At 38.2% G+C, this 60,948-nt stretch overlaps 4 protein-coding genes and 1 pseudogene across 5 annotated transcripts in view; 3 read left to right on the top strand and 2 right to left on the bottom strand.

Moving 5' to 3' along the window:
* Positions 1-5,806: 5,806 nt before the first annotated feature.
* LOC143630775 (transcription factor HBP-1a-like) lies at positions 5,807-8,524 on the top strand. Its single transcript, XM_077099691.1, has 4 exons — positions 5,807-5,903; positions 6,390-6,467; positions 6,643-6,768; positions 8,141-8,524. The coding sequence occupies exons 1-4, from the start codon at positions 5,814-5,816 to the stop codon at positions 8,234-8,236; spliced, it is 390 nt and encodes a 129-aa protein (XP_076955806.1). The 5' UTR covers positions 5,807-5,813; the 3' UTR covers positions 8,237-8,524.
* Positions 8,525-24,538: 16,014 nt separating this feature from the next.
* Positions 24,539-36,038, top strand: LOC143630792 (kinesin-like protein KIN-13A; annotated as a pseudogene). Its single transcript, XR_013153240.1, has 13 exons — positions 24,539-24,711; positions 25,266-25,520; positions 25,619-25,840; positions 26,050-26,241; positions 33,453-33,554; positions 33,651-33,728; positions 33,807-33,888; positions 33,966-34,128; positions 34,202-34,520; positions 34,610-34,828; positions 34,945-35,485; positions 35,560-35,625; positions 35,716-36,038. The product of XR_013153240.1 is annotated as a kinesin-like protein KIN-13A (transcript).
* A 9,467-nt stretch (positions 36,039-45,505) lies between these two features.
* On the top strand, positions 45,506-47,082 carry LOC143630818 (putative receptor-like protein kinase At5g38990). The gene is made up of 2 exons (XM_077099726.1): positions 45,506-46,481; positions 46,882-47,082. Exons 1-2 carry the CDS (start codon positions 46,044-46,046, stop codon positions 47,080-47,082), a joined length of 639 nt encoding a protein of 212 aa, XP_076955841.1. The 5' UTR covers positions 45,506-46,043.
* Positions 47,083-58,114: 11,032 nt separating this feature from the next.
* Positions 58,115-60,094, bottom strand: LOC143630816 (F-box protein VBF-like). The gene is made up of 5 exons (XM_077099725.1): positions 59,799-60,094; positions 59,355-59,703; positions 58,989-59,165; positions 58,728-58,837; positions 58,115-58,580 (listed from the first exon to the last, which is right to left on the bottom strand). Exons 2-5 carry the CDS (start codon positions 59,478-59,480, stop codon positions 58,115-58,117), a joined length of 879 nt encoding a protein of 292 aa, XP_076955840.1. The 5' UTR covers positions 59,481-59,703; positions 59,799-60,094.
* A 413-nt stretch (positions 60,095-60,507) lies between these two features.
* Positions 60,508-60,948, bottom strand: part of LOC143630815 (receptor-like protein kinase THESEUS 1) — an 855-nt gene continuing 414 nt past the window's right edge. The window contains exons 2-3 of the mRNA XM_077099724.1: positions 60,863-60,948; positions 60,508-60,769 (exon numbers count right to left, since the gene is read on the bottom strand). The exon at positions 60,863-60,948 is cut by the window's right edge and continues 135 nt beyond it. Of these exons, the coding sequence (XP_076955839.1) occupies positions 60,508-60,769; positions 60,863-60,948 (348 nt within the window). The remainder of the gene's footprint in view (positions 60,770-60,862) is intronic.

Below are 60,948 nucleotides of genomic sequence, written 5' to 3'. Positions count from 1 at the left end.
TAAACGATGTGAAGAACGCCTAGTGTGTTCTTATGTCACGATGTAATTAGTGTATATGCAAAGTAAGTTTATGCAGGTACATGAATGATAAATAAGTTCTACGCCTGACATAGTAAGTTAGGATGCCAAATCCCTCTAACTTCTGTTGGACATAGACTTGGCATGTGATGGCGTAGTTAAGGACTGCGGGCCTTATACGAGTTATAGACGATAGATGAGAACGTAGTTAAGGACTGTGGGTCTTATACGTACTTCAGATAGGAGCCAGCATAGGAAGGGACTGTGGTTTTTATACGTGCGGTGATTGTATTGTGGTAGCATAGCGGAGGACTGTTGACCTCGTACGTGTTATGAATTAGGTTGCAACATAGGGAAGGACGACGGACCTTGTACGTGTTGTGAATGTAGGATGGTATAGGGAAGGACTGCGGACCTTGCACGTATCATAAATGGTGAACATAGGTAAGGACTGTGGACCTTTTTCGTGTTCACGACCTTAAGTATAGGTATAGACGGCGGACTATGAACAAACTCTCGGTGGACTGAGGTAAGTATTAGTATGTACGTATGATAGAAGGGTAACTGGTTAATTATGGATACGTATCTTCGGATGTGCAAGTATGTATGATATGTGTATGTATTGTATGCCGACTGATTAACTAGAACTCACTTAGCGTAGCTGACTTTTAGTATGCACGCATGTGAGTAGGATGAAGGAGCTCGCTTGAGGGAAACACGTGGCATTGAATAAGAGGCCGACATCGGAAGACTCAAGACGTTTATGTTTAATGTTGTTTATTTTGAAAGACAAGTTATGTAATGTTTTATGAAAGTTTTTATATTCCGCGTATGTTTTTATTAACTCTGATGACTAGAACTATGTGAATGAGTAAATCCAACGTCCAAATGTGAGGAACTGGTAACGGTGCCTTACATTTTGTCACTGAAAAAACTATTTGCAATGAAATCATAATCGGAAAACTGATCTTAAGAACATGTAGGTCATTTTAAAGTTCAGATAAACGCAAAAACCGCGATTGCCGATATTATTGTCCACTTAAACCCTGCCACCAGTCTATCAAGCCCCAAAGCACATTTAGCATATATGTTTAAATGATATCAAAAACCTATTGGTCTCACACCTTTAGAGTTAAGATCCAGCTACCCCATCTCAAGTATAATAAAGACAATTAAAATCGGGTTGAAGCAAACTCGTTCAACCTATCACCGTAAGATAAGAACCCCTTAATGGTAAGAAGAAAATACACTTAGATGGAATTATGAATCATAGGTCAAATGAGGTCGTACGAGCATGCCCTAAATATTATTGGACTTTGTCCTATATATATTCCATAAAAATTATTTATTGACTAAAAACTTTCGAGCCCTAATAGTGTATCCTCAGAGTCACTATCCCCTTGGTAAGACGTAAACTCTCAGTTTTGTTTAGTATGTGCACTTTGACCTCTTTTTCTACTTTTGAGAATGCTTCTTTGGCATTTTTCAATACATAACTTTTCTCACTGTTTTGCTTTTTCGAACCAACTTTTGGAATACTTGAACTTTTCTTTCTTTTTTCTTTTTTTTATCGTGCACTTAGGCATTTTTAACCTATAAATATATAACTAAGACAAAAGCTCATATAAAATTGGACATTGCGAGCGCCACCACTCTTTATTTATTTTCATAAAATGAAGTGGCGTGCTAATTGAAAGTGTATTTAATTCTAACCACCTTAGGGTAATCAACTTATGGTAATACTCTCTATGCCTTATCGAATTTCAGTTTCACTGTCCCCCCCTTAGATGAAAACCCAAACAAAAATCTCAGATTAATTAAGTTTATTCACTATATGCAACGGGAAACCTTTCAAGAATAGTTGAGCCTACCGACACATCTCAAACTTAGTATGTTTTCTTATATACTATCTCTTAATATTAGTAGTTTGAAAGACCAATTTTCAATTTCTCTATCATTTTTCATTATTTACAAAAAAATAAATTTATAATTTAAGGGACAGTTTTCAAATTCTTGTGCTCTTTTTTCTCTCAATTTTTTTATTTTTTTTTAAAATTTATATTTTTGCCGAAAATATCAATTTCCCATCCCCAAACTTAAATTTCACATTGTCCTCAATGTGAGAAAAAGGAAACTACGAATAAAATTATGCAAAAATAAAAATAAACTATGAATTGGAACATACTCCCCTGATAAATTGACGATATGCATCGTGAGTCGTGTTACATGCCCTCCAATTCAAGCGCGATCAGCAAACTATCTTTAAATAACGTCATCTTTCACGAACAAAAGCAGCAAGCAAGTGGCATCCCCACACTTGTTTAAAACCATATCTTATCAACTATCTCATAAGCAACCTTGGAACAACCTGCAAGTAAGAGAAACACCCGGTAGAGCAAAGAAGTAAAAACAAAATAGAAATAAAAATAGAAAAACAAGATAGTACCGGGCTGCCTCCCGGGAAGTGCTAAGTTTACAAAAGAGTCTTCAGCCGGACTCGTTCCTGAAACCTCAATCAGGAGACTTCTCCTTGATCCTCTTCCCATCAGTGCTCCTCAACACTCTCCCTTTACAATTAGTTGGGAAGAAAATAATTTCCAACCACATGTAGGCCCAAAAATACGCATTCGGCTCGATCCACCCATTATTGAAATTATGAGAATATGACCAACTCCACACACTTTGATTCCCGAGCCCAAATATCTTCCTTCTTAGGGCTCTTGATTTACGTGGCGATCCACGAACGACTATTTCTAAAACATATCCGCTTTACCGTGCAGACGTGGATGATCTTTCACAATGAGATGCAATTCTTTACTCTTCAATTCTTTAGATATCTCTTGTGATTCCTCTTTGACATTTAGTCTCTTAACCGGCTCCCCGAATAACAAACCTTCAAGCTCCTCAATATCTCTTTCGTGGTTAAAATCTCTCTCATCCATAGTAGCTAAACCAACCAAATCATCACCAAATTCATCATTAAGCTCGTCCTCCAAAAGGGAATACGCTCCTCTGTCTTATCCTACAACCCAACATCCTCAAACTTGATTGTCAGCTCATTAAATTGTATCTGATACTTTAAGCCCGACCGGAAATCAACCATGATATTTAAAAGTGGTGCTTTTGGATTAATGCTATGGATGACACGTAAAACATCGTATAATATCTCTGCTGGATGTGGTATGTGATCCATCATTACTCCAGATGAGTCTTTACAACCGATAATATTCCCCATATTATCATACACCACGCATACTTTAGGTTGACAACTGTTTTTATCTAGGTGGTCCATAATTGCCTGTATTTCTGACTCCAATATAGTTAAACCTCTTTGATCCTTATGCGGATTTTCTTTAAATCTGGTTTGGTAGTAACACTCCATGAAGATCACTGCAAAGATAAAAGTAAACAGAAAAGGATCACGAGCACCAAATAGTAATAAAGTAAAAAATATATTCAAGAAAAACTAAACTAATTTAAAGCAATTAAAATAAACTATTTTATCCTAACTCCTACGACTCAAAACAGACTCGAAAAACAAAAATAAAATAAAAACTACTTAAGACTCCTACGACTCAGAAACAAAAACAAAAACAAAAACAAATAGCACGTATATATCAAGCAAGAATCAAAGCTAATAACGCAATCGCCAAGAGTCCCCGGCAACGGCGCCAAAAACTTGATGTGCTAAAATTAGTCTAATATTTATTAACTAAAAATAAGCTAATATAGACACTAAGTAATAAATCTAGATTCTTAACTTAACTAAAACTACTAACCGGCAAGTGAACCGGTCGACTCTAGTACAGCTAAGTAAGTCCGGATATCGAACCCACGAGACTCTTTTAATTACGTAAACTAGCTAAATTAGACTCAACTACAGATACGACTATTTATATATTCTTAAATGGGGGGTTTTACTAAATACTAATATTAAAACTAATTAATAAAACTTAAGACGACTTAAACGTGGACTTAACTCTGATATGACAAGTAACCACCTAAGCTAGAATCCCTAATGCATCAATTATCAAATGGTTGGAAAATGCTAAGTTATGGAACCATGATCTTAAACTATTCACTTAATGGGAAACCGAACAAGACCCTTGACCCTTCTCAAGAAGAAACCTATGGAATCCTAATAAGCAATTATAATTACCGGTTTTAATTAGACTCACTACCGATCGCTAATTTATTTTATGACAAGTACCTCCATAAGAAATTCTACCTTACAGCACGGAAATCAAAGGTGGTCTAATGAACTCACTCGACTAGATAGACAAAGCTGATAAATCAAACCTAGACGGACTCCTTACAGAGAACTAAATCTAGCAGTTTAAACCAACCAAGATCTATCACATAATCTATCACCTTACAGCTATTTAGATTATCAGCACACTTAGGTCTACTTGATTTATTAATATTGTTCCTACGGTATTATTGCAAATCAACCACAAACTAGTCAAAACACACAGTAGATGACCTAACATAATCTTATTATATGACAGACAATCATCAAGGAAACTGTGAAACAATAAAACTCATCAAACAATCCTAAGCACACATATGCATTGAATGAAATTCAAGAAACCTATTACTTAATCATAAACCATAGACGAAAACAAAATCTAAACCAAAATCCAATGTCAACAAAAGTTCATTACAAGCCTAGGCGGTCTAAGGGTTTAGCCAACAACCATACTTAAGAACAAAAGAAAATAAATTGGTTCAAATAATGAATTCATAAAGATAATAATAAATTCAAACCAATAATAATGATGTTTGGTTGAGTAGGTGTTTAACCAAAACGATCTTTGCTCGAACCATCGTGTTCCTCTTTGCGGCTGACCTTCTTCTCTTTTTTCCTTTTTGCGTTAAAATCTGACCAACATGCCTTGTAGCTGCTGCCGTCAATTAATTCTCCACCATATGTCTTCTGTTTTCGTTATTATATTTTTTTTATCATTGACTTGTGGCAAAAGAAACAATTTCTTTCTCTATGGGCTGCGCATGTTTCTGTTGGGCCACTACGAACTTATTTTGTATCCTCAAATCCATTTGGGTTTATGCCTAACATGATTTATTTGGAGAGTTTACTCTCACGTGGCCTGCATCAGTTTGTTACACCACAAAATCAATCAACATTATATGATAATATAAATATAATAAAAGTCTTATTTTAACTCTATATAACTTGCTTAAAGTTTTACTTGTTATTTCAAGTTTAATATATATTAGCTTGTTATTATCAAAACCCTTTAAATTAGAACCATGAACCATGAACGAGCATAATTTAATAAAAACAACCCTAACTATACTCAAAAGTGTAGGAAATATTATTTAAGTAATTTGAATGGATCCTCAAATTATTTTTTAAATTTAATAGTTACAAAGAATGTAATCATCTACGTTCGTATTATTATTATTATTATTGTTATTATTATTATTAATAAAGTATAAAAACCACTCACGTAAATTGGATTCTAACAAATATTTAAACTACAAATACAATATTATTAACAATTAGTCACAGTCAAACACCCACTCATCAAAGCTATCACCTATCAACGAGAAAATTCTGAAGAGGTGGCTGTGAAGCCCGTCTATTTGTATGACGACACATATTTTGAAAATATTGAAGGGGACGAAAAGGCTCTTGCTACCTTAACTTGGCACTTTCACTTGAAATTGCCTTAGAATTTAGAGAATTACAGTATGCTAAGGCTTTATGGGAAGCCCTTATTGAATTTTGAAAATAAGCCGACAAGACCTCATACGAGGTAAATCCGACTGCAATGGGTGTAAAAGTAATAGCCCCTCCAGTTGCAGGGGGTTTGGTTACTGCTGGCTCGAGGGATAACATGCAACCGCAACTCTGGCTACAGGTGCACCTTAAGTATCAAAATAATATATTAATATCACTAATTCTTGCATAATTGAATATTGAATTGAAACCAAATCATAGTTTAGTATTGCTATATTTTCCCTAATTATTTGATCTTTATCAAGTTAAGCTATAAACATCCTGTTTTGGAGTTTTTCATTTGTTGACTTGTACATGAGTTTTCTGTATGACTATAAGAGTATTCGTATTAGATATTAATGATAAATGAATGATTTTTAATGAAAAAAAATATATTTAACAATGACTATTGGTGAATTGCATATACAAAAGATTATTTGTTATCTACTGTGTTTGAGTTTCAAGATAATTCATTATTTACCAACCTCATAAACGATTTCACAATTTGATATCAGTTTTGAAAGTGTAGACCAACTGACTCTGAAAAGTCAAACTTAAGGAGAATAGGAAGCAAGTTTTCAATGTTTGATGATTTTCTGTAATCTCATTGGTTAATGGTTTAATTCAGGATGAAAGGGAGCTAAAAAGGCAGAAAAGGAAGCAATCCAATAGGGAATCGGCTCATAGGTCCAGGCTACGCAAGCAGGTAAACAATTGGTTAGAGGTGACAAAATGGGCAGGTCAATCGGGTCAAATTGTCGGGTCAAGTTAACCTGACACACTTTTTTCATTTAACATATTTGATGTGATTATAAAATCTTTCTATAGTTTCTACCCGTGTGAAGTATTTATTACATTTTTTATTTTTCATCTGGGGTCAGGCAGAATGTGATGAGCTGGCGCAAAGGGCTGAAGCTTTGAGGGAAGAAAATTCTTCTCTCAGTACCGAAGTGGGCCGCCTTAGGAGTGAGTATGATCAGCTTCTTGTTCAAAATGCAACCCTCAAGGTAACAAAATGCAACCCTCCAACCTTTGCTTGTTTTTTTAGTTTGTTCTCGATAGTATGTTTCTTTCTATATAATATTTACTTTGTGCATGATCTGATTCAAGTGCTTTCACTATTAGTAAAAAAAAAAAAACTCTCCAAATATCACAAATGAAAAGTTACTGGGGACCAACATAATTTTATTTGTAGTTAGGGGGTGTAAACGAGTCGATCTCGGTTCGTGATAACGGTTTCACGCTCGATCTTGGTTTGGGCTAGGCTTGTTTGTTATTTATTTATTACTTTATTATTTATATTATATATATTATTTTTTTCGCATATATATATTTACAATTATCATGTATACGTGTAATATAATATTTATTGTTTAGTAACACTTATCATAGTTAAATATATAGTAACATTTATTATGTATTATATATAAGTTTAATGTTAAATAAAAAATGCTATAAATAGTAGACTGGCTCGATATATGAAGCGCGAGCCTAAACGAGCTTAATATATTTTTTTATTATGTATTATATATTTCGCTTATATCAAGTGTGAGCGTAAATCAGCTTGATATATGAAGCTCTGGCTGATTCGAGCTTTTAGTGAATCAGTCTCGAGTTGCTCCCAAGCAGCTCGGCTCGTGGATACCCCTATTTGTGATTCATAACTGCTAACGTGCGAAGATATCATTTGGGATTTAAATTTTTATCAATATCGGAAATATTGCATGTATCCATAAATGGATATTGTAGCGTTCATGTTAGGGCCAAAGTAGTATATTATTCACTCATGTGGTTTACTTTAGAGAAACGTTAGCACCAAACATGGTGATTTCAACCCATTTACTTATGAATAAGTCGATTCAAGTTATGTTTCATACAGGAAGTAGGTTAACGGGGTGAAAGCCCCTAAACAACGCATACGATCTACTAAATCACTTCTATTTTGTATGGTATTAGAGCATTCTCAACCGGTTCCTCATCCCTATCTCTATAATTACACTAAAAAACACTACATTTCTCTCTCCTTTTCAATTAAATAATACTTTTTATACCTTTATCATTACAGTTTTCTCTCTCCTCTACTCACAACCAATCCAACAAATATTAAAAAATAAATAGGGGAAACAATGTTTCCCCAAATGTTTCTCCAAATTTACAAAAAATCACTACATTTCTCTCTACACCCTATAATTTACACTCACAATCACTTACAACCTCACCCTATAATTTGCGAACTCCCCTCACATAATTATAGAGAATGGAATGAGAATGCTCTTAATATAGTTTTTATAATCATGTTTAACAAAGATATTCTCAAAAATTTGAGTAAATAAAGACATGGCCCGATGCGTTTAACTGAGACTTTTATTTTTTTTACAGCAACGACTAGAGGAAATTTCTGGGCGAGAAGAACCGACATCTGGTGCGAATGAACAACAAACGGGCAACGAAGATCATGAGGGCGGGCAGATATAACTTGTGCAGAATCATCAATGGTGTTCTGGGTTCCCTTAGAGCATAATCTAACTATTAGGAAACAAGAAAATATGTGTTTTTACAATAGCCGGATTACCTTCTAGTCAAGCATTTATCAAACACTGACCTTGTTGTCTTTTCTTAGATTAGTTGAATAACTAGAAGATTAATTATTATTTTTATCCATTGTTCTCGATCGGCCGATCTTTTAAGGCCCGAGGAATCTGGATGTAATGTAGACTGTAGTGTGACTTTAATGCTATGCCCTTGTAGGTATTCTGATTTTTTCATGATTGTATGTACTAAATATGATTAATATGGTTTGCTAACTAGAAGTGTTTATATGGTTCTTATGATTCTTTACATAAAGTTGTTTCTAAATACAATTAAAATGGATGGTTTAGAAATTTTCAACCTACGCTGAATGGTTTGGTTCACGGTTTATGCTTAAAGCCAGGTAAACCATGTAAATCATGGGATTTTGAGCTTTATATAACTTACTATATTGGATGTGTGCTTTATTTATTTTATACACAGAGTTGGTCTTTTCACTTTTAATTATTGGAAATTATTGTTTTTATTTATAAAGTCCTAATAAACACTAATGGTTTGGTTTAGTTTGGTTTTAATTTTCAATGGTTTGATCATGTTTTACAATGGTTAAAAACATTTGCTAACAATCTACTCATGGTTTAACTTAAAAGCCGTCAAAATCGGTCTGTAAATGTAAACACCTCTAGTATTGAACACATTGGATTCATCTACACATATTTGAAGGGTTGGTAACATGATAGCTATGAGATGATGTCACTCCTACGCATATGATGCTGGCCTTTCGGTTATCAAGTCACATTACCACCAATCATTTTAGTAGGTTTATACATCATTAGAGTTTGGTATTTTATGTCGTGACTCTACGTAAGTTACTCATGTGTTACATTCATGGGAGATTGTTTGATATCATGTGACATTACTTTCTAACCGACTTTAAGAAAGGGATTGTGTATAATATCGTAAGAATTCATCACATGAAACTAATGATTATGATTTACAAGTGTTGTATTATATAAATAAGGGTTAGGCTAAAGACACCTCAAACTATGTGTGTGGCAGACATGAATTGTTAATGAATGCACACCCTTTCTCTATCACATCAGTTAGTTCATTTGGTATATGAGCGTGCAGATAAGTTAGTTCATCTGGTATACAAGCGTATAGATAAGGTGTAGATGCATATAAATCTGGTTATGAGCACTGGATCGTAACACATGTGATACCGAGGCCCTAAGATAACTAAGAAGGCTAACCACTGGACCGTAGCGCATGTGATATCGAGGCCCTAAGATAATTTAAGATCATCATTGTTGTCATTGGTGTCCAATTAGCTTAATTTTCTATGTTTATTGTGTGAATATGACAATTTGTATATATAGGTAAGAAACCCAATTTATATATTTAAGGCTTGAAAATCATTTTGATTCACTATGTATTGTAAAGTTGTAATAATGAACAACATACGTATACACATGTAATGACCCTTGACATCATCTCAAAAGTTAAAAATTTAAGTTAGCATAACTCACTAAAACAGAAGATCCTCGATGTAATGGATAAGAAGTTACGAAAATTTTCTACCAACCCTATAGATATTTTGGCTCTTTAAAAAAAGATCGATAATCAAAATAAAAAACATTCATGACAACGAAATAACACAGTGTAGAAAATGTGGTTGACATACGTTACACATGTACCCAAAAGGAAGTAATCAATGTATATCTATAAATATATTTGAATCTTAATCCAGATATAACTATTTACAACACCCCCCCCCCCCCAACCCTAATAATTAGAGTAACCATATGGGCACAAAGCTCTATATAAACTAAGCTTTTGACAATTGATCAAATATGGATAGAATTCAAAATATTATAAACAGATTCAAGGATTGCAAAAGTCATATTCTTGGTAAGTTTTGAAAAAGTTGTTATATGTAGTGGTTGTGTCCTCACTCGTGACTTATTCACATTGTAAACATGTCACATCAAGTGTATTTCTTTTTTAATTTGCTCAACATACGAAATTAAGACTTGACATTATCTTCTTTTTATAATACTTTAATTTAACTCTTAAACGACTTTCAATAAACAAATTTGTAATCAATTGAAGAGGTAGGTCCCAGCAAAGCCATGTTGGACCAGCAAGACTCACCTTGAAGAGGGACGTCTGCGCAAAGACCAACTGGATCCGCAGGACCCACCATGCTCAGAGAGATGAAGACCTTACACGCAGTAAGCCAGCTGTTCCCGCAGGAAAGCCTCCCTTGGTAAAGTACCCTGCCTGTTCCCGCAGCTGCAGATACAAGCCAAGAAGGAAGGCTACCCGCACTAACAGTAAGGCTACACGCATAAGGCACTAACTCTTATACTTCAGTAATGTCACCTGAAAAAGGAATGAGCAGGGCGGTAATATTCCCGCCCAAATAAGCCAGTCCGTAGGCTTCTAGAAGATCTTTTGTACTATACCTACCAAGGTATGGACAAATAGATAAGATCTGGCAAAAGCAACCCATGAACCAATCACAGGGTGACAGCTCACCGACAATAGTACAAGGAGCAGCACGCTACAGTACAAAATGTCACTATCAGCCGCTGCCTACCCACCAACTCCCATCGTGGCACGAACATAGCCCGTAGTTGGTGGAAAAGGAATATTATACAGCTGGCTGTACCTGCTTGGAAACCTACCTTCGGCTATAAATACTCCAACACCTTGGAACGGTATCATCATCTTCTCTCTAGCTATTTCTCTCTATATACACTTGTATTCAGAGCAATCTAGTCTGATTCTCACGCCGGAGGGTGGTCACAAGGAGGAACCCCCCCCCCCCCTTCTCAGTGACGAGCTCACGGTGTCTGTTTTGCAGGTCGAGAAGAATAACCATCTTTGCTGTACCTAACCCTCGTGGGAAACATCTACTTAACCCCCAGATTATCCTTAATCTGCCGGGGCCATTTAGTGTTTCTTCATTGGCGCCATCCGTGCATTAAGCTAGAACTAATTCTTTTTCTCAGTTTTTTCAAACTTCTGGAAAGATGGTTAAGGTTACACCGACGCCAAGGCCACCGAGTGACCAAGAAACTCCGGTAACCACAACCCCAGCTACTGGGGGGAACACCAGTGAATACATGATTTTTACGAACACTACCCCGGTTATCCAATCCGAGGCAAGTGCAGTAAACAATCCTCCCCTGGGATTCATTGATACCCAGGTGGAGAAACAACAGACGAGACTTCCCCAACAAACACTTGAACAAGTTAAAGCTTGGGCGGAAGCACGTCAGAAATAATTCCAGGCTGAGTTGGACGAACGTTTACGTTCACTCCAGCAGGCCAATGACAAATTCGGAAGCACTAGACAACAGCTCAACATGAGCAACGATTGCGAGTATGTGGATGATGAAGATTGGAAAGAATCTGACAGTGACGCAAACCCTCGTCATAAGGAGAAAGGGAAGCGTAAAGAAGACTTCCACTCGAAGAGAAATTTCTAGGAAACCTTCAAACCAAAGAACACGGGGGGAAACCCACGTGACTTCTACAAAACTTTCAGACCAACTGTTGCGAATGCGGGAACGTCCAAATTCGCAAGGGACATTGCGGAAGCAATCGCTCCAAAGAGTGCCAAACAGATGTCCAACATAGGCACTTACGATGGCATATCTGACCCGGACGATCACCTGAATAGATTTATAGCGGGGGCAACCGTCAGTAATTGGACGGAACCCACGTGGTGTTACATGTTCCAAATGACGCTCGTCTGGGCAGCCAGAGCGTGGTTTGATCGTCTACCGGTCCACCACATCTATGATTGGGCAGACTTCCAGTACAAGTTCAGCCAGCACTTCAGTCAACAAAGAAAATATACTGAAGAGCAATGGACGATCCTCAACTGCATCCGAGAGGAAGACGAATCTTTGCTAGACTTCATCACTCGCTTCAACTCAAAGAAGCTAAGTCTGGGCACTATTAGCGAAGATCTTGTTCGCGCCGCTTTTTATCCAGGGCGCTGAGTACCCAGAGCTCATCCTCACGTTGACGGGTAAGGATGGCATGCCATCCACGTGGGATGCCATCATGACAGCAGCTAAACGCTTCGCCGAGACGGAGAAGCAACTGGGTAGAAATCTTCCCCAGAGCACAAACCTCTACACGCAGAGGACAAGAGAAAATAACGTTCGTACCGCCCGACAAAATAAAAAGAGGAAGCTTGGTATTTGGCAGTCAAGGATAAACTTTGACACCTCATCCAGCTCTCGCCCTCTATTAGGCGGAAGGGACAACACGCACTCGTCAAACCGGAATCCCAGATGGACGCCACTCACCAAAAGCGTCACCGAGATATTTGCCACCGAGAAACTCCCATGGCCAAAGGCTCCGATAATCCGACAGCGTCATAACGCTGATCAGAGCAAATCCTATGACTTCCACGGGACAAAAATCCACACCACGGAGGAGTGCACATCTTTGAAGGATATCGTCGAAACATTCGTCAAAGATGGGAAACTCACACACCTCGTGGCGTCAATCAAGAACGGAGGGAGGAATGACAATCGATACAAGGGCAATGGACGAAAGCCCGTCGACATCAGCATTCACATGGTTCATGGCAACGTCAGAGGAAGAAAACGACGAACAACAGAGCCAAGTGCGTGGAAGGAAGCCGAAGTGCGCTTCCCGCGTGTGCCAGGAGGGCCCAACAAAGAAGGCCCCATAGTCATCAAAAGCCAGCTGGGGCACTACATCACCTCCCGCACTCTTGCTGATAACGACGCTTCGTCAACGGTCATGTACAGGCAGTTTTTCGACAAGCTAGACGACGAAGACAAAGAACGCCTAGAAACGGTTTACGCCTCGATGGAAGGGTTCGATGGCAGCACAAACACCCCCTTGGGTATCCTATCTTTCCCCGTCACTCTCACGGACGGGAAGTACTCCCGCATAGAAGACGTGGACTTCGTCGTAATGAGGAAGCCACACCACACATACGACATTCTCTTCGGGAGAGATGGGATGGCAAGATTTAATGTCGTGGTGTCTTCGGTCCATGGCATGATGGGATGGCCAACAGCTGAGGGTGTCGTGATGATCACGGGTATTCCCCAGGTATGCATCGCATCTGTCTCATCTAAACCCAAACCAAAGATGGCTAAACCAACCATTACCGAGCCGGAAGAATGGGCCTTCAATGGCAAGTACCCTGACCAGGCCGTTACCATTGGCCCAACGATCACTAATCCCACACGCACCTTACTCAAACGCTTATTGCAAAAAAATGCTGACATCTTCGCGTGGACACCAGCTGACATGACTGGTGTACCCCGAAGTAAGGCGGAGCATAAGCTCAAGTGTGACCCGGCTTTTACGCCGGTCATACAAAAGCGTCGCGTAATGGGTCCGGAAAAGGCTAACGCGTGTAGAACCCAAGTCAAGGAACTCCTTGACGCAGGCATCGTACGCGTTAGTAAATATCAAACATGGGTTGCAAATCCTGTTATGGTACCGAAATCCAACAAACAATGGCGCATGTGCATAGATTTTAAAGACCTAAACAAAGCATGCCCCAAGGATTGTTACCCGTTACCCGAAATTGACCTTAAGGTAGATTCGTTAGCACCGTTTCGCCTTAAATGCTTCCTTGATGCGTATAAGGGATACCATCAAATCCACATGGCCGTTGACGATCAGGACAAACCGCATTTCGGACGCCCGATGGCACATTTTGTTACCAAATGATGCCATTCGGACTTAAGAATGCTGGGTCCACGTACCAACGCCTGATGGACAAAGAGTTCCATGCCCAAATCGGGAGGAACTTATAAGTTTACATGGATGACTTGGTCATCAAAAGCCTTGAGCCAGAGGCGATGTTGACAGACATCGAAGAAACTTTCAACACGCTCAGAAAAATAAACATGAAGCTCAACCCGAGCAAGTGTTCCTTTGGGATGGAAGAAGGGAAGTTCTTAGGAGTCATCGTTACCAAATATGGCTTCAGAGCGAACCCTGAAAAGGTCGAAGCCATTATAAAAATGGAATCACCTACTACCATCAAACAGGCTCAGACACTGAATGGACGACTAGTCGCACTTAACCGCTTTTTGGCAAACCATGCGGATAGGTCGTTCCCATTCGTGTCAACATTGAGAAATTGCTTGAAGAAAACGCACTTCCACTGGACACCAGAAGCGGAAGCAGCTTTTCAAGAGATTCGGTCACGGTTGATCGAACTCCCAACGCTCACAGCACCAGAAGTGGGGGAGGAATTAATTCTCTACCTCTCCGCCACAGACAGAGCAACCGGGGCAGTCTTACTAGTAGAACGAAAAGGCATCCAGATGCTCATCTACTATGTAAGCCGCGTCTTAACGGACGTGGAAACCCGGTACTCTACCCTGGAAAAATTAGTCTTAGCACCTGTACAGGCTTCACGCAGGCTAAGACGATATTTCCAAGGTCACCCAATCACCATTCTCACCAACTTCAAACTTGCAAACGTTCTAGGTAAACCCGAGTTGTCGGGACGCCTAGCCAAATGGGCAATTGAGTTGGGGGAATACGCGATAAAGTACAAGCCAAGACCAGCCATAAAAGGCCAGGTCTTGGCCGACTTTATTGCGGAAGTCCCCGCATCGCGGGAAAAAGAGTGCCAGGAAGAGGCTCAACCCTCTCCAGCACAAGACATTAACGATGTCTGGCGACTCTATACTGATGGAGCAGCCAACAACGAAGGTTCAGGCGTAGGGTTGAAACTAACTAACCCGGCAGGCCAAGAATGCACTTACGCTATTCGGCTTGATTTCCCAAGTACGAACAATGAAGCGGAGTACGAAGCATTCTTGGCCGGATTAAGAATTGCGCGTAAGATGGGAGTGAAAAACTTGGAAGCCCACGTGGACTCCATGCTAGTAGCCAACCAGATAAACGGGACGTACACGGCCGTGAATGACATAATGGCCCTGTACCTTGCACAAGCCAAAACCCTTATGCGCGATTTTAACGATTGCAAAGTGGTGCACATCAAGCGAAGCGAAAACAAATCTGCAGATGTGTTAAGCAAGCTTGCATCGTTGGCCTTCACCCACTTGGGAAAGGACATCCGCGTTGAACTTCTTGGAGCACCATCAGTCCCGCACAAGGAAATTTGTGTCATCCAAACCGGCACGGAAACATGGATGACACCAATCATAAATTACCTTGCAGCGGGTATACTACCAGAGTCGAAGACACAGGCAAGAAAGATACGCTGTAAATCACTGAACTATCAACTTGTTGATGACATACTTTACAGGCGTAACTTTCTTGGCCCACTCCTCAGATGCGTTGACGACCAAGATGCCGACTACCTCTTAAGGGAAGTACACGAAGGCATCTGTGGAGTACACGCAGGTCCACGCGCAGTTGTAGCTAAGCTAAACAACGCGGGATAATTTTGGCCGGGGATGCACACGGATGCGCTGGCCTACATCAGAAAATGTAGGTCCTGCCAGCTTTACGCACCCAACACGCATCGCCCGAAGAACGAACTTGTTCCAGTCACTTCTTCATGGCCATTCCAGAAGTGGGCCATCGATGTGACAGGCCCATTTCCCACAGCAGCAGGAAACGTTCAATTCCTAGTGGTAGCCATTGACTACTTCACCAAGTGGATAGAAGCAAAACCCCTAGCCCAAACAACCGCAAAACATATCAAAAAATTTATTTGGGAATTTATTATTTGTCGTTTTGGACTTCCACAGAATTTGGTGAGCGACAACGGCACCAACTTTGCTGACCAGAAGCTACAAAAGTGGCTGAAAGAGCTTCAAATCACCCACACCTTTACTTCAGTCCGCACACCCGCAGGGTAATGGTGAGGTGGAAAGAGCAAACAAGAGCATCGTCGACGGCATAAAGAAAAGACTCTTGGAACATAGATCCGACTGGGTGGACGAAGTTCCACATGTCCTTTGGGCAAACAGAACGCTAAAAAAGGCAAGCACGGGCGAAACCCCGTTCAGCCTCACCTACGGTACTGAAGCCATGGTTCTAGTTGAGATCGGTCTACCCTCACCAAGAGTTATAACTCAACCAGAAGACAATGATGCGGAAAGACGGTTAGATCTTATGCTAACCGAAGAGCGCAGAGACTTAGCCGCAGCGCGTGAAGAGAACTATAAGCGACAAATGCAAAAGTACTACAACACGCGGGTGAAACTCTGCAACTACAATGTCGGAGACTACATACTGCGTAACAACGAGGCTTCGAACCAAGAGCGCCCAGGAAAGCTGGCCCCGGTCTGGGAAGGGCCATACATTATTAAAGAAGTTTTGGGAAAGGGCGCATACCGGCTCGAAAGGCTCGATGGCACCCCCATCCCAAGAACATGGAATGGAGCTCAATTATGCAGATGTTACATGTAGATCAATTCCGAACTTGTAAAGAAAAGGCCTAGAGCCACTTCTAATGGAAATGATTCTCCTTATCACATTGTGTTGATAGCCTTACCTTTATACTTATGAACTGACCACACTGATATGCCGGTATTCACCGCATAAATAAGTGAGGGAGGAAGTAAGTCGTTGCGTGTGGAAAGCGGCACAACCCGCATGAACACAAAAACAGTAAATATTTCTAAGGGGAAGATGAGGAAAACCTTCACGCAGGTCAGATATAGATAAAGTTTGGTCATCCTACTAAGTGAACGTGACGGTCCTACCCGCACAATCATGATAGAGGAAACATAACATTAACCTATAATCTGACACGCGTCGAAAGGTTAACTTATTCAAAACACTTAGAAAATTGCTAAGTTAAACTAAAATATGCATGAGCAAATCATATAATGTTTACAAGGCAAGGCGTTAACAAAACATTTATATTCACAATAAAAGTTGTTCAAACATTACAAAATGGCTAGGTATCTACCCGCCTTCTAATAATACAAATCTATCCTAACGGTTGGAAGGAATCTCAAGATTCAAGCTTCGGGACCACTTCCTCCAAACCCACTTGAACCCGCACCATCAGTCGGCTGCGGCGGTTCGAGGAAAGCTTTGAGAACAGCTAGCCCGTCATCAGCAGCAGCAACTTCGTTAACCTTCTCCACAACCGGATGCAAGAAGGCAGCATACTGGTTCACAACTTGGTCATAGGCAGCTTCAGTGTTAACATCGTGTAAAGGAAATTTGGAAGGCGGGATGCCTTTCTCTGCAAATCCTAGACCAAGCAAGAAACCAGCCTTCTCCCCATCCTCATGAGAAGCGTTGAGGGCTGAGCTCATGGCATTATCATAGGATGTATTCGCGAATATCCGATGCACAACCTACAAAAAAATATATATATTAAAAACTTTTCTAAGTATAAAGAAAAGCACAAAGCAAAAAATTATGGAGCTATGCGTACCTGCGGCAACGCTTCTCGTAGAAGCCAATCCTTAGTGGACAGAGCTTCTTGAAGGGTAGCTTGAGCTTGATCGCGGGCGCGTTCGGCTTCATTCTTGTTTAGGTTGGCAAGCAACACGTCCTTGGCAGCAGCCTCTTCAACGCCTTTAAGCTTGCGCTCAGTGCGATCAAGCACAGCCCTCTGATCCAAGAGCTCATGTAGCTTATTGGCATCCTCTAAAGCCAAAGCCTCATGAGCCTGCTGAAGCTTCTTCAGTTTGGCTTTCAGCTCTTCATTCTCATCGCGCAGAGGCTCAGCAACGGCTTCAGCTTTGGTGGCCCTTTCAGTGGCATTACGCGCAGTTTCCTTAGCCAACCTAAGCTGTTCGTTAACAGCTTGGGTAGCCTTGGAACGGGCCTCATGCCTGGCTTGGATCTCGGCCTCAAGATCCTTGAAGGCCTTTTCTTTTTCAGCAGCAGTGGCGGCAAGCTTCTTGTTCTCCTCCCGCAGCGATCGCACCTGAGCCCCCTCCAGGCTACGCGCAGTCTTCAACTTGTCGTTTTCACGACAAAGTAACTCGACACGCGGCTGCATCCGGGCGAGAAGAATTCGAAGCTCGTTGGACAACCTGCCCTCCTGGTAGCTAGCCATAGCCTCCCCCAATGCACCGCTTGGAGCGGCATGGCGCGCCCAGTCGACGCAGTCTGCAGCCGTCCTGAGAGTCGTGCCTCGGCGGATATTCCACCTTGGCGCATAGACCTCATTGGAATCTGAAACTGCAACAAAAAACAGTTAAGAAAAAATGAATTAGGAGAAATAACAGGCCAAAGTAACCCCACGCACCTGTAGGGTCGATAACAGGCCGATAGCCGCTAAACCCATCACCTGAACCTAAAGGATATCCATCCAAGAGGTCAAGGAGATGGGAAGGAGGCAAAGGTTGGACTCCCTCATCAACAGAGGTAAGTCTAGTGGTTCCAACTCTAAACATACCTGAAGGCCCCAACAGAGGTAGTCGCTGACGCCGAATGCGACAATGCAGAAGCCATTGAGGTAGACACCATCGGAGATGAACTCATTTGAGATGTACTCATAACCGTGGTAGCAGCCGCAGATGAGCTCGCGGAAAATGTCACCGCCGGTCCAGTGAAGGATGTAGTAAAGATGGCACTGACGGCCGGCTGAGATGACGTCAAGACCGGAACAGTTGCTTCAACAGTATGAGCAACTGGACCGGTACCAGAAACAGGCGCAGCCGCCTGGGTCATCGCCTCGGATAGGTTGACCAAACCTATCGTCGTGGGTCCTGAACCGCTTCCTCCTGCACCGCTCTCGAAAGCGGATAAGTCCACTCCTGCATGAAGAAAAACAAAAGATATTAAAAACAAAGGCGGAAGGAAATGCGGAAAAGGTACACAAAATATACTTACGGGTTTTCTTAATCTTGAAAGCCCTGACAGGCGGAGACGGACCCGATGGGACTGGCCTCTTCACGCCAGTCACCGTCGCAACGCTTGGTGGCTCGGAAGTGACAGTCGTCTCAACCTCTGGGACAATGGTCTCGTCACCACCACCAAGGTTCCCCGCCGCCTCCTCACTTTCAGTCTCGGAATCAGACTGATTCCCCAGGTCGACGACGGAAGCAACCTTCTCCTTGCCCTTCACGCCAGCAGCCTTCTTCTTCCTCACAAAGAAAGGCCCATCTGCGGATCCCTCATCGGAGGATGACAAAATCAGTGGAATTCCAGCAGAAGTCTGAGCATGAAGAGGACGAGGATTAAAGAACTCCTTACCTGGCCGAGTGGCGCTTAAAATTTGGTGGCCTGGCGGGTAGACCTCTACGAATCTATTCGCCGTCTGCTCCAAAATGGGCAAATCGTTTAATCGAGATCACGAGTACCCAACCGTGTGGGACCACCAGTCTCCCGCGGATGCAAGAGAGATTGTAAGTCGTTCCCATCTGAAAAAAAAAGAACAATGTTAGAAGAAAAACCCTAAACCAACACAAAAGATGGAGCATACCGTAAGGGATATAGTTCAAACCGTATTCAAGGACGATGGGTATTTGCGGCGTCCCAGACCCGGCATCCTTCCACACGCGGCTCATCCCAAGCATCACCATCCCAGACTCCGCGAAGCGATAAACCGGAGTCTGAATCTGGGAGATCTTGGTGAACCATTCCGTCTCCTGGTAATTGGAGGCGTGAAGGTTAGGAAGTGCCCTCCCGTTCTTGAACGTCATCGCGATGGGGACGACGCGAGCGGAGATGTAGAAAAACTCCCGCTTCCAAGAACGAAAACTACGCACAGTAGCGCAGATCTTCAACCCCTTGATCCGAGTAACAAGGGTATACCAACCCTGGATACACCTCCAGGTGTAGAAGGTCATCAGACGGTCGACGCGGGGCTCGATGTCAAAAATACGGCACACCCATTTGAAATGGCGAACTTTAGCAATCGCCATTGGGTGCACCTCCGTCAAATGCACACCGTGTTTCTCCAAAACACGGTATACGAACTTCGTTAATGGGAATCTTAGATTCCCATATATGAAGAACGAGGCGTAAACCCCTATCTTGCCCTTAGGGGCATCGTACACCGTCTGGTTGGGCTCCGGAAACTCTGGCTCATACGGCTCCAGCATGAACTTCTTGACGATGTAATTGTATACATCGACAGAAAGAGTACACTGGCACTCGCCAGCAGTACTCTTATCGTCCTTATCGGACGTAGACGTCGGGTTCTCGAGGTAAACGTCAGACTCCTCGACGTTAACCTCGGGATCATGAGTAGAAGAAGACATTTTTTAAAAAGTTAAAGAAAGCGGTTTCAGGAGAATGCTCGCCGGAAAAGATGAGTATTAGCCGGAAATTGCTTAAAAGGAAAAGAAAGATGAAGTGAAGGTATGGGACGAGATACATCCTCTAGCCCCTTATATACTCATCGCAATGAATGCGATGAATTTAATGCGGATGAGAGAGAAAGCGCAGGCGCAATGACAGGGCGACACGTGTGGATACAGCAAGCTGGCAACAGGTGTCGGAATGGCGCGTGTCATGAAACTCGCGCCCATGCGCCTGAAAAAGCGTCCTGATTGACCACATGCTGTCACGTCGTCATAACTTCCTGCACGTCCTGAAACCGTCAGAAGACGCCAACGTCCCTTCAACCGTTTGGACTGTCCTTATCCTTTCACCAACTCTCCGAATTCCAAAAAGATTCAAAAAGATTCAAAAATAAGAGGGAATATACCCCCTTACCTTGGAAAATAAGAAACCATAAGACAAGTGCGGGTACAGTGTCAAGGCGAAACCCTTCACATACTTAGCACCTGCAGAGAATTGAAACCAAGAAGGATCTTATGGGCCATGCTTGCGGAAAGAGAAATAGCACCCCCGCATGGCGGGAACGTTGAGAACGTTTGAAGCTTCAGGGTGGAATTGGTTGTTTAACATAACTGATCACTATGTCAAACTACCAAAACCTCGTGGAGAATCTACACAAGTGAAACTCAACGCTCCCGACTTGCGAGGGGTTACACACCTACCCGCATCATACCCAAAGATCAGGCAGAAAAGTCGGGAATTTCTGCAAGTGACATTAGGAAAACTGCGGGAAGAATCCCCACGGAAAACCTTAAAAAACGAAAAACCTTTTTCAAAACCCCTTGCTTAAAGTCCAAAAGTTCCCCTCACTTATTAACAATTCATGAGAAGAACAATGGACTGGTGGGACTTGAAGAGGTAGGTCCCAGCAAAGCCATGTTGGACCCGCAAGACTCACCTTGAAGAGGGACATCTGCGCAAAGACCAACTGGATCCGCAGGACCCACCATGCTCAGAGAGATGAAGACCTTACACGCAGTAAGCCAGCTGTTCCCGCAGGAAAGCCTCCCTTGGTAAAGTACCCTGCCTGTTCCCGCAGCTGCAGATACAAGCCAAGAAGGAAGGCTATCCGCACTAACAGTAAGGCTGCACGCATAAGGCACTAACTCTTATACTTCAGTAATCTCACCTGAAGAAGGAATGAGCAGGGCGGGAATATTCCCGCCCAAAAGAGCCAGTCCGTAGGCTTCTAGAAGATCTTTTGTACTATACCTACCAAGGTATGGACAAATAGACAAGATCTGGCAAAAGCAACCCATGAACCAATCACATGGTGACAGCTCACCGACAATAGTACGAGGAGCAGCACGCTCCAGTACAAAATGTCACTATCAGCCGCTGCCTACCCACCAACTCCCATCGTGGCACGAACATAGCCCGTAGTTGGTGGAAAAGGAATATTATACAGCTGGCCGTACCTGCTTGGAAACCTACCTTCGGCTATAAATACTCCAACACCTTGGAGCGGTATCATCATCTTCTCTCTAGCTATTTCTCTCTATATACACTTATATTCAGAGCAATCTAGTCTGATTCTCACGCCGGAGGGTGGTCACAAGGAGGAACCCCCCCTTCTCATTGACGAGCTCACGGTGTCTGTTTTGCAGGTCGAGAAGAATAACCATCTTTGCTGGACCTAACCCTCGTGGGAAACATCTACTTAACCCCCAGATTATCCTTAATCTGCCGGGGCCATTTAGCGTTTCTTCATCAATCGATACAGGTTGTTACGTCCTTCTAATTAACCAAGAACGAACACATCCGTTAGTTGCTATATATGGCACATGTATGAAAGGCGAAGCTATCATGCACAATCTTCTTGGTGGTGTATTTGAACGGAAACAATCAAACGTTTCCTATTACATTACGTTTAGATCTAACTTATAATGAAATTAAGCAAGAAGTTAAATGAATATCCGAACTTTACCATCATATCAGACTGGGCTACCCATATTCACTTGGTAATCATAACAATATTTTCACATGCCTATAATAAACTCATAGTATAAAAAAGATAATTCATAACTTTTCATAAAAAGATTGTATCATGAGGCACCCACAAAATTCATAACATTGTCAATAAGAAAAATGCTTTAGCATGTCAACAATTCGCATAACAATGTTCGTCATTAAACTTCCAAACAACTTTAAAGTTTAAATGTCAATGAGTGCAACAGTAAATATCACAAAACATTCTAAATCATAAATTATATATATATATATAGGGGAGAGTTATTCTAAAAAGAGATAGTTTTTTAAGAAGACTAGGAATAAATCTTAGCCATTAGATCATGTTAATCAATGGTTGAGATTTAAAATTACAAAAAACCGTCATAGTTTCCTAGAATTACTCTTTTACCACTATAACCGACATAGTTTCCTAGAATTGTTCTTTCACCATAGGTTGTAGTGCCACATATCAAAAATTTATTGGTTCTTACCATTCTTAGGAAACTCTTTATTTTTATTTGAACCCTTTATATATATATATATATATATATATATATATATATATATATATATATAGGGGAAGATTAACATACAAATAGAAAAATGGTGCAAAGCGTACAAACTAAAATAAAGTTGGAGGTGGTGGCATTTTTGTAAATAAGTGGAAATCATGTTTGTAGTGTAATTACATAAAAACTCAAAAAAAACGTTGAGTAATTTAATTACGCTATATCTTTTGCAAGTAGTGTAATTTAATTACACTACACAATTTGCAAATAGAGTAATTTTATTATTCTATATATAAATTATGTAGTGTAATTAAATTACACTACTTGTTTCAGTTAGAGTAATTATTCTCTAAGTAGAGTAATTTTTGAATCTGCTTATTCTTCTTCCTTAAATAGTCAGCCACAAAATCACCCATGTAACTACAAATTGATTAGGAAATCGTATGCTTTGTTTTTACAATTGATTGATTTCCCGTCTATGTAACTAAAACTGATCAATTGATTGATCGATTGAAAGTAATTTCAATTACACTACTTGATTCAACTAGAGTAATTATTTTGTAGTAGAGTAATTGTTGAATCTGTTTCTTCTTCCTCAAATAGCCTGCTTAAAACTCACCCATTTAACTGCAAATTGATTGGCAGATCATAAGCTTTGTTGTTTCAACTAAAACTAATTTCAAGCTTAGTTTTGTATTTGAAATTGATTATTGCAGTCCTCAATTGCTCTTCAATCTCTTCAATTGAGCGAAGGTAATTGAGCAATCATTTACCGAAATTGAAACCTCGCCGCACCTCCTCCTCCATCGCAACCGTTGTCGGAATAAAAAACACTCCAGCTACTCTTAGCTATGGAGGCAGGTTTATTTAGTAGAATATCTTCGAAGTTACTGACAGGTATAAAACTCCGATTATGCCTATCGGAGGTGCCGTTCTCATTCTGCGTTTTTGTTTTTGTATTGAATTGGTTATGGGGTTTTTTTTATTTTTGGTTCGTACGATTAGCACGAAATTTCTGTTTGTATTTGATCCAACCCCTATATATATATATATATATATATATATATATATATATATATATATATATATATATATATAACTGAATCAATGCATATCTAAATAAAAACATAAACTTAGATATGACTAAATCATTATTGGAATTATCTAGCTTATTAAATAGTCATGACTATCTACAATAACCTATAACAAAAACACTTAAATCTGTAACTTTCACCTATAACCCCCACCGAAGTATATGCACATAACTAACATTAGAATGCCAATGACGTCCAGTCCAACTAGTCAGAGATGAGAGGGTTTATTCACTTATGTGGGGTGGGATCGTTCCTGCTCGGGAGGCACCAAGTTCGAATCCTAACTCATTTACACATTTCATCACTATAAGAGAAACCACCCGAACTTCAATAATATGAGTGAGTTGTATACGGGTAGTAAACCTTTCGGTGAGTCCCGAAAACCGAAAACATAACTAACATTAGAAGTTAACTTTTAATTCACTCCTTTAAACTAACTGTCACATTCCACCCATAATATTATACAAATACAACGGACGATAGATACAGAAAGCAATCATCTTTATCTATATCTATCTGCCTGCATATTATTATTATGATTAACAATAACAACCAACACAACCCATTAAATCCGTTGTAGGGTTTTGTGTTCCAGATCTGTTTTCTCTAATTACAGGTACGCCTCTCAGTTTATGTTCTAATCTTTATAATTTCTTTCGTTAATTGATTGAAAACCCATTATTCAATTATTGAGATTTACTTGATCTGAATCGAATTTGATGCTTGTTTGTTTGTGGGTATGGATCATTTCTGGTGATAATATGTAATTTGATTCGGTTTTTGCCTTTTCGGGTTAATTGGTTTAAATTTAATACAAAGTTAATGAATTTGAATCGGAAAGGGTATTTTGGTAATTAATTGGGGGAATTTGATGCTCGTTTGTATGGATCATTTCTGGTGATAATGTGTAATTCGGTTCGGTTTTCGCCGTTTCGGTTTAACTGGTTTGAAATTTTATATAAAGGTCATGAATTTGAATCGGAAAGGGTATTTTGGTAAATAATGGGGGAGTTTGTTTCGGTTTGGATTTTTTTGCATTTTTGGATTAATCGGTTTTTAAATTTAATATAAAGGCAATGAATTTGAATTGGAAAGGGTATTTTGGTAATTAATTGGGAGATTTGGGATGATATCTTATTATTTGTTTGTGTGTTTGTTTTATGGTTGAAGTGTTTTTGGTGAATAATATCGGAAGAAAAGTTGGCTCCTCAACGCCGATCGCAGCGCCACATGGGCGGCCAGATGCAGCAGAGAAATGCTTCTGCAACTTCTCTGTATGATCAACCTGCAGACGGTGGGTCCCAACACAATGCTGGTGATGCTGTCATGGCAAGATGCCTCCAGTCGGCAGGTTTACAGCATCTGGCTTCACCAGTCGCGTCTAATGGAGTTGATCAACGCCTTCTACCCAACCTTCTCATGCAGGTATGATGTTTCATTTTCTCATATTATTAAATCAAACCAATGCCTCTCTCTCTCTCTATATATATATATATATATCTGTAATTCAATTCTGTTTGCAGGGATATGGAGCACAGTCTGCTGAAGAAAAACAAAGGCTTTTCAAGTTAATGAGGAGTCTTAATTTTAACGGTGAATTTGGTTCTGACTCATTTTCTCCAACAACACAAGGTTCTGGAGGAATTGGTGCGTCGGATGGTTTCTATTCATCTGAGTTTAGGGGCGATTTTGGAGCGGGGCTATTGGATTTACATGCTATGGATGATACAGAGCTTCTTACAGAGGTACAAATTTCATTGTTCAAAAATCAAAACATGTAGCTTTATTTAAAACAAGTTATTAATGTAGTAGAGTGAAAAGACTTAATTTTGAAAACGATTAATGTAATTGTTTATAAGTATGTATGGCACGAAGTGGATGTGAATACATGTCTATACGCAAGCTCTTTTTGCATTTGGTGACTCATCGAAATTAACTTGATTTCTTTTATCAGAATGTCATGTCAGAACCATTTGAGCAATCACCTTTTGTTCCTGCCGCTACTGAAGAAGTAGACAACGGTTATGATGTCCTGCCCAATTGGCAGCAAAGAGGACAAACCGATGTAGACACGTCTCATGGATTTCCCACAGTTGAAAAAGAAATTAATTCAAGGGAAAATAATGTTGCTAAAATTAAAGTTGTGGTATGTAGCCTCTCTCTCTCTCTAGTGGTCATTAGACATTTGATTTAGTTAAACATATAGTTAATCATAGAAGCCTCATTTATCTTAAAGTTACACAGTGGAATGACTATATGTTGAAAGTGTCTGAATGTTATAGAACAATGCCACTTAGGATATTTGAGTGATCTTAGCGTCCTTTTCTTGTGTACTAAATATATGATACATCCATTTGTATCAATACTATTTACAAGTCATTGTTAATTTATTAAATTAGTGTAATCAAATTTGGTAAAGTATATAACGTTTTGATTTCTCTTATATAATACCTCTGTGATTTTGAGTTAACAGGTCATTTTCTTGGGTATACACGAGCTGCATTTTTTTAATGCTTAATGTGATTGAATCTTCATGTTTGATGTGATTTAAGCTTTAGGTTATGAATTTATGTTTGAATTGATTACTGTAAAGCTTGTATAATATGAATAATAAAATACCACACCCCTCATAAGAAGTAACCATAGTTATCAAATGCGAGAAGCGCTCTAAAGCGATAAAGGTGTTCCTAGCGCCCAGGCGATAAGCGCAGAAAAAGCGCCCGATTTAAAAAAAAAGCGCATATTAATAAAACAAAATTTTAACTAAAGTAGAACATCTTAATAAGAAAATTGTAGAAGAAATAAGGAACATAAATAATTAAAAACTTATAAAATAATAATATTTATATAAATCTAGCTTAATTATAATACATAAAATAAATATAACACAAAACTTACTCCCTAAATATACTTAATTATGGATGATGTTAAGAGTAAATTATGTAAATCTGACTATTTTAGGTAATCAGTTATTGATTTACGTAAATTTGACTATTTTTCAGGGAATCCTTATTTAAAATTTCCACAAATCACGTAATAGAACAATAAGGCTATAAATATTTTAAAAAATGTTTAGATTTGATTGATAAACCTAGATTGGGCCCAAGGAGATAGTAACACCGGCCCAGACTAAAAAATAATAAGTATCGCAGTCTGGCAACCCTAGAAAATCATCGCCTGAAACATTGCCGGAGTAAAGGCGCCACTACCTCGCCTCGCCTGAAAAATGCGCCTAGGCGCAATAGTCGGCGGCCTTTAATAACTATGGAAGTAACCGATATAATTTGATTCTTTTATAACAGTCATTAAATTTTTTTTATTTTTTTTCTATCTTTTTTTTTTTTGCCTAAGGGACAGTAGGGGTAACATATGGTAAAAGACAAGCACTAAGACATGATTTCCATAATAACACCCCCCTTTTATTCAAATATATGTAAACGACCCCGGACCGTATATTATGACTTTACTTGGATGGGATTATAAGTTTATAACACTTCTCAAATAGTCGGTCCTGATGGTTCCCACGTATGCCATGATGGTTGCCGGCAACACAAGCGTAATTGCTATAACTCATAAGTAGCATATCGTAGGTGCTCTCAATGGTCTCAAGGAGCCAACTTGATCTTGGGCCTTCACGAAGCACTACAGAGGCTTGCATAAAGAAATTTATTATGAATGTGATGAAAGATAGCATTGCAATCCCACTGATCACACCCAAAAGGTTAGGCGGAAGTGATCAGCGGGATCATGATGATATCTTTCATCATGTTCATAATGAGTTTCTATTAGTGCTTCGTGAAGGCCTGTGACGATGTTGGCTCCTTAAGGCCATTGAGACCACGTACTGTGTGCTACTTATGGCAATTGCCCTTGTGTTGTCAGCAATCATCATGGCATACAAAGGAGCCATCAGGACCGGCTATTTGAAGAGTGTTATAATCCCACCCAAGTAGAGTAATTATAAACGGCTGAGGGTCTATGACATATATCTGAATAAAAGGGGAGAGTTATAATGGAAATCATGTCTTAGTGCTTATCTTTCATCATATGTTACCTTTACTGTCCGTTATGCAAAAAATAAATGAATGATTGTTACATAAGAATCAAATTAAATGGGTTACTTTTTAAGAGGGTACTTCGTTAAAATAAATTGATATTAAGTTAAACATGTGAAGTAAGTCATCGCCATTTTGCAATCTATTACCTTTACTGTCCGTTATGCAAAAAATAAATGAATGATTGTTACATAAGAATCAAATTAAATGGGTTACTTTTTAAGAGGGTACTTAGTTAAAATAAATTGATATTAAGTTAAACATGTGAAGTAAGTCATCGCCATTTTGCAATCTATTGTAATATGTATGTTCATTATGGTCCACTTATCATCTATGTTAGTTGTATTTAGTTATAATTAGGGTTTTAGTCCATATAGTTGGCTAAAGCCCATGGGCCTTTTATGGGTTGATAGCTAGGGTTTATTTGTGTATAAATAGATGTAGTTGTTTATGTATTTCTCACACCTTCAAGTAATAAACATTACTTTCACTACAACCATCTTCTTTACATGGTATCAGAGCTACGGCTCTCGATCCAAACCCTAGCCGCGATCTGACCCGAACCTGAGTCTGACCAGCCGTCACCAGCAGCCTTCAGATCTGAAACAAGCTCCTGCCTTGTTGTTCTGTCCTGTCACGAAATCTTTTTTTTTTCTTTTCGACCGTGAAACTACTGTTCACTGACGAGCACTGTTCACGCGAAAATCACTGTACACCGACTGTTCATCGCCGGAAACACTGTTCAAACCGGAAGTTACTGTTCACGCCGGAAGTCACTGTTCACTGCCGGAATTTCTGTTCACTGCCGGAAAGTTACTGTTCGCTGCCGGAATTATTGTTCGCTGCCGGAAAGTTACTGTTCGCTGCCGGAATTACTGTTCGCTGCCGGGATTAACTGTTCACGACGAGTAACTGTTTATGCCGGAATTTGTTCCCGCCTTCCACCCGCACTTGTTACTGTTCACAGTCAATTTTCAGTTCCGTGTATCACTATGGGCGGAAATACATACATGTATACATTTACTAAAGAGGAGCATGATCTTATTCAATGGTTTCTTACCTCCCAGTTGCCTCATCCTCAAACCAGCTCGGCACATTCAGGTAAACCTTCTAGCCTTGACTTATCATGGGTGATTGATTCTGGAGCCACACATCACATGACTGGGAATCGGGGTATTTTTTCTAGTCTTCAAAATGTTTCCCATGCACCGGTACGTCTTGTCGATGGATCTTCATGTCCCGTTCTCGGCATAGGATCCATCAGTAACTCGGAAAACCTAAAACTGTCTTCTATCCTATTTGTTCCTAAATTTCCTACCAGTCTTTGTTCAGTGAGTCAGATTACCAAACAAAACAACTGTTCTGTGACCTTTTACCCAACTCACTGCGTTTTTCATGAACTAGGAACAAATCGGGTAATTGGTACTGGTTTTGAATCAGGAGGTCTCTATCGTATATCCCCGTTTTCGCATCCTGTAGCAAACTTATGTGATTCCGCTGTCAGGGAGGCTCACTGTCGGTTAGGTCATCCCTCTACAGCGGTTCTGAGGCAAATGCGACCAGATTTACCACTTTCGTCTTTTAATTTTCATTGTGAGTCGTGTCAACTTGGTAAACATACCAGGCGTCCCTATCCCCCTAGGGTGCCCAATCGAGTCAGTTCTTGTTTTGAACTGTTGCATTCTGATGTATGGGGTCCTTGCCCTATCAAATCTACGTTGGGTTTTGAATATTTTATTACCTTTATTGATGACTATTCTCGCACTACTTGGGTTTATTTGTTGAAATCTCGTAGTGAGGTATTTTCCATATTTCGAGAATTTAATGCTTATGTTCAAAACCAATTTAACACCACCATTAAAACTTTACGATCTGATAATGCTAAAGAATATTTTTCCACCGACTTTTCTTCATACTTAAAAACCAACGGCATTATTCATGAATCATCGTGTGCTTATACATCTCAACAAAATGGTGTGTCCGAACGCAAAAATCGTCACATATTGGATGTTGCTCGCACAATCATGATCCAATCACGTGTTCCTCATCGTTTTTGGGGAGATGCCGTTCTCACTGCCACATATCTGATTAACCGCATGCCCTCAACCGTTCTTCATGGTAAAACACCGTTTTCTGTACTATTTCCCAACGATGATCCATTTCCTCTCGCACCTAAAGTATTTGGTTGCGTCGCCTATGTTCATGACCATAGTCCAAAAACCATCAAACTTGATCCTCGAGCCATTCGTTGTGTCTTTCTTGGTTACTCACGGGTTAAAAAAGGGTATCGATGCTATAGTCCATCACTTCACCGATACTTTACCAGTGCCGATGTCACTTTTCACGAGTCTCCTTACTTTCCCGAGTGTTCCACTCCTGTTTCTGACCCGTTTCCCGACCTCGATATACCCACATCTCCCTTCATCCCCACCATTCCTGTGTCAATTCCTTTTACCGATCCAATCTCTACTGATTCTGACCCACCGACAGAATCTCCGCCACTGCTTTTCACATATGCTAGGCGGGGTAGGGGTCAAACATCAGCGACTCTTGATTCACACCCTGGCCACGACCCCGAAATACCCTCCGATACTCCGTCTACATCTGAGCAATCCACACCTCTCACTAATACATCCTTATCCGATCCAACAACCTCTGATACTCCCGTTTATGATCCTCCTGGTGCCCCATTGCCGATATACTTATTTCCTTTCGCAAGGAACCCCGGAAATGTACTCGTTACCCAATTCAGGACTATGTTGCCTACACCCACCTATCTCCTGAATCTCATGCGTACACCACTACCCTTGATTCCTACCCGATTCCCAATAATGTGACGAGCGCTCTCGCTCACCCAGGATGGAGACAGGCTATGGAAGATGAAATTGGGGCTCTAAAGTCCAATCATACATGGGATCTTGAAACACTTCCTAAAGGGAAGCGTATTGTTGGTTGTCGTTGGGTGTTTACGGTTAAACTACACCCGGATGGCTCCTTACACCGCTTAAAGGCTCGTTTGGTTGCAAAAGGGTATTCTCAGGCATATGGCATTGAATACGATGAAACCTTCTCTCCGGTTGCTAAAATGCCATCTGTCCGTCTTTGTATCGCTCTTGCTGCCATTAATCATTGGCCGCTCCACCAGCTTGATGTCAAGAACGCCTTTCTTAATGGTGTTCTTGAGGAGGAGGTATATATGGAGCAGCCCCAGGGTTCGTTGTTGAGGAGGAGGCCTCGAAAGTTTGCAGGCTACGTCGTTCTCTATATGGTCTTAAACAGTCTCCCAGGGCATGGTTTGGTCGATTCTCTAGTGTTATGGGACAGTTTGGGATGACTCCGAGTGCCTACGATCACTCTGTCTTCTTTAGACACCAGAAAGGAAAGAGGATTATCGTAGTTGTTTATGTGGATGACATTATAATCACAGGTGATGACGAGGTCGGGATTATCGAACTCAAGCAGTTTCTTCAGTCTCAGTTTCAGGTCAGCGACTTAGGTCGATTGAGGTATTTCCTTGGCATAGAAGTATCCCGCTCTCCACAAGGAATACTTCTCTCCCAACGAAAGTATGTTCTTGATATGTTAACTGAATGTGGCTTATTGGGTTGTAAACCTGTTGATACCCCAATGCTTCCTACAAAGAAACTCCTCCCAAAGGAAGGAGATCCAATGAAAGATCCTGAGCGATACAGACGGTTGGTTGGTAAACTTAATTATTTAACCGTCACACGACCGGATATCTCCTTTACTGTCAGTGTTCTGAGCCAATTTATGGCTACACCATATACCGGTCACTGAGATGCTGCCCTTCGTGTCTTAAGATATCTTAAGACCTCACCTGGCTTGGGTATATTATACTCCGATCAGGGTCATTGTCGTGTAGGTGCCTTCACGGAAGAAGGAGATGGTCGGATATCAGGGTTCTCAGATGCAGATTGGGCAGGTTGTCCGATTTCTCGACGATTTACCACCGGATATTGTGTGTTTGTTGGAGGAAATCTTGTATCATGGAAGAGTAAGAAGCAACACACGGTTTCCCGGTTGAGTGCCGAATCGGAGTATAGAGCCATGGCAGATGTAACATCAGAGATGACATGGGTTCGTCGTCTTCTCAGAGAGCTCGGGGTTGTTTCTAATGACTTATGAGGTTATACTGTGATAGTCAGTCAGCCATTCACATAGCCAAGAATCAAGTATTTCATGAGAGGACAAAACATATTGAGGTCGACTGCCACCTTATCAGAGATCGAGTAGTAGGCACACAAACTGATCCTCCTTCCATTCAACCAGTTCATGTGAAGACAAATTTTCAACTAGCAGACATTCTAACTAAACCGCTCCGGAAAGCTCAGATAGATTTTATTTGTAACAAGTTGGGCATGATTAACATCTATGCTCCAACTTGAGGAGGAGTGTTAGTTGTATTTAGTTATAATTAGGGTTTTAGCCCATATAGTTGGCTAAAGCCCATGGGCCTTTTATGGGTTGATAGCTAGGGTTTATTTGTGTATAAATAGATGTAGTTGTTTATGTATTTCTCACACCTTCAAGTAATAAACATTACTTTCACTACAACCATCTTCTTTACAATCTACATAGTAGTTTAAGAGCTTAAAATCATCACCATTTTGATATTAAGTTAAATGGTGGACAAATAGAGTTAAATAAGTGAAGTAAATCATCACCATTTTGAATTTGTCAACTCGTATATATGTTCAATCAGTCCACTTAAGAACCTAACAAGCACTTCAATCCTCTGCGAAATTTGTTCAACAAAAATTAAACAAATTAATATGAAGTAAGATTTATAAAGCCAGTCACTACAAACATATATGTGGGAAATCGGTCAGATCAAGTCATAATGGATCGGAATAGTTCGGACTTCTGAAGGACAAACCGAACCCCTTTCAGACCAGGTTAACTAATCTAAACACTTTTGGAATTGAATTGCATAACCAAATCATACACATAATATAGTGGCATAAAGTGTTGTTAATACAACGAATGGCTCTCTTTAAAGGCAATTTAGGAGCTAGTAAAGTGACAATGAATGTGGAGATATGATAGGCAACAGTAGAATAGTGTTGAGCAAGGCCTATTGCTAATAGACATTTTACTTGATTAAAGCGCGCATGGATATCAGTAAATTTGGTGTCAATATGTAATGACAATTCTGAATCTTGATGACAAATTTTAGAACCATGTTAATATGTCTATAGTAAGTAAAAAACAGAATCATCCATAAGGGTAATATGGCTAGTAGGAGTTGAATGAGTTCATCAAGTTGATGGGTCTATATCAGGTGCGCAAGAGACCGCTGAATAAGAAGGAACTTGCTCGCAAGGAGGATGATGTTGTGAGTGTATGCGACAATGGTCTAACTGTCCACGAACCCAAGCTCAAGGTTTGGACACAATTTATCTTGAAAGTTTTAATTAGTCAATTATATTAATCTTCAACATTTGACAGGAAAAAAAACTGATTTTTAATTCTGTTAAAGGTTGACCTGACAGCTTATGTGGAGAAACATGAATTCTGTTTTGATGCTGTTCTTGACCAACAAGTAACCAATGACGAGGTAATCGTCCACATATTATCTTTTACTCAAATTTATATTTTCTACTAGACATTTAATTTAGTGGTTTGTTTGAAACAGGTTTATCGAGAAACTGTACAGCCAATAATACCTATAATATTTCAGAGGACCAAAGCAACTTGTTTTGCTTATGGTCAGACAGGTATCTTAGAGGTCTAGTTCATTTTTTTAATATTATTAATTTCTGTTTGCGCCTTTGATTTTAAGATTTTAATTCAGGAAGTGGTAAAACATATACAATGCAACCGTTACCTCTTCGAGCTGCAGAAGACCTTGTTAGATTATTACATCATCCAACTTATCATAATCAAAAGTTCAAGTTATGGCTTAGTTACTTTGAGATCTATGGTGGAAAGCTCTATGATCTTCTAAGTGATAGAAAGTAAGTCCTCTATTTGAAACAAGATTGCGTTTTGAGTTGACCTTTTGAGTTGACTTTTTCCTGTTTTGTGTAGGAAACTTTGCATGAGAGAAGATGGAAGACAACAGGTTTGCATTGTTGGATTGCAAGAATTTGAAGTTTTAGATGTACAACTCGTTAAAGAGTATATTGAAAAAGGGAGCAATGCGATCTACTGGTGCTAACGAGGAATCATCAAGGTCACATGCAATATTGCAGTTGGTGGTTAAAAAACATAACGAGGTAAAAGAAACCAGAAGGAATCATGATGCAAATGAATCAAAAAGTGGGAAAGTAGTTGGGAAAATCTCGTTCATTGATCTTGCTGGCAGTGAAAGAGGTGCTGATACAACTGATAATGACAGACAAACACGGTAACGTACACATAAACGTTCCATTTTTGTTTATTTGTGTTGAGTGCACTTAATATCATGTTCATTGTGTATTATATGTGTTTATCCAGGATTGAAGGTGCTGAAATTAACAAGTCTCTTTTGGCTCTTAAAGAGTGCATTCGTGCACTTGATAATGACCAGCTTCATATCCCGTTTCGTGGGAGTAAACTAACTGAAGTGCTTCGTGACTCGTTTGTTGGGAATTCCAGGACGGTTATGATAACTTGCATTTCACCAAATGCTGGTTCTTGTGAACACACTCTCAATACCTTGAGATATGCTGATAGGTACGCTTTAGTATTATTATTATTATTATTATTATTATTATTATTATTATTATTATTATGTTTGCTTATTAGTGCATATTCTTGTGTACCTAATGTGTAATACATGGAATAAACAGAGTTAAAAGTCTTTCAAAAAGCGGGAATTCAAAAAAAGATCAAGTTGGAAGTTCACAAACAAATAATAAAGACTCTTCAACAGCAAATATGTTGGCTTCTTCTGATGGAGAGGATATTTATCAAGAAGCAAAAGTTATGGATACAGCTAAAAGGGGGCCGCAAAGAGACAGCATATCTTACAACGCCACAACAGATTTTGATAAACAACCTCCTCCAAGCTCTTCAAATTACTCTTTCAAAAGTCGGGATGACAGTGGCTTTGAAAAGGAGAATACTGATGCAAAGAACACTTTTAGTGGCTCATATAATCAGAAAATGTACTCGAGACCAAGTGTGGTTGATACAGAAGAAACCGTGCAGAAGGTATCACCACCACGAAGAAAAGGTTACAGAGAAGAGAAATCTGAAAAAACCGGGTGGTTAAAAAGAGACGGTAATGATAATACTGAGAATTCAAATATTCCCAATGGCAGTGTTACGACATCAAAACAGTTGGAATCTGAGAAGCTTCATGATGAGAATGTGAACGAAATACTTGAGGTAGGTAACTAATGCGTGATAATCGATTTTTATAAAGTTGACCAAGTTTGACCATACATGTATGCTCTTACTAGGAAGAGGAAGCTCTAATTGCAGCACACAGGAAAGAGATTGAAGATACAATGGAGATGGTGCGTGAAGTAAGCGATGCTTTGCGTTTTAACTGTTTTTATGCTTCTACTGTGTTAAAAGGTGTAACCAGTGGTACTGTTTTTATTTTTTTTAAACAGGAAATGAAATTGTTGGCGGAGGTTGATAAGCCAGGAAGTCTTATTGACAATTATGTGACACAGTTGAGTTTTGTGTTGTCGCGCAAAGCAGCAAGTCTTGTGAGCCGTCAAGCTCGGCTTGCTAGATTCCAGCACCGACTTAAAGAGCAGGAGATTCTCAGCTGTAAGAGAGTACCTCGTTGATACATATAAAAAAGCATGTTTTGCCATGCATGTAAGCATACATGTTGATAAGTAAAAGGGTTAAAATTGCCACTCTTAGTAATAAACATGTGTTGATTGTTTTGGTGATTTGTGGATATTGATTGATACACTTGTTTTGAGGGTGGGTATAGAGATGTGTTTTGGATTGTAAACAAGAAGATAATGAAGTGGAAAACAAGTTTACCATAAAAACTACTATTTACTACTGTCATGTTTTTATATGTAATGGTGAATTATAGCTTCCAACATGAGCCCAACTAATTATACTCCCAGCACAAAATTTTTATTCATTATTTTTCTACAGAAAATTCTACAAAGGTAATAAAGTTAGAAAATTATTAGTATAATTTAAATTTTAAAAAAGGGAATAATATATATTTACATGATGATCATCAGATCATCTGATGAGGGCTGGTCTGACTTTGGCCATCGCATCTTAAGGTCAACCATGGAATTAAATAATATTTTTGATCAATAAGATGCAATTATTGAAGGAGCTAAACATTGAACTAGTCACATCAAATCAATCTTTTGTTTATCCGTTCTTAATTAACCATCTTTCAATTCTCTTACAAACATCTTCTATGTTTCTTCCTTACACATATTCGGTCCGGTCAAGCTCCCTTGTTAGAGTTATTATTTGATCAAAATATTGAAACTACCCTTGATTTAAATTCTAGAGTTACTGTTTGATCAAAATTAATGGAGGAAGTCTTGCACAAGTTCAAAGATCTTGAAATCCAACTGGCAGAGATAACTTCAGCCACCGACAACTTCAACAATGAGAAGAACTATATCGGAGGTGGTGGTTTTGGGAAAGTTTATAAAGGACAAGTGTCTCACTCTAAGGGCCGAAGCATGGTCGCAATTAAGCGTCTGGATCGTAACAAGGACCAAGACCAAGGAGACTGTGAGTTCTTGAAAGAGATCACAACGCTTTCCCATTACAAGCATGAAAATTTGATCCGTCTTCTGGGATTTTGTTACCAAGGAGATGAGGCGATTCTTGTGTACGAGCTTGCATCTCGTGGAAGCCTTGACCAACATTTAGGTCCCCAGGATCTCACATGGTCACAACGTCTCAATATATGCCTTGGTGCTGCAAAGGGGTTAAGACACCTTCATGATCCAAGGGGGACACATCAGAGACTTATCCACTGTGATGTAAAGAGTGGCAACATCCTTCTTGATGACCATTGGAATGCTAAAATTGCTGACTTCGGGTTCTCAACAATGGGCCCGGCTAATGACTTGTATTCGACTGTTATCACCTTAGCAGCAGGTACCCTTGGGTACTGTGATCCGAAATATCTGATGACGAACACCTTAACGAAAGAGTCAGACGTATACTCTTTCGGTGTGGTGTTATTTGAAGTGTTATGCGGGACATTATGCTATAGACATAGCAATGGTCTTGTTCAGCAGATCTTAGTGCGCAGATGGAAAGAATGCTATGAAGAGAACAAGTTAGATGATATATCATCTTTAAAGATCCAGCCATTCAACCGCTGAAGCATAGTGTTTTAGAGATATTTTCAGACATTGCATATCAATGTTTGAAGGATTCTCGTGAAGTCCGGCCCAAGACGGCTGATGTTGTGACAGAACTTGAGAGGGCACTCAATATTCACGAGTTACTTCAAAATGCAGAGTTTAAAGCTAAATGGGACACACAAAGTTTTTACTACAAAGAGATTGCTGAGAATGCAGAACCTCCTCTCAAGTACACATCTGAAGAGGAACTGAAGAACCTTCTGACCAAAGGGGTCCTCCTTAACAGAGGCAAAACGGTACCTAACTAGCTACTATGTCTGTACATACTATAGAATATTACTTAAATATAACTTATGCATGCCACTGGTAACAAGACTCATTAGAATAACACTTATATATATACACTTGAGTCGTTGAACTTTGTATATGTTAAAATAAAGCATGTTGGTAATTTGACACTTATTTGATCAACCAAGGATGACAAAATGCTATAATTTTAACACGAACTAACTTTAATTTAATTATTTAATGGGCGTACAGTGGTTTTCATTAAGTAAGAAGGGAGAACACTGTGAGATGATATCTATTGCAGAATGTTTGGGTTCAGAATTCAAGAGTGGAAGTATGGGATACAATTCAAGGTAGTTTCTCCTCCATTTTGTTTGTAGCTAGCTGGCGTTGAGAATATATATATTTGATAAGGGAGAACATTGTGAGAATATACTATTCATGCAGATTTCCTTTCGGCACCAGCTTTTCATGTGATGGGATATTCAACACACGTGTTAAAACTCAAATCTTGTCACCTGGAATCACATACACAGTGAACTTGGTGTTTAAGTTCTTTAACCAAAAGGAACCGAGAAGAATATGTGAACGTATATCCCTCAAATACAAATTACAAGGGGAGACAAAGAGTTCAGTTTCACACCTTGCATATGAGAGAGAAGATGGATGGTGGATGGCTGAACTGTATCAGTTTACTTGTGACCACTAATGGAATTTGTACTAGGTATTGAACACGAACTCAAAACCCAGACACGTTAATTTGGCTAAGCACCCAAACACGTATGTTATATTATTGAGAAACTTCACAAAACTCAATTACCCAATTACAATCTCTAAACCCCAAAGCACGGGTATTGTAATCTAACCTATCACGTTTAGACTACAACTATGATTGCTAAATATTAGGACATAATAATTATACTAACAATTAAATCTAAGCACATTTAATTGTTTATAATTATCCACTCCATTTTTAAATCATGTTACTTAACCTTGCACGCCAAGTAACGCCTTGAACCGAAATTCCCAACAACCACAACATTGTTCATCTTCCAATTCTGTTTGATGGCTTCTGTAATTATACTTCCATAGAAGCAGAAGGCATCGAATTTTAGCCCTTAGAGAAAGCAAGATTACAAATAAAGTTTGATTATTCATGTATTAATTTATTATCCTTTAATTTTCTTTTTGAGTGTTTCAAACTTCACAGAAAATAGATGATCAACCACAGTAACATTAGTTATTTTCAATGTAAGATAACCCAATCCATATTAGTCATATCAAAGTCTAATTATCATGGACGTGTTCTTTTACAGGTGGAACATAAAGAGGACGAGAATCAATCCATATCAGATTCAAATTCAGATGCAAATTGGGAAGAAAAATTACCAACTGATTATGAAGACATTATGAAACTGTCAATAAATAGCTTGCAATGGACAACCAAGGAGGAGGCGTACTCAATTATGCGCAAAGGGTTCTTATTAATGAATGATGATGACAATGGAGAAAAGCATTGTGAGTCAATTTGTTTTTTTTTCTCATATGTAGCTTTTATGGAGCCCATAAACATGGTTCCACCAGAGGGAAGCATCATATATTGAATTGCTAAACAAATCTATATGATTATTGTCTAGTGGTTTTCTCTTGACAAAAATTTGAAGAAATGTCTTATGCTATCAGCAACAAAGGTTGTTAAGCCGTCTATAGGGAAGCATATGCTGCCTATACCGGAATCAAGGTTCTTTTCTACCTTCCCGTCAGCTTTACTATCTATTGCAAAACTGTGAATTATATAACAAATATGTAACACCTTTTATATGTAAGATGATTTTCTATAATTTTTCAGATTTGGAGAAGCCTATGAGTGTCAATATTACGGTTTTTATCTCATGTATGAAGTCCAGTGGCAACTAGTATCGTTTGAAACAGTATATGCAATTTACCTTGTCTACAAATTATCAAAACACCAATCTGGATTTGAGGCTCCTATGAGAGTGGTGGATCAAGAATATTTGGGTCCAGGAGATAATAAGAGTTGGTATATCTATTTAATAAGCCCTCAAACGCCGGTTATTAAACCAAAAGCCGGTAAAAACACCCACAACCCAGCTAATAAGCTGATAAAAGAAAGCCTTCCACAACAGAGAAACGATGGTTGGATGGAAGTACGACTTTTAGAATGCCGATCTGATATGACTAAAGAAATGATTCCTACGCTTCTTGAGTTGACAACTACCGGTGACTACAAGAAGAAATTTTGGGGTCTTATTATTGAAGGCATTGAAATTAGACCCACATAACTCTCTCTCTCAACAAACAAAAATTATTTGTAAACCAACATCTGTTTTTATTTTTCTATTTGGCAAGGAGCATATTATGAATCATATTTCCATGAAATAAGTCTTCTTGTACACGAATCTGATTAGAAAGATTGATAACACTGGTTAAACGAAATTGTCAATTAAATTGGTGATGAGTAATGCTACAGCTATCGATACATATATATATGTTTTCTTTTTGAGTCGATGGAGATAACCGCTTTTAACTATATCCTAATTGATAGGCTTAATACATATTGACACCCCATACTATAATAATACATAATAAACTTAAATAATTAAGTCTAGATTATATTCTAATATACTCCCCTAAGCTAGACTTGTATTCTACAAATGTTGTTTTCATTTGAGGGTATCAAAAGAGCGAAACCAGTTATATATATTTTGGTTAATCAAATTGATGACAAATGATTTTTTTATAAAGTTGACCAAGTTTGACCATACATGTATTCTCTAATTACTAGGAAGAGGAAGCTCTAATTGCAGCCCACAGGAAAGAGATTGAAGATACAATGGAGATGGTGCGTGAAGTAAGCGATACTTTGTGTTTAACTGTTTTTTTGCTTCTACTAATGGTACTATTATTTTTTAAACAGGAAATGAAATTGTTGGCGGAAGTTGATAAGCCAGGAAGTCTTATTGACAATTATGTGACACAGTTGAGTTTTGTGTTGTCACGCAAAGCAGCAAGTCTTGTGAGCCTTCAAGCTCGGCTTGCTAGATTCCAGCACCGACTTAAAGAGCAGGAGATTCTCAGCCGTAAGAGAGTAGTACCTCGCTAATACAAATACAAAACATGCTGATAAGTAAAAGGGTTAAAATTGCAGCTCTTACATTTTCAAATATGTTGGATGATTCTCATGTGGCTGTGGATATTGTTTGATATATATATATAGGTAAAGGATGGAATACGAAAATCGATTATCGTACAATAGGTCGCGAGTGTCTGGAGCGTCCATCTTCAATAACCAAATTACGCGAGCCGGCCTCCTTCAACCTCTTCTCCCGTCGATTCCGTCCACCTTCACCATCGCCGTTCAACGATTCCGTCCACCATCCACCTTCGCGACCACCATCTTCTTCCGACACAACCATCGATCGTTGCTAACATGTCAGTTGATTAAATTGCCCAATTGAAATTGAAATTATTGAACTAATTGATCAATTAAACTTTGAATTGGTCTAATTAATCATCAATTTGAAGTTTCAATAAATCAATTTTGAGTTTTTGAAGAAACTCAGTTGCATACGTTCCATATTTTGTTCATATGGTCGAATCAATGATCAACTTAACAGTCGATTGATAATTGTTTGATGATTATGAGATTATATGAAGTGATTTCAGTGTTCAATTTCATGTTTACATGTGTTTAATTTCTTTTTTTGTTAGTTTTAGAAGTTCTTAACAACCAAAACTTCTTAGAACTTCTAAAAAGCCAGAACTTTCTGAACAGCCAGAACTTCTTAGAACTTCTAAACAGCCAGAACTTCTTATAACTTCTAAACTTTTTATCAGAACTTCTAAATTTTTTTGAACACCCAGAACTTCTTAGAACTTCTAAACTAAACAACCTGAACTTCTTAGAACGTATTAGAATGTTTAAAGATGTTCATTTGTTTTTGAACACCCAGTGCTTCGTTGAATGTATTAGAACGTCTAAAGATGTTCTTTTTTGGTCAGAACGTTTAAAGGTATTCAGTTATGTTTCAGAACGTTTAAACATAATATTTTGAACCCTAATCCGAGCTCGATTGAGTGCGTTAGTTCTGCAATTCCATAATTGATTGATGAATCTAAATGCTTCTACACATCAATTGGATTGATTAAATCATCATTTTGGTGTTTATTTTGGTCAAAACGTTTAAACTTTGAGTAGAACGTTTACACATGAACCCTAATCAAAGCTCAATTAAGTGTGTTATTCTGTATTTTCATAATCGATTGATGATTCTAAAGCCTCTTACACATCAATTCGATTGATTAAATCATCAATTTTTGATCAATTTGAAGATTTTTAATGTTCAGTGACGTTCTTTTCTATTTTGGGTTTTGACTTTTGAGATTTCATACTGTTAGCTGTGATTAGAGTTTAGAAATTGGATTAGATTGAGCGAAAAGTTCCGAATTTAGATCAGAGTTGATTTGTAATCGACGAATTTTGATCGCGAACTACTGTTGGGTTATTTACGAAATTGCCACCGCGCATTTTTTAATCAAACGTTCTGAAATGTCGCGTACCTAATGTACGATAAGCCCTTATTGTACGTTAACCCACCCCTATATATATATATATATATATAGGGGTGGGTTACTGTACAATAATTAGTTATCGTACATTAGGTACGCGATTTCCTACACCACCGATTCTAATTGAAATTAAAACTGCTTAGTGGCATAATTGTAATTAACCTAAACATACTTAACACATACCTATCAAAGTCCACCATCTCGACCATCTTCTATTATCATGAGCACCACCATCGTCCGTCACCACCATCAATCGTTGGTCACAGGTCAGTTAAGCATTTTTTAATTGAAATTAAAATTGAAATTGTTGATGAGCTTAATTGATCAATTAACCTTGAAATTGATCCAATTAATCATCAATTTGAAGCTTTCGTCGATCAATTTTGAGTTTTGAGTTCTGGGTTTTGACATTGAACATATTAACATTAAGTTTATACGATCTGTTTATACGTTATGTTTAAACATATTATACGTTCTGTTTAAACGTTCAGAACATAATCAATTAAACTTTAAAAGTTCAGTACAAAAAGTTTATATGTTCTGTTTATACGTTTTTAAATAATGTTGTTTATAAGTTCAGTACAAATATTATGTTTAAACGTTCAGAAACAAAACGGAATACCTTTAAACGCTCTGACCAAAAAAGAACATCTTTAAACGTTCTAATACATTCAAAGAAGATTTGGGTGTTCAAAAAAGTATTGAAGTTCTGATAAAGTTTAGAAGTTCTAAGAAGTTCTGTGTGTTCAAACTGGTAAAGTTTAGAAGTTCTAAGAAGTTCTGGGTGTTCAAAACTGATAAAGTTTAGAAGTTCTAAGAAGTTCTGGGTGTTCAGAACTTCTAAAACTAACAAAAAAAAAATAAAAAAAAAATTAAACACCTGTAAACATGAAATTGAACATTGAAATCACTTCATATAATCTCATAATCATCAAACAATCGTTAATCGACCGTTAATTTGATCATTGATTCGATCATATGAACAAAAAATGGAACGTCTGCAACTGGGTTTACTCAAAACTCAAAATTGATTAATTGAAACTTCAAATTGATGATTAATTTGACCAATTTCAAAGTTTAATTAATCAATTAGTTCAACAATTTCAATTTTAATTGGTCATTATCAACTGACCTGTGAAAAAGGCGTTACGAGGAAGATGGTGTTCACAACGGTACCGTCGACGGTTGCGACGGTAGATGCAATCATTGGACGGTGACGGTGAAGGCGTACGGAATCGATGGAGCAGTGGAGCAGAGGATCAGAAACGGTCGCGTGTTTTTTGAAAATCGATGGTGAAGAAACTCGCGTAGCTATTGTATGATAAGGGATTATTGTATTTGATCCTTTATCTATCTATCTATATATATATAGAAAAGGGTTCAATAAAAATAAATAGTTTCCTAAGAATGGTAAGAACCAATAGATTTTTGACATGTGGCATTACAACCTATGGTTAAAGAATAATTCTAGAAAACTATGTCGGTTATAGTGATGAAAGAGTAATTTTAGGTAACTATGTCGGTTTTTTGTAATTTTAAATCTCAACCATTGATTAACATAATCCAATGGTTGTGATTTATTCTTAGTCTTCCTAGAAAACTACTTCTTTTTAGAATAACCCTTCCATATATATATATATATATATACATATATATATATATACTTGTCTGGGTTAGTTTTGAGTACGGGTAGAGAGAGAGAGATAGATGTGTTTTGATTTGAATTGGTGAATTAATTTGGAATGTAAACAAGAAGATAATCAAGTGGAAAACAAGTTTACCATAAAAACTACTGTGACGTTTTTGTATGTAATGGTGAATTACAGCTTCCAACATACATCTCAACTATAATGTAATTCAATCGAAAAAAACTATTAATCTAAACTAAACTCTATATATATTAAATAATAAAAAAAGATATATATATTTAAACTTGGAAATGAGATAAACCGAGAATAGTAAAAAAAACTTAATAAAATAAAATATACTAATTATATATAACAATTCAGAGATTTGGTGCCGCAAAGCCTCTATTGGGCCACTTTGTGGCAATATATCTGCACGTAATGAAAACCGACTGAATGTCAATTTTTGTTATTGTTTTATTACGGTATCGTGACGAAAACCGACCGAATTCGCGTAGACTCACCGCCTCAACGTTCGGGTTTTATCAATGATCGAGTTTTACCGACCGACGTCATGCCATTGGTTCACCCCAATTTTTATAATTTTTTTTGTGTTATTTTTTTTCTTAGTTCCAATACAATAACGCAAGTAACCGAAACTAACCGAATTCGCGTCAACTTACCGTATCATCGTTTGGATTTTACCACCGTCCGGGTTTTACACTGACCTTGCGTCGAGCAAGTTGCAGTTAACTATATATAGTAACAGCTGGACCATAATATTTTTATATACATGATAATCCTCAGATCATGTGATGGGGGCATGTGCAAGAGAGGAGGGTTGATCTGAATTTGGCCATCGCATCTTAAGGTCAACACAACCCATTAATTGTTTAGTCTATAATAGCTGGCTGGAGTTTAACAACTTTTATATGTAATCATTTATTTTAAGTTTAATGTTTTTTTATAACGGTTAATGAATACATCAAATAGGCTATCGGATGAATTAATCAGATTAGATATACTCGCTTTTGATGTGGGAAAAACCCTCGTCTAAAACACTCGTCCGAAGACACGACAGTGAGATAAATCATGTTCAGTTCAATGATATATCCAACTAGTCTTCTATCGTTACCCGGTATCGCTGAAACTAAATAATAGAATCTTGTAAGCTTAATTATATTCCATCTTTAATCTATAAGATGTAATTATTGAAGGAATTAAACATTTATTTTATGAAATCATGTTATCGATGCTCCATTATATGTTGAGATGTACACCACCATCAATGCATTTGAGGGAGTGTTTTGACTATGTTAATCACAAACTTGCATTTTATTTTTAATTTATAAAATTTAATATATGAAGTGACCTGTTATACATATTATTATTTCTAGTCCTATTTAAAGGCATTGGTTTTCATTGAACTAGTAACAGCAAATCATTGTTGTGTTTACTCGTTCTTAATATTTTTCAATTCCCTTATAAATACTGTGAACACCTTTTGTGCTATATTGTTCTTTACACCGTCCAACTCTGCACTTGCAATTGCTTTGAAACCTAGCTTGATTCAAATATTGTAGTTATCATTTGATCACAAATATGGACGAAGAATTGCAGAAGTTTCCAGATTTAAAAATTCAATTGGAAGAGATAACATCAGCCACCAACAATTTCAACGACAACCCTATTGGAGTTGGCGGTTTTGGGAAAGTTTATAAAGGAGAACTGTCTCACTCTAAGGGCCGGAGCATGGTCGCAATTAAGCGCCTGGATCGTAACAAGGACCAAGACCAAGGAGACCGTGAGTTCTTGAAAGAGATCACAATGCTTTCCTAATATAAGCATGACAATCTTATCTCTCTTTTAGGATTTTGTTACCAAGGGGAAGAGGCGATCCTTGTGTACGAGCTTGCATCTAATGGAAGCCTAGACAGACATTTAGGTTCCTCTGAACTCACGTGGTCAAAACGTATCAAGATATGCCTTGATGCGGCAAAGGGACTAAGATACCTTCATGATCCAAGGGGGACACACCAGAGACTTATCCACTGTGATGTAAAAAGCGGCAACATCCTACTTGATGACCACTGGAATGCTAAGGTTGCTGACTTTGGCTTCTCAACAATGGGCCCAGCGAATGAACTGCAATCGGCTGTTATCAACTTAGCTGCAGGTACCCTTGGGTACTGTGAACCGAAGTATGCGATGACACACACCTTAACGAAAGAGTCAGACGTATACTCTTTTGGTGTGGTATTATTTGAAATTTTATGTGGAAGATTATGCTATACACATAGTGACGGTCGTGTTCAGGAGATTTTAGTGCCCACATGGACTGAAAAGTACGAACAAAAGAAGTTAGATGATATCATCTTTAAACATCCTACCCCTGATCAAATGATGGATAAGAGGGCTTTAGCAACATTTTCAGACATTGCGTTTCAATGCCTAGAGAAACGTCGTGAAGATCGGCCAAAGATGGCTGAAGTTGTTACAAAGCTTGCGGCTGCACTTAGATATCAGGAAGCTTATGATAGCTTAGTGCAGATTAAATTTCTTCAGGTAAGGGTTCCTCCCTTAACGGGGCAAACACTAATTAGCTACTTTGCTTTAGACTTTTTTAGAGAATAAGTATATTTCGTTTATATATAGTATGTTGGGGATCTCACTAGACTAATATAAAATAAAGATACTTTTTTTTATATGTGATGCTTCCTATAAAAGGATTTGCAAAATGCTTTTTTTACCTTTATTTTCATTAAACATTAATTTAAACTGATTCACTCTAGAAACTAAAGAAATATGATCGCAGACTTAAATTCACAACGAAACACCAACTATTTGAAATTCAAATCTTTGTAGACGATAACAACTAGTGTCAAACCGTGCACTACTGCACTTGCAATTGTTTAGAATCCCTGATTTGAATTTTATAATTATAATTTAATACACAAATATGTAGGCATATCGAGGTCTTACTATCCAACTGAAGGAGATAACATCCGCCACCAACAACTTTGATGATTTGAATTGTATCGGAGAGGGTGATTTTGGGAAAGTGTATAAAGGAGAAGTGTTTCACTCTGACGGGCGTAGCATGGTCGCTTTGCGGAATTCTACCTTTGATACCACTTGTAACAACCCAGCTACCACCGCACCATAATATTGTCCGCTTTGGCCGGGACGTACCACCATCGCCTCACGGATTTGCTTTTGGTTGCCCAGGTGGTCACCCATCCTCATACTTCTCCCACCTGAGCATGCTTAACTGTGGAATTCTCCTCTCATCCACTACCATTAAGCGCCCAAAACGCGTTATGATAGGGAAGGTATTCACCTCCTTATAAAGAAGGCTTAGTTCTCTTAGTCGCTATTAAGAGATGACTAAGTGCGGAACCTCCTCTTAACTACAGATCTAAAGTTGAACTGTAGAAACTTCTGTGCAAAGGGGTCCTCCTTAACTGTGGCAAAACGGTAAATAAATTATTGCTATGTCTATATTCCACTGCTTTAGATTCTTTTATTACTTGTAGAATGTTAACAGGAGGGGTGTGAAGAAATATTAGTGAAGCCATGCTATTAAGGATCCAAACTTCTATTTTATTTTTCAATGACTTATAAACAAAACTATAAAAAGTTCATGTTAATAGAAGTAGCATAACATGCTATATATCCCACACATGCAAGTAAAACATATTTTAAAAATGTTCAATTTGAATATTCATGAAACCCGTTAAAGAACATTTTGTTGTATAAAATAGGATTGCTCTCTGATTAATAGTATCATCCAACATGAGCTGAGCTGGACTAACTTGAACTTGTTTAATGTACAGTGGTTCTCATTAAATACGAAGGGAGAACACTGCGAAACAATATCTTTTTCAGAATGTTTGGATTCAGCGCCAAGTTAATTTCAGAGTAGTGTATGGTCGGCTGATTATAATTCAAGGTGACTTATCCTCCTTTTTTTTTTTTTTAGTTTTTGAGATTATTTGATTAGGGTAAAGAAATGTATCATTCTTTTCTACGCATTACTCACGCATATGGGCACCTACCGTTCAGAGACTGGGATATTCAATACACGCGTGAAAACTCAATTCTTGTCACCAGGAATCACATACACGGTGAACCTTGTGTTCAAGATGTACCTAAAGATAGGGAGAAAATATCAATATCTTATATCCCTTAAATATAAATTACACGGGGGAGACAAAAACTTCAATTTCATACATTGCGTATGAGAGAGAAGATGGATGGCGGACATGTGAATTGTATCAGCTTACCTGTGACCACAGAACTGTAGATCTTAAAATTTTGTTTGAAGGCTTCGATCAATATTCTTGTGCCTTCATAGAAGTGGAAGGCATCGAGTTTAGGCCTTCGGAGAAAGTAAGATTGACAAATAGAAGTGTATTATTAATGAGCATCATCAGTTAATACCCTTTATTTGAATTTTAATTTTTAAACTTTTCTTGGAAATAGGCAATCAGTCACAACACTTTCTTGGTATCAAATACATGCAAGAAGCATAATGATAGTCAATTCTATATTAGTCATTTGACCAAAGTCTAATATGGTCATGTTCTACAGGTGGATGAGAAGCAAAATACGCAACCCATATCATATTCAGATGCAAATTGGGAAAAAAAGTTGCCAACTGAATATGAAGACATAATGAAATGGTCAAAAAGTAGCTTGCAATGGACAACTAAGAGGGAAGCTTACTCAAGTATGTGCAAAGGAATCTTAATTGATGATGGGGACAAGGTAACTTTCTTAAGACTGATTCTTTACCTTAATTACTGTGGGCATATTTTTCTCGTATGCAGTTGTGGGGCCCATAAATATGATTCCAACGTTTCAGCGAGAAGCATTAGTGAATTGCTAAACATGTACTTACACACATCTTTGTTATTGTTTGATAGTGGTTCTCTCTTGACAAAAATGGGAAGAAATGTCATATGCTATCAGCAAGAGCGCCTTGCGTGGAGGGTAGGATGTACACACATTTGGTTTCTTTACACGAATCAAGGTTCTTTTATATCTTCCTACTAGTTTTCTTGTAAAAGAATTTCTATCTTTTGAATTATGTGCACCAAACACGAATTAAGAATTATCAACCTAGCTATTAGGAAATCCATTATTTTAGCTACGAAGCATGGGTTAATTTTGCAGCAAGCTATGAATATATATACGGCTCTGATGTTCATCTCCAAAGCTTATGTTCCCATTTACAAAGTAAATATATGTATGCATGTGTGTGAAATACATAGCATGAGTAATGAAGAATTAATGCACATTATATATATGATGTAGCAAATTATAGATCTACATATTGTTTTGGTCAACATACAATGAAACCAACTTTAGGTAAGTTCAGAATTAAACTTTATATTCATGCTATTGGAATTATTTTCTCTAGACAATATTTGAGTGGAGTTTTTCTTGAAGCTTAATTACCAAAAAATTAAACAATTTAATGCGAAAACAACTTTCTAAGTTTCTGTACTATTATGTAATGTAAGATCAAGTTGATTTTCTAGCATTAATTTATAGCTTTTCTTTTATACGTAAGATGATTTTATAATTTTTTTTTTCAGATTTGGAGAAGTCACGGAGTTCAGTCTTTGGAGACTTGTTACCTCAAGCACCATCCAATCCTGTAAGGCCCCGAACCCGGTAGCCCTACTTTAACGTCGGATTTACTCATAAACACAGTCCTTCAAATCAGAGTTTATTAAAACTTTTCGCGGAATATAAAACATCAATCATTTGTTACAAAACATTAAATCTTTTCTTTGATACCATAACACAAAACTTTATATTTAAAACATCTTTACTTCTTTCTTCAGATGCCAGCCGTTCAATCCATGCCATGCATCATCCTCTTGCTAGCTCTGTAATGGACTCACCTGCGTGCATACTAAAAGTCAGCTACGCTGAGTGAGTTCTAGTTAATCAGGCAACATACAATCTATTCTCATATATTACTTCCCGTATCCGAAGACACATATTACTACCTTAACCTTGTATAAATATCAATAGGAGGATCGTCACGTAATATCTATTAAAAGAACCATTACCATTACCCTACCATATATATACTTTCCATAGGAGGAACACTATACTATCCATAGAAGGAACACTTTACTATCCATAAAAGGAACACTATACCTTCCATAAAAGGAACACTATACCTTCCATAAAAGGAACACTATACTTTATTATTTAATATCCATGTAAGGAGCTAGTTACTTCACTTGACGATACGTGCAATATCCGAAGATCGTTCGCGTACCGTCAAGCAATCATTCATATCGATCACATATACCATACACGGCATACACATAAAATTATATCCTTTCGTTCATACTTCCTTACTTTCTTTTGTATTATCTTACTTTCATATCTTACGTTATAAAGAGCATTACGCCCTACATTCCTCGAGTATTACTAGGGCTCGATACCCTCTTCGTAACCATCCAACCATACGTATCATTTCTTTCTTCTACTATCTCTATCATATTCATACACATAAACCTACATAACATACTTACCTTATTCTTAACGCTGCAACCTGACCGTACGTGCAATATCCGAAGATCGTTCACGTACCATCAAGCAATCATTCATATCTTTCACATTATCCATATAAGGCATACACTTATCTCTTAGGATAAGTGTATTAACAAACATATTGAGTATGCACACAGCCCCGAAAACGTAACACATAAATGGGGCTAGAAACTCACCTGAATTCTGCTTCTTTTTCTGATAGCTGCAAATCCCTTCCTTAACTGAGCTCGGCTGACTGTACAAGTTACACGTATCAATACTCGCCTAATCTAATCTGGTGGTCTAGTATTAGCTTACTTTAACTTATCGCTTGATAATTTATTTTCTAATCAAACTTGGCTTTAGGCGAAGTTAACTCTCGGGCGAACTTGGCTTCAGGCGAAGTTAAACCTCAGGCGAACTTAGCTTTAGGCGAAGTTAAACCTCAGGCGAACTTAGCTTTAGGCGAAGTTAAACCTTTGGCGAACTTATCATCAGGCGAACTTAAACCTCAGGCGAACTTGTCATCAGGCGAACTTAAACCTCAGGCGAACTTGTCAACAGACGAACTTAGCTTGCAGGCGAAGTTCATCAGGCGAACTTAGCTAGCAGGCGAAGTTCATCGCTTGAAGGCGAAGTTGCCCAGATGAAGGCGAAGTTGCCCAGATGTCCGCTGTTTCGGTTTCTGATCAACATTTCGGGCGATTTTAACACCCTTGTTAAGGTTCAATACCACCCACTACACTTCCCGACCATTTTTGGTCGTTTATACACTAAAAGCTCGGATCTTTAAACTTCAAATATCAAGAATCATACCTTTTTGGGCTTGTTTGGATCTCCTTTAACTTGTTAACGCAACTAGTCGCCCTCTCTCACTCTCGGATCAGTCCGATTCTTCCCTTGGCTCGGCCCGGTTCCGGCGAAGTTAGTGTATGTGTGTGTGGAGTGTGCTTGGATAAAGATAGAATGAAGATATTTTGGGGTGTTAGGGTATTTATATCCCTGAGATCCCATGGACCTAAGGCCCATTCTCATTTAACCCATCCTAATTAATCCAAGTCCACAACCCACATCCATTACCCAACACTAGCCCGACCCATACCAACTCCTATTCTATTATTTATTTCCTGATAACCCGGGTAAACTTTCTCTCTATTATTAAGTAATATAATTAATACTACTTGGAAATTTCGGGATGTTACAAATCCCATCTAGTATCGCCTCAAACAATATACGCAAGTTACCTTGTCTACAAGCTACCAAAAGACCAATCCGGATTTGAGGCTCCTGTGAAAGTGAAGGATTTGGGTTCAGATCGTATATGGTATATTTTTTTAGTTAGTCCTCAAACCCCAGTTATTAAAACAAAGGCCGAACAAAAAGTCTACAGTTTACTCACTAGGCCAAAAATAAAAGGCCTCTCACAACAGAGGAATGATGGTTGGATGGAAGTCCAAATCTGGGAATTCCAAACTGCTACAACCACCGAAATGAATAACATGCGTCTTAAACTGTCTGGTTGTGGTGACACTATTCCTAGTGGGCTTTTTGTTCAAGGTGTTGAATTTAGACCCGTATAAATTTCGTTTCTTTCTTTCTATTTTTTAATTTATTGTAATTAGACAAGAATTTATGTAAACTAAAGAAGTTTGTTTTCATTTTACTTTTTGGAAGAATGCATTTTAATCCTACTTCCTTAAAATAATTTAAGCATCCATTATCAGAAAAGTCGAGAGCATAATCACACCAGAATTAGGATATTAAATAAAGAACTTCAGATAAATGTAACAGGTGTGGAAAAGTCATATAGTTCGCAGCAAGAAATGTATGAAGGCCCGAAGCTAAATCCCGAGTAAGCACATGAGGGGCCGGTCCTGTTAAAAGTCTACCCGATCCCAAATTAAGTTTTGCATAATCAGTGTAGGTTGTGTAAGGTTCGAGGCAAGGAAGTTCTCTTAAGACTCACAAAAGTAGAGCTTGCTCACAGGGTGTTTGATGAAATGAATTAGTACAAGTAAAAGGTAACAGAGAATTTAGCAATCTCTCTTGTCATGATTTAAACATTAACAGTTGACAATGATCATATAATTTAGAACAAAATAATAAAAAGATATTGAATTTTAATAATACAAGCTATTGACTATTGGTTAATATGAATCTCAACTAATAATGTGACTAGTAGCAATCCTAACTCTCGGTTTTGTTACTAATCACAATTTCAGTTTAACGAATTGTTAAATCCGTTATTTTTTAGATGACATTGCATGTGACGTGGCAACTCTTTTCTAAACTAATTTATACGGAGTATATAAATATTATTTTCCAAACCATATATATATTTTATAACAAAAACGTAAATATTGTTGGCCACCCACATCCTTTCATCTTCATTCATCAGATCTTCAACTCCAACACCATACTCTCCGGCGAATGGGGAGGATCACCTCATAAGACTTAATTTCGCCGGCCGGTGGAAGAATAACTAGTAGAAAAATGAACTTTTGACGCCGTTGGGTTTCTTCTTTTGACGCGGTGCTATCTAAAAACCGCGTCTAAAAATGTCTTTCTCATTAAGCTTATAAATCAGGTGCCCACAAACTGCTTCTAAAGGTCTATAATCGCGTCAAAAGATTGATATTACAACATTAACTGCGGTTTTTAAAAAATCGTGTCTATAATTGTGGTTTCTTATTCCTTATTCCCTCCTTAACCCTAACCAAATCCATTAGTTTTCTTTTATCATCTTCCCACTCGGCACGTCCATAACCTTATGGGGTGTTTGGGATTCCTTATTTTACCTCCTTATAACTTTTCATTAAGTTAATAAGTTACAATATTATAACTTATGAAACTTTTTCCTCTCACAATATAAGCAATCTCAAACACCTTATTACTTTTCAAAAAGTTTATAAGTTAGAAGTTGGTGAAAATAAGCAATCTCAAACATCCCCATTCTCTAATTAGGAGCAACTTTGGAGCAATTTTGAAGACCATCCGCTTGTTTCCCTCTTCAAAAAGGTAAACTTCATTGGTTTTGTGTGTTTTCCCCTTATTGCTCAATTTCGGGTTAACCTAATTTTGTATTGATTTGCCAAATCGGTTTTAGGGTTTTGATTTTGCCCAAAATTATTTTATGTAATCCGTATTGAATTTGGAAGTTCATTCTAGTTCTTGATTCTGTAACTAAGTTACCGTCGAGATCCAAGATGTTTTTGTTGTGATGATTATGGTTGGTATAACTATTACAACTTTGGGATTAAGGTTGTCACAAATTATAATTCTTTTCAGAGATGGACTTGTTTTGTTGAGTAAGCTTGCTATCAACATCTAATTATATGTTTAAGCAGTGGCGAAGCTTGGACTGAAGCAACCTGGGAGGGGGGGGGGGGGGCCGAGCTCAAAATGCATACAAAATTTCACAAACAAGGGGGCATGACTCAAATTTTGATAGGACCCTTAAGCGGGTGAGACTCTAAGAAAATATAGAGAAAGGAACGTCAGAAATTTTACTTCAATTTTTGTCTACTTTCATTAACTAAAACAAAAGCCTTTATAAAGGCTTACATCATGCAACCATAACATCCTAGAAATGAGGAAAACATGGAAATAATGCAAATAACTAACTACCACTACTAGAACATGGGAAACAAATAACTTAGAATTAATAATAATAATAATAATAAAGTGAACGTGGGTTGGTTTATGCAAGCATGCATGCATCAAATGGATGTGGATAGAGCTAAGTGGGTAGCTGGTACGTATCAACTCGCCCCTTCTTAAAAACGGTCTTGTCCTCAAGACCGGGCCATGGCGGCGCGTCTTCGGCTTACAACAAAAGGAATTTAGGGGGTTGACAGTGTGACTGGGCTGATACCTCTCGTCGCAGTTATAACAGAGACCCTTGGCACGACGGTCTTGCATTTCCGCGGGTGTTAGGCGTTTGAGGGGTAGAGTAGGGGTTAAACTAGCGGAGTTGCTAGGCATGTTTTGTACTGGCACGGTTGCGGGAGGTAAGGCAAGTAACCCACTGTTGAGTTTGTCTTCAATTAAAGAAGCGAGTCCGTAAGCCTCGTGAAGGGTGGTAGGATGATGGAGTGCCATCTCGGTTTGAATTGCATGTTTAAGACCGGAAATGAAACAGTTTTTCAAGGCCTTTTGAGACAACCCGGTAACCCGATTGCTTATCTTCTCAAACTCAGTTTTGTATTCTTTGACAGTGGATGTTTGGACTAGTTTGAAAAGGGTAGCTACATGGTTCTCAAATGTTGAAGGCCCAAAACGGAGCTCCATTTCTCGTTTAAATTCGGTCCACGAGCCCAATAGTTCGTTGTTCGCTTGATTTTGGTACCAAGAAAGGGCGTCGCCTACGAAGTGGAAGGCCGTGAGTGAAACGCGTTCATCGAGTGGTATGTTATAGTAGGTAAAAAGATGATCCGCTTGAAAGATCCACCCTAGAGGGTTGGAGCCATCAAGCATAGGCAAGTTGATTTTTGGTTGACGCGGTTGGCGGTTGAAGTTGTTGGCCAGTTGTTCTTGGCGATTAGGTGGTGTGCGCGGGCGATCGTTGATGATAGCGTCGGTGTTAATTGAATCAGAGAGTTCGGTGACGTGATTAACGAGGCGAGCTGTGGTTGCAGATTGGGCATCGAGTTTTGTGTTAAGGTTTTCGGTGGCTTTAATCAGGGCGTCTAACTGGGCGGCTATTTGGTTTGAGTTTTGAGTTTGGGTTGCGAAAGCTGCGGTGGTGATGGCTATCAATTGAGCAAGTTGGTTGGTGAGGGAAGGTGGGAGATCATCGGAGGTGGAGGAGGAGAATCTTTGCGTGGCGACATAGCGAAGGAAGAGACGTGAATGAAGGCACCAAATGATAGGACCCTTAAGCGGGTGAGACTCTAAGAAAATATAGAGAAAGGAACGTAGGAAATTTTACTTCAATTTTTGTCTACTTTCATTAACTAAAACAAAGGCCTTTATAAAGGCTTACATCATGCAACCATAACATCCTAGAAATGAGGAAAACATGGAAATAATGCAAATAACTAACTACCACTACTAGAACATGGGAAACAAATAACTTAGAATTAATAATAATAATAAAGTGAACGTGGGTTGGTTTATGCAAGCATGCATGCATGCATCAAATGGATGTGGATAGAGCTAAGTGGGTAGCTGGTACGTATCAAATTTCTGCACGAAAAAGGCTAAACTTACACTACGTATAAAAAATTTTGGCTGAAAATGGGTAAATTTACACTACTACGTAAAAAACAGGGGGGCGGGGCCACCCCGGGCCCCAACTATACTTCGCCAATGTGTTTTAAGTCTTGAAAACTTTTAATCTTTTGATTCCAGACGAGTCCAAACTTTCTTATCAACATCTTATTAGTTGCTTACAAGTTATCAGTTACTGTTTGTTATTTACTTATTCTGGAAACATGATTCGTATGCTTAATGCCTTATTGTGGATATCATATAATTAATTAGGCCTTGTATGTTTTTCTTTTATATAAGGTATTAGGCATTTAGTGAATAACCTATGTCTATTAGTGAATAACCTATTGTTTTTCCAATTTCATTCCTAATCGTTAATGGGTTTTTGTTTTTCTTGATTCAGAAATCGTTTTCGAGTGGCGGATTATGTATAACTATAAACAGGTTTCTTAAATGAAGTTCTACTCGGCAATTAAGAAAGTGTGCAGGTACACCTTTTGACTTTTTTATGTCAAAGATGTTGATTAAAGTTAAATAAATTCATATTTATTAGTTAATTACAATACCATTTAACTACTGCCTGTTTCTTTAAAGAAACAGTAGTGTATAGGTAACCATATAACTCCCGTTATGTTATTTTTTTTAATAGTAAACTATAGCTATGTCTAAACGCATATGAGCCAACGCGGTTCGCTTGCAAAACGAAACTATGAGATGATTTGATGGTCTCTGAATTTGATGAAAATTAGCCGTCAATTGGTTTAAACACAATTGATTCATTGCTTGGAATGTCACTAAGAACACAGTTTCCGTATTGGATTGGAAACAAAAAAAATTGCGAAAAAAAGATGGAGAGACTTATGGATAAAAATTAACGTATTGTGTTTTATGTTTTGTAAATTTTTAGAAATATAAAATGTTGATTCTTATATATGTTAACTATTGTTTTGTATATAATTAGGAGACTTGACATTTTACAAATGATGATGCAGAAAAACATACAATTACAAGAGCTAAAAAATACATTGTGTTTTTTTAGTAAGCCTTATAGAAATTACACTCAGTGCAAGTGAATATCCTTGTCGTAAGAATCTCAATGCAATGAAGTGAGAGGAATTCGTTACGTCATGGTCTACTGATGAAGCTTTGGTATATGTTAATTATTGTACATTATTATTATTATTGCCATGTTATTGCAATTACTCTTATTATAGTCTGTTGATTTATATGTAGGCAAAAAGTGCGAAAGCAAGATTAGTTCAATAGCGAACTATGCAGTCTCTCAGTGGTATCTATATCGGTGGTATCTCGGTTATCGGTCATAATGTGAAATATCGGTACCGATAATATCGGCGATATTGACAGATATATGACCGATATTAACCGATATTTCAACGACATCACCGATATTGCTGATATCAGTGTTTTAAGTCTTGATTTTCAACTTTTAGTGTTTAATGTTGGTGTTTTGAGTCTTAATCAATTCCTATTTGCTATAATTGTTAGTGTTTTGCATGTTGCAAAAGGATAATTTGTTAATAGTAGGAGAGTATATTGAATTGTTAGCGTTAAAGTGTATATATATAAATTCTGCATGATATTAAAGTTACCATATCCCACCGATATCTCACCACGATAAACGATATCTCAAATATCGGTCCTCAACCGATATCCGATATTTTTCCGCATTAACTGCTTAGCTAGCGAACAAACACTCGTCCGGATGACACTTTGAATATGGGGTTTTGAATCAGCAATTTGACAAAATATGGCCCCATTCGTGAGTAGATATCGACAACTTACTCAAGAACATGGTGCTGCAACTTTTTACAAACTTAGGTATTCGCATAATACAGTATTTGTCATTTCAATTATATATAGTTTCATAGATTTTAGTACAGTTTGTAATAGGTTCTATTTGGTAGAAAATTATATTTTGATGAGCTTGTATTGTAAAATTCTATATTTAATGCATTTTGGTTTATTTTGTGATTTTTGGTGGATTTGGATTGCTAAAATTCTATAATAAATAAATTTGGCTCGTTAAATCTAGATTTGGCGCTAAATTGCAATTTATTTAATTATTTTAAAATGTTGTATATGTTTTTGATGCGGTTTCTAAACCGCGTCGAAAGATGATTAATAGAAAATGTTACACCCTTTCGACGAGCTTTAGTGGGCTTTTGCCGCGGTTTCCAAAACCGCGTCTCATAACCAAACTAGCTTTTGCCGCCCTATTTTTTGCCGTGGTCTAAAACCTCGTCTAAAATCATTTTCACCGCGTCCAAAAATACATTTTTCTACTAGATCTTAGGAGGAAATATAATGACAATTCGGTAAATATAATCGACAATCTAAAATAAAAACTAAGCTGTTGAACCTTATTGTTTTTTCTTATTGGGTTATGAAAATATTTCTTCACTTCTTTTTCATATTTCCGTTTTACATGACAAGCCAATCATATGAGCTATGGGCCCCTTGACTTCCTCACAATAAGTAACAAAAGACATACATCTATATGGGTCTAAAGTCAATTGAAGATTTATAGGAATCGTTTCCATGGTAGTTGTGGTTTCGAATTCCCAAATTTGTACCTCCATCCAACCATCGTCCCTCTGTTGTGGAAGAGTTTTCATTCCCGGCCTATTGAGGGAGTTGTAGGTATTTTGAACAGCCTTTGGTCTAATAACCCGGGTTCGAGGACTTTCTAAATAGATATAGCATTTTGACCCCAGACCATCCTCTGCTAACATGGGAGCCTCAAATCCAGATCGTTCTTTTGGCAATTTGTAGACAAGATAAATTGCATATCTTGTTTGAGATGACACTAGCTGGTAACGGATTTCTCTGTCGATTTCGAATCGCCAATCCTTGAACACAACCGCTTCTCGAAATCTGAAAAATCTCAGAAAATCGTCTTACAAGCTAGCTAGAACGTAACTGATGAGCCTTAGTTCTTAATTTCATCACTCATGATATGTTAAAATATGTAAAAGATAGAACTTCTACAAGATAACCGGAAGGGAGATATAAACGAATTACCTTGATTTGGGTAAAGTCTGCATACAGAAGGTCATCTCGCCTATTATGCAATTAGCCTCTCTTGCTGATACCATATGGCATTTCTTCCCATTTTTGTCAAGATTAAACCACTGCATTCAATATATAGATATATATGTAAGTAGTTGTTTAAAAGTTCAGTAAAATATATATTCTTCCCTTTGAAAGGGTGTTCCTAGGCTATACAACAATAATTACATACAAGAAGCTGGACGTCCAGAAAAACTCAGCAACCGTACGTACCTCTAGACCACCATTGATGAAGAACCCTCTGCGAAGTATTGAGTACACTTCCTTCTCCGTTGTCCATTGAACGCTATTTTTTGACCATTTAATTAATTCTTCATAGTCAGCTGGCAGTTTTTCCTCCCAATTTGCATCTGTATTGGATATGTTTTTCATATCTAGCTTCTTATCCTCCTGTAGAACGCAACCATACGTCCATATTAGACTTTGACAATATGGAAGGATATATCATTATGCTTCAAATGGATTGGGCTCTGTAGCATTAAAATGGTTATTGGGGCTGGCCTATTTCCCATGAAAGTTTATAACACAAAGGATATTAATTAATTAAGTTTATGATTAAGATTTTATCTGTCATCTTACTTTCTCTAGGGGTCGAAACTCAATTCCTTCCACTTCAATGGCAGAATAACGACGTTCGTAGCCAAGAAACAGAATTTCAAGGTCAACATTCCTCCTATGATTAGTAAATTGATACAGTTCAACCATCCACCATCCATCTTCTCTCTCACACGCAAGTTATGAAGTTGAAATTTTGGCATCCCCTTGTAATTTGTATTTGAGGCCTATAAGGTGACATATGCTCGCATTCTCTGGGAGCATAAATTTGAACACAAGGTTCACCGTGTATGTGATTTGTGGTGACAAGAATTGGCTTCTAACTCGTGCTTTGAATCTCCCATTCAAAGAATGATAGGTTCCAACAGCAAATCTGCATGAATGAATGACGGGTAAGTCACCTTGAATCATACATTGCTACATACTTACCAAAAGAAAGCTAGAAATTAAGAATGACGGGTAAGTCACCTTGAATCATATCCAGACGACCACGGATAATTCTCAGATGCCCTTGGAACAACACATTCGCCACAAGATATCAGTTCACAATGCTCTCCCTTCTTATTAATTGAAAACCGCTATACGACCATTAAACAGTTCAAGTTAGTTCAGCTCATGTAGGATGATACATTTTTGAGAGTGAGTTTAGTTCATTAGCTGTTGTCATCTTTCTTAATTATATTATCCATTTTGTTGTTAAGTTTAAAACACCCATCCCTCGCAGCACTTCAACGGATTATTTTGTATAACTAGAGTTTAATTTTCTCTTTTTCTAAAGAACGTGTAAAATAGGTTTTTTTTATTATTTTTTCTCCTCCTACAGTTTTATTGTTTTATTATGTTTTTCAATTTTATTTAAGATATATTTTAGTGTTGCTCTAATAATTTATAGTATGTAATATACAAACGATATCCAAAAAAATGCCGTGTTTGTCGGTTGGTTTCTGTTTAAAGATACAGTGTGTTTTTCTCCTAGCTTTTTTATTGTCTACAATTGATGTAAATTTTATTAGAACCAGAGTTGTATCCAAAAAAACAAAAACTAAAGTAGTGGATTATAGACATAGCAACTAATTACCGTTTTGCCGTCATTAAGGTAGACCCCTACAGAGAGAGCTTGCATCGATACGTTGGTGACTGTGAAGTCTAGAAAAGGTTGTGCACTCTTAAGCAACTCTTAGTAGGAAAAACTCGGCAGCTTTCCTTCTTTGAACTCCTGAATTTCGAGTGCAAGTTCTGACACTACCTCAGCCATCTTTGGCCGATCTTTACGAAATTTATTCAAACATCGATATGCGATGCCAGAAAATGTTTCTAAACATATCTGATCTATTGGTTGTATGTTTGAACTTGTAAAGATAATATCACTTAATTTATTCTCTTCATAGCTTTCAGCCCATGAGGGCACCAAAATCCAGGCACGACCATTATTGTCAAATCTACAGCATAATGTTCCACACAAAACTTCAAATAACACCACACCGAAAGAGTATACGTCTGACTCCTTCGTTAGGTTGTGCGTCATCACATACTGCGGATCACAGTACCCAAGGGTACCTGCTGCTAAGTTGATAATAGCCGATTGCTGCTGGTTAGCTGGGCCCATTATTGAGAACCC

Source organism: Bidens hawaiensis, unplaced genomic scaffold (assembly GCF_021521415.1).
Source record: "Bidens hawaiensis isolate Kalapana, Puna unplaced genomic scaffold, B.hawaiensis_p1.1 tig00005823_1, whole genome shotgun sequence".
Taxonomy (NCBI): Eukaryota; Viridiplantae; Streptophyta; class Magnoliopsida; order Asterales; family Asteraceae; genus Bidens; species Bidens hawaiensis.
The sequence above is the reverse complement of the archived record's forward strand: the minus strand, read 5'-3'. Positions and strand labels throughout refer to the sequence as shown.

Bases quoted from the DNA above. Each gene is read 5' to 3' on its own strand.
- LOC143630775 (XM_077099691.1), top strand. From the start codon at position 5,814: ATGGGTGTAAAAGTAATAGCCCCTCCAGTTGCAGGGGGTTTGGTTACT. The intron at 5,904-6,389 runs GTGCACCTTAAG...GGTTTAATTCAG, and splicing joins AACCGCAACTCTGGCTACAG to GATGAAAGGGAGCTAAAAAG. The intron at 6,769-8,140 runs GTAACAAAATGC...TTTTTTTTACAG, and splicing joins TTCAAAATGCAACCCTCAAG to CAACGACTAGAGGAAATTTC.
- LOC143630818 (XM_077099726.1), top strand. From the start codon at position 46,044: ATGGGCCCAGCGAATGAACTGCAATCGGCTGTTATCAACTTAGCTGCA. The intron at 46,482-46,881 runs GTAAGGGTTCCT...ACAAATATGTAG, and splicing joins TGCAGATTAAATTTCTTCAG to GCATATCGAGGTCTTACTAT.
- LOC143630816 (XM_077099725.1), bottom strand. From the start codon at position 59,480: ATGGTTGAACTGTATCAATTTACTAATCATAGGAGGAATGTTGACCTT. The intron at 59,166-59,354 runs GTAAGATGACAG...TGCGTTCTACAG, and splicing joins AGTTTCGACCCCTAGAGAAA to GAGGATAAGAAGCTAGATAT. The intron at 58,838-58,988 runs GTACGTACGGTT...TATTGAATGCAG, and splicing joins TCATCAATGGTGGTCTAGAG to TGGTTTAATCTTGACAAAAA.